This window comes from Lonchura striata, chromosome Z (genome assembly GCF_046129695.1).
Source record: "Lonchura striata isolate bLonStr1 chromosome Z, bLonStr1.mat, whole genome shotgun sequence".
Taxonomy (NCBI): Eukaryota; Metazoa; Chordata; class Aves; order Passeriformes; family Estrildidae; genus Lonchura; species Lonchura striata.
Genome location: NC_134642.1, coordinates 67,007,448 through 67,079,536, shown reverse-complemented (window position 1 = coordinate 67,079,536; position 72,089 = coordinate 67,007,448). Strand labels below are relative to the sequence as shown.

Sequence of the window (72,089 nt, the reverse complement as noted above, 5' to 3'; positions counted from 1 at the left end):
GACTAAAGTATTTTTTGTCACAATCACAAAATTTCATTATGAAGACATGAAAATATTTGTATTATATAGTTCAACAAGGGATAAAAATAGATCTCCTCCACACTCTCTTCCTGTAAATACAAAACTCGCAACTGAATGTTTGTGTTATCAATATTAGTGGAACGGGAATGAGAGTATTATAGTAATACAGCTCACCTGGTAAGCTGGTTCCATTGAAACAAGGCATATTAACACTGCTGAATACCTTCAAGGCTAAAATAAAGGTCTTCTGAATAATTTTCATCTGAAGAAGCTCGAGCAGAGAAGCAGCTCACTATAAGTGTCCAATGTGATTCTGTGACTAGGAAAGAAAAAAAAATGTCGTCTTCAGATGCATCAACAGCAGATTAGCGACAAGCAGTTGAGGTGGTGGAATTACTTTTGTACATGGCACTAAAGTGGTGGATATTTGAAATTGCATAAATACTGGTATCTGCATTTTAAAACAATGTTGAAACCCACAGAGGATCTAAATAAATCAAATTCCCCAAAACCAAGACATAGAGAAAGCAGAAAACAGAAGTGAACAAACTCTGAATGCTTAATTAATTAAAAACAAATGAGAGGGAGATGAGGACAGTGCAAATATTCCCTCAGAAGAAAAAGAAGATAAATACTGAAAGGTTTCCTTACTTTACTCAGAGAAAACATATGAAATAGTAATAGCTATTGACTCAATTTATTACAGTCATCCAGTAAAAATCAGAAAGACTTTATGAAAATCTTTAAAGCAAACAAACAAAAGCCAAAAATCAACCAACCAAAACACCCCAAGGAAAAACCCCAACCAATTAAAAAAAAATTCCCAAAACCCACTTCAGAAATAATTTCATCTATTATATTACTAAAGCAGTTATTCATCAAGAGATAGAAATTCCAAATCTAATAAAAAAATCCATCTGTGAATAATTCAAAAGAAATTTTAAAGAAACTATACTGCATTTTTCCATACTTTTTATCATAACCGAATGGGCTACCTGATAGTTTTTCTTATTGAGAGGGTACTTAAGCAGTAAATCAGAAGCAAATATGAAGTTATGCACAGTTTTTTGAAAATAAAATACCAAAAAAACCAATGCACCCTACTGGCTGCATTGTGGAAGGTACACAGCGTATTTCTATTATGGATACACATTAAATTAATACAGTTAATTTTAAAAGTTACTAATTCCTGTCAAGTAACCAAAGGGGAATAGCAAAGACGTAAAATATTACACAGTTAAAATACAGTGCCAATTAAATGATATTTTTTTTATTTATGGTCATTTAAACTATAGCAATAATAAATTAAACAATTAAACTCTCTGGTAATTTTTAACCCATTTTTGTTGTTGGACCCCTGCTAAATAAAATGTATTTATGGTAGTTTTGAGGATCAATGGTTGGACTTAGTGATATTAAGGTTCTATGATTATAGCTAAATGTATACATGCAAATATTTCTACCAGAGAACAGACTATGAGATGTCTGTAGTCTTAGCGTTATTTGATTCTTGCATACTTTATTAAGATCTTATGAAATTCCTCTTACTACATCTTACAGTCATGTCTTAACAACTTCCTTTGATCTTTACTGGAGCTGCAGAGCTAGCTTGACATTATTATTTCCTACAATGGTACTACCATTCCCAGTTACCAAGCAGGGAAGCAGAGACACGCAAAGGCTGTATATGTATTTCTGTGTGAATCTCTTAATGAGTGAAAATTTATAATGTCATTCAAGGAACTAAAACATACATTTAGACACTAGTTATCTAAATGTAAATCTAGACTGGTGTTAGCAAATCATAGAATGACTTAAAAAAAAAGTGGTGGCACATGACATAGGATAGCTTCCAGATGGAAAGAAAAATATTCATTTTAATAAAAAATTACTAACAAGTTATATCAGCCCCTCCACATCTTCCTTACAACTCCTTTCTAATACTTTCTTAAGATATTCCTAATATTTCTATGTGTATACCTAACTTCCTAGCTCTGATCAGGCCACACAAGAAATAACATGACCAAGAGGAATGTGGTAGAGATGCATGCAGATGCTGTTGGAATGCCATGGTGTGATTAACACTGACCCTGTTGCTCATTGAGAATGCACTATTAGGATATGCAAAGTAACTTACATGGGACTAGAGAAAGGCTGTATTCCTATTAGCATTCATGAGAGCTATGCAGCCCCAGTCTTGTTCATCAAGTTTGGAATATACCCTTTTGTTATTGATGGGAAAATGTCACCAGTTACAAATGGTTACACACAGGGGTGTAGCAAGGTCAAAGCAAACTCCAATAGCTTTTTTCCCCTTCTAAGGCAGAATGCTGCTTCAGCAGTTCTTTTTTGACCTGGTAGTATATCTCTGTAGATAAAAGAAATGATGAAATTCCCTGATTCTGATCTTTGCTGTAGCCTCACCACGCAAAGGTTAAAAAAAAACAAAAAAAAAACTCCAAAAGATATTCCATTAGTGGTGTGTTATGGGTCAATCATTAGACAACACTGAAGGCATCCTTGCGTACTAAGTCTGACTTCAAACTCCTCTATGGATCCACCCACAGCTCTGATGAGTCTCATGAAATAGTCTTTCAAAAGTATGAATAGAGTCTGAGTCATCAGTTTCCCAGCTACAGATAACAGCAGTTTCTTCACTTCTATTATTGAAAGCTTCCTATAGAAAACAAAACAGACCTGCTTGGTGCTGCAAATATTCCTTGCCAGTTATGGTATTTCTTAAGAGATGAAATCCTAAATCACTAAGTTAAAATTAATTTTCTTCAAGATCCCACAAGAAAACTGTGGGTTTATGGGAAATTAATTCAATTTTGTGATCTTCACCATTGCTCTTTCCAGAAATACAGTTGTGGAAGGTTCATTCTACCTGCATTTGGCATCCCCAAAAAGACAAAAATCATTCTGGGACTACAAATATGTTCACACATTTGCCGTGTAATCTGACAATCCAAGCTTTGTTGGATAGTGGCTTCTATGTGAGGCTGTATCTAAGCCTTCAGTGCAGCTGTGTTAATCAGCACAAGCTGTGCCTCTGAACCATGATAAAAATAGAAAGCTTATTTCTGAGCAGGCTTTGATTGGGAAGATGCGATGAAAGAAGAAATTGCACCTGTCTAGGAGAAATCACACTGTTCATCGTTAATTACGTCTGAAACACTCAGCAAGGAAAATGTTAAGTGGGTCCAAGCATCAAGAAAATACCCTTAACTAGGCTACTAAATGGTTTAGAAAGTGTCTGGACTTATGAGCAAATTCAGTTGGAGAAATTCAAACTACACTAGATATCACTGGGATCTTTTCATAAGTGCAGAATAAGAAAGTCAGAAAATTAGCCTCAACAAAGGAGGCCCAGCTTCCTGCAGGAACGATATCACATTTAAATGCTAGTACTATTCCATCCATGCTTCACAAAGGGCAGTGATCAGACATGCATGAAATGGCCAGCTTGTTATTTTGTGCTGACTTCTGTACCTGAGAATATTTCTATTCTTCAAGGCAAACCTCTATGTTCTTGAGAGAAATGTACTGCTCTTTTTGATGCTGTTTGGCTAGGGAGTACCTAGACAGTCATGGGAACACCTTTATTTTAACAGATCCATCCCTCATATACAACAGAATACTATTTTAAGGTAGATACAGGTAAATATATGTATGTGTCTAATATATATGTGGATGTGACAGCTTGGTCAGAGAGCGAGAAAACCATGTAAGTTTTCTCACAGCGGACTTGTGAGACTTTTAGGGAGTTGCAAACAATGATAGCTTCTTATTGTAAATAACTTGCAGGTGGTGTTTTTCTACTCTTTGTTTTTCTGTTCTTCTCTGGGATTGTTTGTGAACAAAGTGTTTTTGTTAATTAGCCAATCAGGTAGAATGTGTCGAGTCAGTCTATAAAGAGAAAAGTTTTTCACATTAAAGCTGCTGTTGTGCAAACCAGCTTTCTTGGAGTCTGTGCTGGTTTCTTACTCAGTAGCAACATATATATACACAAAAAATAGGCTGACATACAAGAACACAATATACCTCCACAGCTTGTTTTACAGTATCTGGAAATGTGGCTTAAATTGAGCTTCTGTGGGTGTGAATGTCTCGCTTCATAGAGCTACACAATTGTTAGCTCTTATCTTTATGTATTCAGACTCAAGTAATCTGGTTTTCTAAAGTAAAGACATAAAAAAATCCATTTTTTAAAATATCAAACATGTTTCTAACCACTTTGGTTGTTTAGCAAGGCTCAAAAACAAAAGAAAAAAAGCCCAAACCCTAATTTAAAATTACCTTAAAATGAGATTTAATTTATTTTCAAGAACCAGACCTGCAAGTTCATTCATCTTCAACAATTTTTTTACAACATATTTAGCCTTACAGCTGTCAATTTTTTTAAGGAATACTGTTCTTGCTCCTGCTGTAACCCAAAACTTCCTGCTAAGGCTGTGTCAGCAAAAAGACACACTAAATTAAGTCTATTAGTTAGACTGGGACATCCACCTATTGCCTCAGAACCCCAAAAGCTGCTTGTGAAAAATGCATATTTTATGATTGGCTTTTCGCAAATATTACAATGAATATTATATGTGTAATGTTAGAAAGTTATGCTGTATTAATTCTCTTAAGTAGTGTGTTAAATATAGCTTTAGGTTCCAACATAATGTTAGAATAGAGACTATTTATGTGGGGGGATTTCTTTTGTTTTTGGAATGAGATACTCGCTTCGAGGAACACCTAAATCTTCCAAAGAAAGGGAATTTATGGTTTTCTTATCAGAAGCTGATTTCTTCAGGTCTTGCTCAGACTCGAAGAAGCCTTGGAGATTAAAGGAAACAGCTGACATACAACAGACAGAGTTCTTGTTTTAAATAGAATGTATGCATGCACATGAAGGATATATGAATATGCAACAGGTTATTGCTTTAAAGGTTATTCCTTTGTCCAAAAGGTATGCTTTTCGTGACTTAGTGTCCGAGAGCATCCGGACGTCTGTAATTCTTTGCTTTTTACTGTATTGTAATTGCCCTAACTCTAAACTTCATTACGCTAATTATCTTACTATTTTTATAACCATTTTATTATTACTAAACTTTTAAAAACCAAGCGATTGGCGTTTTTCACGAATCACCAGGAGCACGCGGAGGCCGGGAGGGGAAGGCGGGGGTGGAGCGCTTTCCCGCACGGCAGCGCCGGCGCCGCGCTCCGGCCTCCGACAGCGAGCGGCTCGGCGGCGGCGCTCCGGGGCGGGGCGGGCAGAGAACCGGAGGGTGCCGGGCGGAGCCGGACCGAGCCGTCCCGCCCGGCCGAGCCGCGGGCCGCCTCCCACCCACCCCCGGCCGGCTCCTGGGCGTGGCCGCGCTGCGGACGTGGCAGCGGCCGCCATCGTCCCACGTGGAGTGGGGGCGAGGAAAGCCGCGGGGCGGGGCGGAGCGGGTGGGCACGGCACGGCACGGCTCGGCTCGGCCCGGCCCGGCCGCTCTCACCTCCCCGCGGCGGCGTGGCCGGGCGCTGCTGAGCCGCGGCGAGGAGGAGGGGCCGGCGTGAGGCTCCGCGCAGACGGTGTCACGCCTGCGGTCCGTTCCGCCGCGGAGCATGGCCGGCAGAGGCGCTGGCAGCGGCCCGCCGCCCGCCGCGCAGCCGCTCGCCGGCGGCCACTTGTACCCTTCGGTGAGCGCGGAGAGCGAGGGGCCCGAGGAGGAGGGCGAGCTGTCGGAGCTGCGGCCGCGGGGCAGGGAGAAGGTCCGGCGGAGCGCGTCGAGGGACAGGCTGGATGATATCGTGCTGCTGACGAAGGACATCCGGGAAGGGGACACGCTGAACGCGGTGGCGCTCCAGTTCTGCTGCTCCGTAAGTGCCGGGCGGCGCGGGCCCCGCCAGGCCGGCGTGGGGCAAAGCCGGGCGTCTCAGAAGTGGAAAATTACCTCACAGTGTTTGTGGTATAGCGCAGGGTTCCGGTTCCCTGGGATTTTCCTCGTAGAACTAATATAAGTGTGAGGAACAAGCGCATAGTTTTGGTTGTGACCCTGTCTCAGAGTACAATACATTCAAGGCTGTTCTCCAGACGCAGGTCGGCACATCTAGTGCCGTCCTCGCTCTTGGGCTGGGTGACAAGGGTGTTGGTGAACTGTCTTAAGGGTTTGTGTAGAGCCCTAATTCCATAAAAGTAGGTGTAAAAAATCCTGCATACTTTTCTTCTGAATTCTACTAAATTGCCCTAGTATTTTAAGCATGAGCGTGCTGTACTTTTGGGAACTTTCCATCCCTGTGCATCCTTGTTTGTGCTGACTACTTGTAACTCATTTCTTACATTAGTCTGGTAAATGTCCTGCTTACCCAGTAATTTTGATTGCCAGTATTATTAAGGCAATGGCATTGGTCTTGGTTGATGTTTCCAGTTTTAACAGGAAATCAGCTGTATGTGTTCAGGGGACTGAGTGCTAATTGCACAGCTGCCATGAGGTCAGGTTCAAAATCTGTATATACAGAATATGCTGTCATCTAATTCTTTGGGCAGAAACAGAATTGTGGGCCTCCTGTTGTGACCTTAGATATTAAAGTCTTGACATAACTATTTCCTAATCGCGACAGACCTTAGCCTCATTAACAAAGTCTTTGCTTCAGAACCTACTGCAATTGACAATTCTAGCAGTTCTTTGAGGCCAGGCCTCAGTAAGAATGGAAGAGCACAACTAGATCGTGCTCTTTCTTGCAAATTCAAGAGAATGTGGAAGAGCGATCCTGGGACTTGAGGAATAAAATATAAGTTGCGTTGTGGTGGAATCATAAATTGCTGCATTTGGCAGTCTTTTATTCTCATCCAATTTATTCAGCACCATACCCTTAACAAGTACACTGCCATAGTAACTGAAGGACTTCTTCACATTAGAAAGGTTTGTGCGAACTTGGATACAGTGCATCTTCAAATGGGCATAATTCCTGTGTGCTGTGCAGGTGTTGCAGAAAAGCACTGATTTGGAAGTACTTCATTATGGTAAAGTTTGTGGCTGTGCCTTCTATAGTGAGGGAGCTAAGATCTGAAAAAGAAGCCAGTGATTGTCCCAGTGCATTTAAATCCCTGCAGAATGTTTCACATTAGACTTAAAATCTGAACTTACTGCAAGCAAAATGAGATTAATTTTGAACAAGGATAGGAAAACGGGAGAGCTGACTTGGGTAAGGTGGATGACAGTAGTTTAAAATTTACACTTCTTTTCTGCCTTAGCACCCAGAAGCAGCAAAAAAAATATGCCTGTGGCTAGATGAATTGCAAACTCATACTTCATAGTAACTCCTAACTCAGAAGTTTTTCACTGAATTAGAAATTAACCGTAATTTATATAATTTGAGAACTTAAAGTGAGGTGAATTCTCATTAATTTCACAGAGATAGTTAGCAACTGATAGCTGAACATACATTTAAGTAAATGTGTCTATGTGAAGTGACTTTCAGTCTTCTTATCTGAAGTGAGAGTTTTTGCATCATAATTAATTTCCTTCTTGCTGTAAAGTTGTTCAAAGTTGACCTCTTCTGACTTCATATTGTATGATGGGTATCAATTAAAAAAAACTAATTTAATGGTAATAAAAACCAAAGGCCTTGCCTTAGACTTCAGCTTAAAATCTGAACTTAATTTGAGCAAAATGATATTTTTGAGCAAGAATATGGAAAAGGAGAACTAACTTGGATAGGGCAAAAACAAAGGCCTCGTCTTTGTTTCCTTACAAAAGACTTGTATTTCTTAAAGTGTAGTACTATTAAGAGAGTTTTGGTTCAATGCAATATGATATTTTAGCTGTTGTTTTCATTTTTAGGTTGCAGATATCAAGAGAGTTAACAATCTTATCAACGATCAAGATTTTTTTGCCCTGAGGTCTATCAAAATTCCAGTGAAAAAGTTCAGTGTATTGACTGAAACCCATATATCTCCAAAAGGAAGACCAGCTCTTCGGCCTGATCTGTGTTCCCCAGAAGTACAGGAAGCATCTCTTTGTGATAAATTCTCTGCTAATGAGACTGCTGGCAACTTCTTAAAAGAAGTCGATCGAGATATAGAAGAAATAGTGAAGTGTAATGATACAAAGAGAGAGAATCTGAATGAAGTTGTTTCTGCTTTAGCAGCCCAACAGATCTGTTTTGAAACTGATGGCAAAACTAAAAAATGCAAGGATCCTTACTATGGAGCAGACTGGGGTATAGGATGGTGGACAGCAGTAGTGATTATGTTGATTATTGGCATAGTAACTCCAGTTTTTTATCTCCTGTATTATGAAGTTCTAGTGAAAGTAGATGTCAGTCACCATTTTCCAATGGAATCTTCCCATTTGTTTGTCACAGCAGTATCCCATCAGAAAGAAACAGAAAATGGAATAAATCCAACAAATATTATGAAAGTTGATAATCAAGGAGACCTTCAGCATTAATAGTGGAAGACCCTAGACAGCTGTTATTTGTAGATACGTTGACATAACCTTAGGTAGAAGGGAATCCACAGAATGCAAAATGCACTTAGAATGCAGAGAAGTGTACTGATGTGTGACTTGCCTTTATGGGCAGTGTTCCACTGCAAGGATATTTCTGGGGATCACATAATCTGTCAATATGACAGGCAGTCTGGGGTGTAAATTTGGCGTGTAAATTAAGGTATGAAGTAATGAAGCTTTGCACTCTTTTCTGTTTTGATAGGCATGTTTCTTAAAAATGTAGTTCAAACTAACACACAAGGAGACTGTGTGTTTTACAGCCCAGAAGTGGGCATATGGGGATATCTAACTTTTAAACATCTGAAAGGATTTACAGAAATCATAGTAATACTTTAATATCAGGTTTACAGTTGTAAATTAAAATGGTGTTCTCATAATTTAATCTTTCTTACAGAGTAAAATTTTTTTAAAACTCAGTCATTCCATAATTAATAGCCACTATGGAGTTCTTTTTTACAGAGGAAGTAGCAAACACTTAAATTGGAATCTTGAAATCTTGTGCCTGTGGTCAACCCATTCTTCAATACTTCTCAGTATAGGCACTAAGGTAATTTGTTTTCTCTGTATTATGCTGTGCCTCAACGCAGTCACTTAGGAGTCCTTCTGAAACTTTACATTCTTTGGTATCCTGCTGAAAACTGACTGGACTGGCTTCTTATCTGATCACATGTGTGTAGAATGAAAGAAATGCAGAAGTGTAGCACCTTGCTGTAACTGCCCAGTAGTACTTATTTTCTGCTAATAGAAAATTTTTCCTTTTTCCTCCCCCAGTTAATCTCAGTTCAGGACCAACTGATTCTTTAGACAGTAGTCATGTGGGTACTGAGCATGCCAATGCTGGTCTTGTGCCCATGAACCTCAAGCTCTTAAGTGTTTTCCTGAAATGTCCTAGAAGACCTCAAATGATATTTAATGCCTGCTGGCAAATTTGAGCAGAATAGACAAACTTGCATTATCAGACTTGTTCTTTACACATTAGTGTATTTGTTAACCAATCCCATTTTGAATGTTTCTCTTGGAGTTTCATGATCAACCTTGGTTTTCCCCTCTTTTTCTTCCCAATCTAAAAATGCTTCAAAATAAAAAATAAACATAAAAACCTAAATAAAAACCCCACACCTCTGACTCTTCATACAGAAGGGAGGTACTTGGGTACTTAGAATGCTTTTAAATAAAAACGGAGATGGTGCCTATAATTATTTTGGTTATATTTGCCCTGTGGAGCAAGATTTCTGTTGCCCTCTTCAAAACAGTATTTAGTACCAAAACCCAAGATAACAAACTTTGATTAGGACTTAAAAAGAGAAAAGTGGAAAAAAAGTCATCATCCTTTAAACTACTATTGTAACCTTTTCAATGAGTGTCTTGACTAAGTATATACAGTACAAAAAGGTGAAGTGAATGTGTTCTAACTGTAGACGTCTTCCAAAATGCTTTGTGAGATTCTGAGAGTGAAGACATAGGCCCCATGGATTCTTCAGGTATCTGTTGCCCCAAGAAGTGGGGCAGATAATCTTCACTGGCATGCCAAGTGTATGAACAAGAATTGGCTGACTTGTATTATTTTGAAATTGAGGCAGGCAAGAGCTTGAAGGAGAATGGTTTAAAGTTAGGTACCTGAACTATGATCTGTGTCTTTTGAACCTTTTGATTAAAGGAGCATCTGTGGAGATAGTGAGCCTCCTCATAGTTTCCACACTTAGAAAAGGGATTACAAATAGTGTGAACTTGATGGTTTGCATAACACTTGTTTTCAAAGATCATTTCAAATAGTAGTTCTTTTCTTTAAGAGAATATGCCAGTAAGACAAACATAAACATTGAGGTAGTAGTTCTAATGCTATATGAAAAAAATACTTCATGAAATAATTTATGGTGGCTAAAGCAATACAGCTCTCATGGTTAAAACTTTAAAAGGTGACTCAGACAAGAAAGCTTTGGCACATAAAAACAAATATTTTCTTTATAGGTTGAAACTTGATATATAATGCATAATTTTTTTGCTGCCAAGTTTTTTATTGTCTGGCTTCTTCTCACATCCTTTGTTGCTGAAACTCATCAGTATTTTATTCTTCCATTTCTTATGTATTCATCAAAGTACATTAAATTAGCTATTGTGATGATGCAGCATAAGCCTAATATACGGCATATACTTGAACTGATGGTTACTAAATTGCTATTGGTACAGAATTGAAATTAACTGTGGTCAGGAAGGTCTCTGACCTGTTAATGTATGGATACAGAGGTCTGGTGGTACAGCTAAAGAGTCCTCTAGTGTCTCCCAGACTTCGTGCTTTTACAGTGTCAAAAACCTGTGGCTTACTGGCACTGAGTTAAGGGTGATGTGCCTTGATTTACCTTAGGATAAGCAGTCTAGATTTACCTTAGGATAACACAAAGGAATAGCTGTCTTAGGTATTCCATTGTAAGCCAGAGCCTGGCATGTTTTCACAGATGTATTATGTAGCGTATTTCATACAGTACATTTTTAGTTAGAGTTAACTTTATCAGAAGATACAGTAGAACTCTTTTCAGGAGAGTAGGACTCCTGATCCTGGTAATCTACAACCATCAGCTGGCTTGGTTTGCTGCAAAATGTGGGGATCTTTACAGCTTTTTTCCAAAGTACAACACAATTGGTCATCATCACATGTTAGCCTTGAATAAACAGGATAAACTGCTCTGTGAGGAACTTAAATCTGATCCAAGATAAAATCTGTGAAGATAGTCTTCTAGAAACTGACTTCTTAAACAAATAAGCAAAACCAAAGACAAATAAGCAAAAGAAACCCTAAAAGCAAACAAAAAAAGAGCCCAACCCCCCCCAAACATGGAATAATTGAGTTGTAAACCATCTTTTGGAATAATTGCAAAACATTGTTCAGGAAATGGGTTTTAAACTCAACTGCATATTGATTACACTACTGGATCATATAAAATTTAAGTGCTTTAAGTCTGGTATGCTTTGGAATAAGTTATCAGAAATAGTTTTTGTAACTTGTTTAAAGGCTGAAAATACAACTTTTGAAATACTCCTGAGTGAGGATGCAAGTCTTACTTTAAATACTTCTGCTCCTGTGTGTTTTAGAAAAACACAAGTAATATACATAAAAAAAATATTTTATTTTAGACTGCAGGGAAAATGGTGCATCTAATATATTTCTAGTTCTATGTACTTCACATGTTTGTTCAAACTTTTCTGCATAAATTTTGGAGAACTTGTTACTTCCTAAAAACAGGTATGAAAAACTATGGGAGGGGTCAGTGAAGTTCTTAGATGGTGAGATGACAATGAAAGCAGTATTCTGTGCTTTAAATTAGGGTTTGAATATATTCCTGTCCAAATTTGAAGTTTGCTAAAAACTAAAGAACAGTAGTAAGTTTTATTGGTCTTGCAAAAAATTCTAAGCAATCAGAAAATCAGCTTCTAAAAAGAGATGAGAGCATTACACCTCTGGAAGAGCACAATCTCACTGCTTTTCAGAAGTGCCTTGGCACTGATCTGTGCCCTTGCAGAATTTTTTTCCTAATCAATGGCCTTATTTACCATAGCTAAAGTAATCCTGGAGAATCCAGCCTAAGACTGCAATTCCCTCTGAAGGGTAGAGGTGCCTACAGTTTACCTCTTAAAGGACTTAAAAAGACCTGGTTTTTACCAGAGTAATATTTCTCAACAGTGCAGTAGGAAGGCAGTTGCCCATTAGAAGAATAACGAATGGAGAAAGTAATCGCTCCTCAAGAATTACTGTCTGCTACAGAGTAAGGTACTGCACTTTTTCAGGCAAGCCACAACTTGTCAACAAATTGTTACTCATACAGTTAACTCTTTTCTAGTCTTCATTTTATAGTTCCATCTATTTGCATCTATTTTAGGGGTTAAGAATTCTCACTGTTCACCTTACACGGGGAGAACAGCAAGCAGAAGCAGTTACAGTCATGGCAAGCAAATTTAATTTTTAGCATACTTCCCTCATTCACATCTTCTCTCTGTGTTTTATATATCATACACAAGAAATGGGCACACTCATTCAAGAAACAACTGCTGATGTGTGTGATGTTAAAAAAAAGAAATTAACTGGCAGAATAAGTTTCCTTTGCAATGCATCTGAATGTTTGTTACACATTGTAGTCAACAACGCTTCAAAACTGGTATACCTCTGAGCTGTGAGCTGCATAGCATTTCAGTTTTATTTCCTTTTCATATGATAGGTATTTTATCAGAACACTTGAAAATTGCACCTTAAGGACCAAATTTTTGCTGCATACAGAAGTTCACAGAATAATGCAGAATTTTTTCTGAGTCACCAGTAAGGTGAAATACTGATTTTAAGAAAATAACACTTCAAAACCAAGCAACAAAAAAGCCCAAAAACCCTGATCAACAGTAATGTAGTAACAATAAAAAATAGTATTTTTTATTATCAAAAGACAGTAAGATACAGAGAATGTGCTGTCACAGTGTTCCTCAAGCATCTAATCTCAGTAATCTAAGCTTTCAACACTGCAACTATTGATTCTCAAATAAAAAGGATGTTACCAAACAATCAGCTTTTGCTTTTCTTGGCATTCTCTTATTTTTCTAATTAAAACATTCATTAAAATACTTCACCACAATCCTTTTCCATATTTTGGGGTTTATTTCTTACTGATTTGTTGTCTGTCGAGTTTGTTCTGTAGGAAAGTAAATAAGTACATCAACAATTACATAGATTGTAATTGCCAGCTCACTTAACAGCTCTGATGTAAGAAGGTATTGCTATAATATGTAGTGAAACTGAAGCAAAAGGCTCAAATTTTCATCGCTAGTGAGTGCACAGGATTCCATAATTTCTTAAATTCTGCCATATATTCTTTCTAAGGCAAATTATCCTTAATTATGATGGATGCTGATTCATTAGGGTAGTATAACATTTTAATATGTTCCTTTTAACCAAAATACTAAAGGCAATGTGTTCTTCTAATTAGATGAACAGTTCTTTGTGAGTTTGCAGGCCCCATGTCCCTGGCAGGAGGAAACCCTCCTGAAGCAGTTCTGTGTCAGGAAAAGCAGAAAATGCACAGGACTTTCTTGGTCTTCAGCTTCTGTTTATTGTTATCTTATCATGACTTCAGCACACTGTCTGTGCCCAGACATTGCATGCATGAAAACAGCACAAAAATGGCTAACAAACTTGTTCTGCAAGGTCTTTTTTAAGTCTAATCAAAAACTAAACTACCCAATTAAGTAAGAAGTGACACCTAGATTATTTCCCTTTCTAACACATTAACTGACCCCTAAAGACCTGCAATGCAGATTTTTCTATCCAATTACAAGATACCACCCAAACCCAAGAAGAAGAAGAAGGAAGAAGAAGAAAGGAACTTGAGACAACACCCTGTATCCTCCATCTTGTACCTATTTGCAATATGCTAAAAGTCCTAAAATCTAAATTTCTCCTCCATCTTGTACCTATTTGCAATATGCTAAAAGTCCTAAAATCTAAATGTCTCACCCATTTCTAAATTTCTCACCTTATATTACAAATATATAGAGAGTATAAACTACTCTCTATAATCTCAACCACCTATTGCACAACGTTTGTGGTTTCTGGTTTACTTTGAGGCTTAGGAGGCGTTCTCCATGAATGAGGGTGAAAAGCCAGTGTTTTCCTGGGAGTCAGGGCACCCCAGGGCAGACGGGGATATTCCCTTTGCCCTGGATTCCCACTGTTCTTCAAATTACTATAATGTTGTTTGTCTATATTAGTAAGGTCTTTCCAAGTCAGTTTATATTCAAGTGCATAGTTTTCAGTTATTTTCAGTTATCTGAACTCAGAAGTTTATATAAAAGTTCTTCAAAGGAGTCAGCTACCAACAAGCAGCTTATGTCCATAAAGGCTATATGTCTTTTTTTTTTTCTTTACAGTGGTCATGAAGAATTTTGTTATTTGTTTCTACATTTTGCTGCTGAGGCATAGAATTGACTAGTGTAAATTCTTACACACAATTTCAAGTAAAATGCATACACTTTTTTTTTTTTCTGTGCAGAAGAAACACAGCTGCATAAAGCTTTCTCTATTCGTAGGCATTACAGAGGACCTTAAAAAGGCATGTCTGCAAAACACTGAGCAAAAGAACAAAACAAAGGACTTCCTAGCCTCTTTTACAGAATAGTACAATTAAACGCCAATGTGGTTTTGGAGAGTCTGTTTAAAATCAACAGAGCTAAAGCATTAAGTCTTATTTATACTCAGACTATCTCCAGAATTCTGCTTCAAGTAGTATAAGGCTTGAGCAGTTTAACACATAGCTACAATAGCTACTATGTTGCATCAGCCCTGTTGTCATCACTGACAACACCAAAGCCATCTCCATCTTCAAAATAGGAAGAAATGTAGTCATTTTCCTAAACCAATGGAAAAAAAAATACTATATGTGTAGAGAAGACAATTTATAGAAGAAACATAATTTAAACTGCACTTGAGCACCCACACTTTAAAACAGTAATAGATTATTGGGAAGGAAAAAGGCAAATCCTTTAATGAAGTCCTGATATGTATGAAACGACAGGCATCACTGTTTTTGTGATAAAAAGGAGTAATTGAGTGTTCTGGTTGTATCAGAACACATTCTTGTATACAAGATCTTTTTATCAGAGCTCATTGTGAGTAACAAGTCTAGAATAGTCACTTAAATTTACAATACAACATAGTGCAACAAAGATAATGAGTGTAGTAATTTCTCCCAAAACAGCTCTGCCTTATTGGGAGCTAGGGACATTTCTTTGCCAGGCAACACACTATCAATGACTGGGATCTGACTCTGTATAAATAGGAAAACCAACATTATACCTCTTAATGCTCTTCTTCATCATATTCCTCTGGTTCTTCTGCTTCTTCATCATCTTTACTTCCTTTGCCTTTTGTCTTCCTCATCTTCAGGTTTTTCTTTTTCCTCATCCTTCTTTTCTAGCTCCTGTCACAAAGCAATCTCTTAACAAGGTAATCCCATGTTACAGCAACAGCTCATCCTCCATACTACGAAAGAGTTAAGATGCAGTTAACAGCAAGACAGCTGTGCAAATGTGTCAATATTTAAAACAATATGGCTTGAAGCACAAGAGCTTAATAAGGATTTACCTGGTCAAGCATCAGCCATTAAAAACCATGTATTTTGTAACAAACTGAGATGCTGTTTCCCTTTACCATCCACTGCTAGAACAGTTGACAGAAGACCATGATTGTCGTGGTGCGTTTGTGGTCCCCCGGGGGGACCCCCAAGCTGTGAGTTCGCTGTAGCAGCGGGCAGGCAAGGAGACTCCACAGGGCTCATGAGGTGCTCGTTAGATGAGGGTTTATTGGGAAGGGTTATTCTACCCCTGGGAAGCAGCATGGTGTCTGAGGGAGGGAAGGGTGGGGGGAGAGAGGGAGAAGCTAGGGAGAAAAAGGCCAAGAGCGAGCCTGGTCTCCCCAGCACAGGTTAACAGGGAGATTCAAAGTGGGCATGAAATAAAATTTGGGCCAATGGCATTACAGGAAAGTTATATGTCGGGGAGGATTACAGTCTTGGAATAAACCATAGATTTTTGAGGGGTGAGACAGAGCATACCATTTAACTAAAATGTAACACCACACTTGATAAAGCAATACCACATACTGACATACTGTATGTAATAATATAACTGCTTCAAACAACTGGTGGATCACCTGGAGAAAAAATACAAAGCTGTTTCACCTTAAAGGTTCCCACTGCCACGTGGTAAGTAACTACCAACAAAACAGAAGTCACATCCTAAGTTTCACACACATAAGTTTCTGTATGTTTCTTCCTTCTCAACTTACTAAATTGTTTTAAGTTCCAACATCAGTAGATTGGTGAAAAAGCAACAGATTTAAAAACACTGGCACCAGTGCCTCCTTCTGTAAGCTCCAGTAGTAGCTGTTCACATTAGGCTGTATTGCTGCTACCCAGTGAAGAGCAGTTGGTTGATGTGTTCAGGAACAAACAAAAGCAAAGGAAGTAATTTCTCCACAGCCAGACTCTATTCTTACACTAACCTTTGCACCACCATACTGCAGAACAGTTGTCTTTCAGAGTAGCAAGACAAGATGAGAAAAATCTGTTATTCCATTTATACAAATACACATACTATATTTCATTTTCCTTCAATTTTTGTTGTAAAATTTAGAAATAGTATGCACATCTTAGCTCAGTTTTTTTAATCCAGATTACTTTTACTCTCAGAGTTTTTTGTCTTTTTTGTTTTCACACCTCGTGAAATAAAATAATTACTGTTATTTTTTTTTAATGTGAAAAAGACAAATTCTCTTGTTTTACTTGTTCTTAAGAGTAAATACATCCTGAGTACACCACAGAAATCCCGTAATATCTGTATTAAAATTACCTGAGACTTTGAGCTGCATCATTCAGAGAAGTAAATGTCTGATTTATGTAAGAGATGCCTGGAAAGGCAGTCTGAAATTAAGTTTGAACAAGTAGCGGACCAAAGGCTAGGCTAAAGTACAATATTCAGCTTCACAAAATACCAGTCATCTATATACTTAAAATATGCTAAGAAACTAGAACAGAATCTCACTTGTTAAGTTTAATCATCTTGAAAAGATAAAACCTAATTTTTACTAATTTATACAAAACATTAATGATGGATGCTTCACACAAGTAGATGTAAAAATAAAAGCAGAAGTTCATTAGATCTAGCAGAAGGCATGATTACTATATCTACATAGCTTTTGGACTACAATTGGCTCTCATCTAATGATCTGTGTTGGGTATTTCTGCATAGTCCCCTGATTCATGAATGTTATCAAGTTTCTCTCTGACTAACTGTATAGTGGAGCAAAGATCAAAAATAGCAATCTATATACCCAGGTAAGAGTTACTTGAATGGCGGCACACTAAACCAAAGTTCCCCAAATACTCAAGGAAGGAGAACACTGAGAACTGCTGATAAAACACCTATATTATATCAAAAACACTTGTCATAAATAACATTGAGTTTATTCTAGTGTTTTGCCTAGGAAAGGATTATATGACTAAAGCACTGCACAGAGCTCAGGGGAGTCGAGCTGCTCTGCAAAAACATGAACAGCATCAAAGCAAGCACATCCAGAATGAAGTAGACTTTTTAGGAAAACAAGCAGAAAGTGCAATTTAGAATTATCATTCCTGCACAACCTCCTGCAGGATTTTACAAATAATGCCTATAGAACAAACAGACATTTGAAATTTGTCTCTAAAAGCTGGGCATCTTTGACCCTTATAAAATTAGAGGCACTGACCCATTGTTAGAACTTCAAGCAAAATAGCTCCCTATGTTATATACTTTAAAAGTGCAATGGAATACAGTCTCATCTCATTTCCAAATACCTGGTGTTGTACTAGTTGGGTTAAAATGCATGCATTTTAGTGCTATATACCTATGCATATGGCTGGCCTACAATGTCAACTAAACCCAGATGGCATTTTAATTTATCTTATTTATGTATTTTTTCTTTTCAACAGGCACTGCTGGCATCTAGGATATTGCATTTCACAGCCCAGGGTCAGTGTGGGAGAGATGTGGAAGTCTACCCAAAGTTTTGTCACTGAGAAGGCAAATGGTCAGGTCTTCAGTTAAAACATCCAGGGAAACCAGAAAGAAGGAGAGGAGATGTGTAAAAGTAAAGCTGCCCCTGTGCATGGAACTATTGATACCAAAATCATTCCTGCAAGCTAAAAAGGGAGAATGGTAGGAACCTGGTTTGAATTTCTGTGCAAATTCTGTTGATTTGTTCACCTTTGTTCAACCATAGTTAAAGTGTCACCTAAGTTATGTGAACTCAAAATACAACAAAGATGGTGTACCAGGAGTTCTAATGGGTCATTGATCAGCTATGTACTAACCTCCTGACTCATATAACTCTGTATCATTTGGATTCCACAAAAAAACAAAACAAAAAAAAAAAAACAAAACAAAAACAAAACAAAAAAAACAAACAAACAAAAAAAAAAAAAAAAAAAAACAAAAAAAAAAAACCACCAAAAAAACCCACCTAAATGTATCATCAGGAGTCCACAAAAAACTCTAGCCCCACATCATTTTTGCTTTTAGGGGAACCTGTTTTTTAATCCAATCAAATTCTGATGGTCAGCTGATCTTTGCCATTATGTAGAGGAATGTACTTTTAAGAGCCAGTAGAGAAACTGGAACTGAAGAAAGAAAAATTCCCCCAGTGAGCAGTCATTCCCTTTTTATGATCTCAGGGTGAAAACTATTGTGCATAAACTTATAAAAGCCCATGGTTTCTTCATTTGGAATAAAACCTCAAGTATATTCTGGTCCCACCTTTGGAGATTTTGCAATTTTCAGTTGAATCTTACAGTCTAGTATCATGCTTCTCAATGATGCTCTAAAAATGAACAAGGATTCCAGCTGAGCCAGTGTCTGTGACTATGCACATTCCCATTCCTTTTTATATTTTATCTGTGAACTGAAAAATGACACATGACACTTGGAAGAAAGCAAACAATTATATAAAAACAGACAGCTAAACACAGGAGACCAAGTGTTTCTTCTCACAGGAGGCCACAGATTGCTACAGAGAACTTAAAATTTAAGTCATGCATAGTAGAAAACACTTTGAAAAACAAATGATGCTGTGTAATAAAAATCAGGTTTTCTGTAAGAACTACCACTACCAACTGCTTTTCAAGGATCACAATTCTACAGACAAAAGCTGAAAATGAAGTAAAATTAGGGAAAATAGAAAATAACCAACATTAAATTACATATAAAGGATTACCTAAAAAATTTTTAAAATCAACTAAATCATTAACAAGATAACTGAGAAACCAAAATATAAAGGAAACCTGAACAGCCAGTTACTACCGAATAGAAGGATAAGTGCTGACTAAAGATACAAATTTTCAAACCAAAAAAGATTTGTGAATATTTTTTTAATTTTTCACTTTTACATATCTTGTATGTTAATATGGTATATCAACACAAAAGGCAGAATAATTGAAGGTAAGTCTGTTCCAGTAAGTTAAAACATCCTACAGAAGCAAAGCAAAAATCACAAAAGGCAGACTAATAAAATATTTAGGAAAAAAATCTACCAAATGCCTTACCGATTTAGACTAACATTCCTAACATTTTTTTCCTCTAACTATCTCCATTACTGCTTCTGTCTCTCAACTACTATGTAATACTTGCTTAAAATATATAACATACCTTTTTTGTTTGTCTTCTTTGATTTCATCTCTCTTGGGAGTCTTTTCCAATCTGTACAGAAAATAGCTTTAAAATAGAAAAATGATGATTTATGGCAGTAATCCTTCCCCTGCCACCAGAGAAAGGAACGACTCCTTTTGTGCTTGATCCTATTTACATGCATGCCAAAATGTTTTAACACAAAAGTTTTAGGGAATTCTAGCTGTAATTTAAATTGAGGAATGGGAGTCAGGATTACAATTTCACCCACATAATGACAACTGGCTTCTATCCCAAGGAGAAAAAGTTCGGCCATTCCAGTGGCCCAGGTCCAGGGGCACTTCAACTTAATAAGTAAGTAATTAAGTTTGCAGTAGTGAACTATAAAGATATGGTTAGGGAAAGCTATTATAAAACATAGCTTCTCATAACAGACATTATTTTTAGTAACATCAGTGTTTGCTCCCAGTTCAAAACTTATGAAGTGAGTAAGGACAAAGGAGAGCAAGAGTGAGAGCTAAAGTTTGCATTTGTGCTGCCAATCAGTTGTTACAACAGAGTAAATAAATAAAAGCAGATTATTTCCTTCTTTTTTTTTTTTTTTTGACAAAACGGTACTCACCTTGATCTGAAATAATGCCAAATACAATAAGTCTCAACATACAGAATTGGAAGGAATATATATGACTTGGTAACCATTTCATATATTTTTTATTATTTGAAAAATAGTGAATCAAATACTTGAAAGATCAGAACATTTCACAGGTTCACAGAAAATTAGCTTTGATAACATCAGATATTTCCTGGTGTCTGTGTTTCCTGCCTTTGCATTGTCCTGGTACTTCTGACTATCTTTCAATTGCTATAGACAAAGTGTTATTCAGTTCACAGTCAAGGCAATTCAGACACAGTCCTTCATATTTACCTGTAACTGAGCATACAGCATACTTTTCTAATCCCATGTTGAACAGTTTCTGGTTGTTAAACAGTAAAAAAAGAAACAAAAAAAACCTCAGTCCAAAACAAATAAAAAACACCCAATACTCCAAAAATACTATAATTTATTCTTTTATCCTTGAAAAGCACAAAATTGTTAAATGCTAATTTATTCAGAGACTAGGTTGAAACATCAAATATAACACTTAACTCTGTACTCTTCTAGAGTTTCACAATCAAACCTTTATTACAAAACCACTGAGTAACATTTAACATCACTGTGTTAATCATAAATAGTATCCAGTATTCCCAAGTCTCAAAAGGTTGTGTCTGATCATCAGCTTCCAAGACTTTCAGTACTTCTGCAATGGAAAAGCTTTGCATCCTATCCAAAACAGCAACTTAACACTTGAATCCATTTAACCTCCTTCCAGGCACAATAACTAAATTGAGAAATTCATTGTAAATAACACAGCAGTCATACAATGCAAGTACATCCATTTATATGGAATAACCTTTTTTATACAATCTATAATGCCAAAAGAATACCAAAACTTTAGTATTTTTAAATCAGTCTCATTTTTTCTTTCCAAATAACCACACACAAAATCCACTTTGTGTAAAATTACTGAATCTGATTGCACTGTTAACCTAAGTAAGGATAATGTTTGCAGATATTTTACAAAAAATAGTAACAAAGATAGCCTTTGACCTTTTGTATCAAAGACTTCTAGCACATAATCACTGACTCATAGAATCACAGAAATGTTTGAATTGCAAGGGACCATAAACATCATCTTCTTCTAAGCCCACTGCCATGGGCAGGGGCACCTTCCACTAGATTAGGTTACTCAAAGCCCCATCCAGCCTGGTGTTGAACACCTGTAGAAATGGGACATCCACAACTTCCCTGAGCAACCTGTGTCAGTGCCTCAGCACCCTCACAGTAAAGAATTTCTTCCTAATGTCTAATCTAGACCTGCTCTCTTTCAATTTAAGACATTCCCCCTTGTCCTGTCACTATATGCTATTACTCCATCTTTCTGTAAGTTCCATTTAAATACTGGAAGGCTGCAATTAGTTCAGCCTGAAGCCTTCTCTTTTCCAGGCTGAACAATCCCAATTCTCTGAGCCTCTCCTCACAGGAGAAGTTCTCCATCCCTCTGATCAATTAAGTGGCCCCTTCCTGTGCTGGGACCCCAGAGCTTATGCAGAACCACAGTGGGGTCCTACCAAAGCAGGGAAGAGAGAGGAACAATTCCTCCCTCAATGTGCTGGCAATGGCCCAACTGAGGTGCAGCACTTTGCACTCACTTTATTAAACCACATGAAAATCCCATGCACCCTTCTCCAGCCTGTCAAGGTCTCTCTGTATGGCATTCCATCCTTCAGGTGTGTACTCACCAAGGAAAAAGAAGATATCATAAATGAAAACAAACCCTAAAATTATTTATTATGAATGCAAGCAGAAAACCTTCTCAAAATTGTGCATGAAAGAGTCTACAATTAAAATAACAGTGACTCAAGGGGCATTCACAGATGTAGGAAACTCTCAGCAAATAGAGGAAAAGAAACCAGTAGTTTGGATTTCAGACCAAGGCTCTTTAGTGAAGAAATAATTGCTGATGCCATCAGTAAAAAAATATATTGACTGACTCTTGCCACTTATAACCAAGGAACTAATTCCAAACCACTGCCAAGGTGGCAGTCACCTAGTCTTGGCAGATATACCTACAGAAAATATGAGTGATTAATAACTTGCATAGTGGGGTAAATAAAGAACTTTCTATAGAATATGCCTGCTATTCTCTCAAAATGAGTGTTGAATGATGGAAATCTATGCTACACGGCACATCAAAATTTTCAGGTAGAATAAGATACGGCTTTCATTTGCTACCTGAATAATGATAGATACATCCTAATTAATTAAAATGTTTCCCTTCTCACACTTCAAAGGACCATTTGGCTCACAGATATTGCTCTGAGGTTTTAGAACAATCCGTTCACTCTCGTAGCAAAGACAATTTATGAAGTTCCTGCTTACAGCCCACCCTATAACACCCTCTTAGTTTTACAAGATGTTTTGTAAACCAGGTAACAGAAAATATCAGTTAAAATAATATACTCTACAGTTTTCTTAAAGCTAGACCACTTTTGCCACAGAATGTAGTCCCAGAGACAACTGCACATTTCAACTGAGATAAAACCAAGCTTTTTCAGTTGAAGACCATCACTGATGTAATTATAACCCACCGCTCAGATGTGGCATTTTTGTACAATTCAAGATTCATTAAAAAGATACCTCAGCTTACCAACTTACCCTTGCAGAGGTGATGAGAACATTCGAAGCATTATTTGGATCTATAAAGTGGCTGCCTACCTGCTTTTCCTGCAACTGTCAACTTTGGTAGGAAAAAAAAGGGTTTTCCAAACTGCCAGTTCCATTAAATAATACACTCAGCAACAGAGAGAAATCTCTCCATCTCAGAAAGGTTTCAGGAACAAACATAATCCTGAGGTGAATAGTAAGAATAATCACATGAGATAAAAGTCAGAAAAGAGAGATGGCATTGTCTCATAAAGCAGCTGTTTCATTGGAAATAACCCTGGCTGGGTCTCAGACACAGCAATTTCCCTTTTTGTGCCTCTAACAGAAATAGCAAACTTCAAGCCTGACAAAGATCAAAAGCACAGCTATCCTCTAATGAGATGGAAATCCACAGACACTGGAACTTGTTTATCCAGAAGATGAAAGAGGACATATGATAAAAGAGTAATTCAAAGTTCTTCTATCATCATAAAAGGATCCAGAAATAAGGATCAGATCCATTCTTGCCTCATAGCCAATTTTAACTGGTTGCATCACCTGGGATCCAGCTGCAGATCAGGGGAAATAATCTGTCTTTTGTGAGCCACAACATCTGGCTGGCAATGTGTTCACTGCTCACACTGCTGCTCCATTTCATACACGGCTTTAGTATGTAAACAACTGGACAATAAGGAGTGTTACAGTCAAAGCCTAATTTAAAAAAAATTGCATACCGTTTCAAAACCAACTAGAATTCACCATTACACCATGAACAGAAATGAACAAAAATTCTGAGGGGATTGGATTATGCACCTGTATATTATCATCATGAATATTTACCCAGACAATATTCTGATGGGTTTCTGTGGAAATGAAACCTTACATTTTAGATTATATGTCAGCTCTCATTATTCTAAATTGCCACAAGATAGGAAGGAAAATATTATCCAGTGTTTAGCCACTTCAGGTTTTTTAAACACTTTTATAAAGCTGTAACAGCACTTGAGATTTATAACATTCAGAATATGCACTCAGCAGCTAATAAAACTAGGAAAAAAATAATAAATGAAAAGAAGCACTTCTCACAGTAAAAATCATGAGTGACTTCTAGATTTACAGTATCCTCACAGTATGGTAAACAGACACATCAGTTTTTATGCTCCACTTTCCTTTTTTCCTGCTAGCTCAGTTTTCTGACCAGGAAGCTTGAATTTTAACAGTATAATGATTTATGATTGGATTTCAAGTATAACTCCAGCATTTATTGTTAACAAACAATAACAAAGCAATTAATTTTTAGTTATGTGTAAGCAAAAGAAAATCTGGGTCCCACAAAAGATCAAGATCTGGCTTCTAATCCAGCTCTGCTTCTAATAAAAACTTCAATAAAAAACTGAGTATCTTTTTTTTTACAATTTCCATCTGTTAAATATAATATTGATTATTCTTAGTGTGCCTTTATACAATTTCAATTAAAGCTGAATTCAACACTAGTATTTACTACATATTTCTTTGCTCTGATGAAAAAGTTTAGGGTATTGTAACACATAGAAATACCAATTTGGCTTGTATTGGCTAGCATATAATTGAAAAGGCTGCATGTAGATAGTTTAAATGTTTATTACTATATACCAAATAGAATAGAAATTTGATACCTCTCTTTTCCACCCAGTAGCTGCTTTCCAGTTACAGGACTTCATTAAATGTAAAAGCAGAAAAATTCCCTATTAGCTTACTCTGCCATTTTTACTTCCTCTTTATAAGAATGAAACTCATCCTCAACACATTTTTCACTACCTCAGCTTTCACAGAATAATAAATAAAGATATAAATAAAAATAAAAAGCATATAAACAAACCTTTGATATTGATCTCCTACTGTCAATAAGTATAGCATTTTTTTCGTAGTTTCTCTAAGATCTTGTTTTAAGGCAAACATGTAATCCTTATCTTCTTTTCAGAGGCACTGGCTTATTGTCTGTACTCTGTAAAAATAATGTTTATTATTTATAAGGTCTTGATAGCCACTAAATACACAGGTACATTAATAAAAACTACAAGAAACATAAAAAAAAGAGTGCAACTATGCACTATACTATTTCTCAAGTACACTGCATTGCATTTTGATATGCATAGTAACTATGTTTACAACTAAATTTATACCTTATAACTTCACTTTATCTTTCTGCAAAAACGTACCACAAAATCAAGGAAAAAACAGTTTTATTAAAACTGTTACACAGTCATTCATAGTAATCCTAAACTCTTAATTGCCAAAAGCAGTTATTCTCACCAACCTAACTTTCTCAGAAACCAGTCCTTCTCTCTTCAGAGTAGTGTTGCTCTTAACCACTTCTATGATAGTGTTGCAACTACATTACGTATGATATCTGAATAACACGGACACTCTTCCCATGACTATTACCATGTAAACAGGTTGTGTTGTGTATCTAAAACCAGGCTCTCACTCAATTCAGTTGCTACCAGCTGAATTTAAATGAATTGTTAAGAGTTGTATTTCTGGGGTTTGAGGGACGTTTTTTGTGGGTGTTTCTCTGGGGTTTGTTTTTGGGTGTTTTTGTTTCACTTTAATCTTGAAAGAAAGACAAATATGCAAAAACACTTTCAAAAATATCCAGAACACTACAGACAGAATTACAGAATGGATGGTGTTTCTCTCATGTGATAAATGGTGCTTAATCAACAACTAAGTGGTATGTTGCAAAGCATGAGGTGCTATCACAAGTCCCAGATCTGGACCACGAAAGGAGCTTACTGCTTCCATCTATATTTGCTAATTGGCCAGCACTTTAAATCACTTAATATTGCTGATGGTAAGCTGCTGCTCCTTAATTGGGTTTCTAATTGCATTTACAGAAACTTTGAGTGAACTCAGAAAATGTCTAATAGAAATATGCAACAGCAATAATTCACTGCTTCAAATAATTTCACTGTAAGTTATTCAAAGCTATAACATACTTTTGGTCATTGTCCAAAATTAAATCAACACTTGAATTTTTTATTGACTATACTTACACAGCTAGGTTAACTCTGATTTTCCTGAATGGCATCAGATTCCCCGAGAAGTTTAACTTGATTCTGAAATTTTGTTCAAAGAAGGATAAAAGCTTTCTTACCTTGTCCATAGTATACATTGTAAATATACTGAGGCTAGTAATTCGCCTGTAAACCTGACTGTACCTCAAAAGATGCAGTGTATACAGAATCCAGATGTCAGAGAACTGTGCTGTCAAGCAGACTGCAACATTCACATAAGAAACAGTTACAGATGATTTAGTAATATGGAATCACACATCTTAATTGTAATGCTGGATTAAGAGGATGAATAATATACGGTTTGGTAAGTCAAAAGCTTCCCTGCACATCAAAACGCAGTCAGAAAATGGTCTTTATTCCCCTTTGATTTTCAAATACATCCTAAATGCCAAGTCTCAAGCTTCCTTAATTACACAAAGTATCTTTCACTTCTTTTCAAATGCTGGCTTCTGCAGTACAGTACAATCATACACAATCTTTCATGTTTGCATAAATAGTAATTTTCTAAAATCAGCAAATCTATTTATAGCTTCAAAGATTAATGTAAACTCATTTCAGACAAATCCAAGTATCCACTGTTTCTATTCTTGTAATGCGCAGAAAATCATAATGAGGACTTCAACGTACTAACTCCTTGCAAGCAACAGAATTAAGTACGGGATACAACAGTTAACAAAGGGACAGGAAAGCCCCTTTTTGATGATTTAAGAGAAATGGTGACTTATTATAAAATCCAAAGTTCTTAAGGGTGTTCATGCATTTCATTATGTTCTCTAAACATGAGTGTGAACACAGTTTACCTTATTACAGAGTGTGCTCCAAGATACTGGCTGTACTTACTGGAAATGGTGGTGGAGGCTTACAGATGACATCAGGTAGAGCTGCACCTTTACCAAAGCCAACAACCTCTATGTTGAAGGCAAATGAAGCATGTCCTCTTCCACTACCTGACCCAGCCATTTGGATAAAATGAAAATATTATAGATTTTTAAACATATATTTTCCTCACATATTTCAAATTGATGTACATATTACCAAGAAAGTTAGTGTCTAACAAAGATTACAGTCAATTTAAAACCAGAGATAATTTTAAATAGCAAGCCATTTTCAATGCCCATCTTAGATTTTTCCACAGACTTTAAATTTGATACAAGCATAAAATCAGCTTCATTCCCTATTTTTGCTAGGCACCTCTGCATGCCTCCTAACCTAGGAATTTTAAGTCACCTTCTTCTAAATCTTAGATGCACTGTACTGAGTTCAACCAGAAGAACCAGAAACAAGTGAAAAAAAGTTTAAGAACCCTGAACTTCCTGTGACTACATTCTAGTGTTATTTTTTAACTTTTCTCCAAAAACCAGTTTGTGTTTGTTATTCAGGACTTCTTCATCCTGACTATTTTTTGCCCTTTATCTTAGTAACTATTTTTGGATCTTGATAAAGTGACACAGGCAAAGAGGTAATTAAGGTAGTAAAAAGTCATGAAAAACTACAGCAGGACTGCAAGCTAACTGCAGAAAAAAAAGAACGGATGTTTTTTCTAACTGAAATATTTTAAAAGGTCATAAAAGAAGAAGAGCCTCCAAAACATTTACAGTCATATCTCCCCACTTTCTCAGTTTTACCAATTCATTTTCATCTCCTTAATTGCACAACCCAAGTAAATCAAAATGTGAGAATGTCAATAAATGGAACCCAAGAGAAGCTGAAGCACTGTGATACTGCTCACTCCCACAGACCACTCAGATTGGTGCAAGGTCCTAGCCCAGAGATCCTATGAGCTTTCACTATTAACTGCAAGGTCACTATACTTGCTCAATACAACCAAGTTGTTCCAGACTTACTGCTGTACCTGTACGAGTGCATCTGGTTCACCCCAGACAGAAGCAAAGGCCTTTTTATAAAGGCCAGAGAAAACATACTGAAGGCAGTTTTTTTTCCTGCTTGTTACTTTTAACAGAAATAAGCTCTAAGTGGATAAAACAAAATCATATTCTGCATTTCCACGTCACTCTGCAGCACAGAATACTGTCTAAAAATAAGCACAGAGACCTAAATAAATATTTTTTTAAAGAAAAACAAGGGAAGGGAAGGGAAGGGAAGGGAAGGGAAGGGAAGGGAAGGGAAGGGAAGGGAAGGGAAGGGAAGGGAAGGGAAGGGAAGGGAAGGGAAGTTCCTCTGAAAATAGGGTAAAAAGCAAGATGTGAGACTTGCAGAATAAGACAAAAGACACTGTAAAGCCCCAAACATGAGCAATTATCTAGATGTAGGGAAAAAAAAAAAAACAACAGCAGAACAGCATAACAAAATAAAAGTTAAACGAGATGCTGAGCTAGCAAGGAAAGGCATTAAATGCAGTGAATTTAAAGGTCCATTTTCTAAAAGCTGCTTTAAAAATAATACATAGTAAATTAGCTTAGTCTGATGAGAAGTAATAAGCTTTAAAACTAGCAGCATTTTAACTGCACATTTCTACCCAAACTTATGATTTTTTCAAAACCTCAGAAGGTTTATGTTTACTGACAGCACAAAGTGAGAGTGACAAATAAAAAATCCTGAAGAATTGAGTTGGACAACTAAGCCAACCAAGCATGACAAAGTTATCACAACTAGTGTTCTGTTTGCCTTGGGTGATGTCTAAAGGATCACCTGGGTGTATTTTCCTCTTCATGGATAGTTCGTGTGTCATTTATAAAAGAGAAGATAGTCAGGTTTAGGCCTTTCAAATTCCTCCGAAACTATGCGTGCAGTTTCTTGGGCAGTTACTCAGGGGAAGGCAGCTGACGTTTCGGGAAGGAATCCGGATCCCCGACAGCAGCCGGGCGGCTGGGGCAGCAACAGCAGATCTAAATAGACTGAGCGACCCGGAGAGCTCTCGGCATCCCACGCTTTCCTCACAACGAAACTTCTGATCGCGTTCTGCTGGTTCTGGTCCTCGGTTTTCACAGGCAGGCGCCATCATTTGAAGGGAAGAACAGATACAGAAGAAAGTATTGATTTTTAAATACTGAGGTTTTCTATTTTATCTCTCTGCCGTGTGAGAATACCCCTCGCAGCTGCTCTCCGCTCCTTCCCCCCTCCCTTTCCCTCGCTGGCTCGTCACGCCTAGAGGGTCCTGCCGCTACCCGCACAGCCGGGTCCCTTGGCCTTTGCTGCCCCTTCCGCTCTCAGGAGGGAACGGGGCTCACACACGCGGCCCAGCCGCGCAGTCTCCGCGGCCGCCCGCACTCCTCAGCCGGCACGGCCGCGCCCCGCCCCGGCCCGCCCCGCCCCGCCCCGCGGGGGCCCGCAGCGCCGGCCGGGCCATGGCGGCGCTGGAGTGGTTCGCGCACAAGCCCCTGGGCGGCGGTATCTTTTGGATCCAGGAACGCTTCTACGAGTCGGGCAACCGGGCCAACATCTGGCTGGTGCGGGGCTCGCAGCGAGACGTGGTGATCGACGCGGGGCTGGGGCTGCGCAGCCTGCCTGCCTACCTGCGTGACGCCGGGCTGCTGGCGCCGGCTGAGGGCGCCGGGCCGAGGCCGCTGCTGGCCGTGGCAACCCACGTCCACTTCGACCACTCGGGCGGGCTGCAGCACTTCGAGGACGTGGCGGTGCACAGCGCCGAGGCGGCGGCGCTGCTCCAGGGCGACAACTACGAGGCCGTGACGTGGCTGTCGGAGCGGGAGGTGGCGCGGCCGCCGCGGCCCGGCTGGAGCGCCCGGCAGTACCGCGTCCCGCCCGTGCGGGCCTGCCGCATGCTGCACGAGGGTAAGGGGCAGCCCGGGACGGCGGGCACGGTGCTCGGGGTATTACGGAGCAGCTCTGTGCCGCCGAGCGCCTCTTGGCTTACCCAGCTCCTCCTATAACGTAATTAAATTGTGTCACTCCTGTGAGCCTAAAAGCCATCCGCAGTCGGCATGGGACCAAAAAGAGACATAGTGGGTTAAACCGTTTCTACCGGTTCTGAAAGTTTTGGCGGCCGGGCTTTTTTTCCATCTAGAATGAGAATCGCTCAGCATATGTTTTAGGTGACTAATTGAGTACCCCAGGTTTATCCTTAGACTTCAAACGGTATGTCAGCAGGTCATGTTCTGGCATCTGGTGATCTTTATTGTTTATAAGCTGTCAAAACATAGAAAGTGTAAATAACAGAACACTTCCTGAAATACATACTGAGAATACAGTATTGGTTTTACAGAATTTACATGAATTTTACATAAATACATTTGCTGAATTTTACCCGACTTACGTAAAATGTAAAAAATCACTTGTTACTGATGTAGTATTTACAGAAGTAGCTTGTTGCAGGTGAAAAAGATAATTTAGTCTCTAATGGGAGACAGTGACCAGGGTTTTTGGTTACAAAACACCTAAACTGTACAATACTGTCCAGCAGATGTTAAAGGGTGGGTGTCAGACCACCACATATTAGATCATCCCATATAGGTGCTGGAAAAGCAGAACTGAACTTACTGAAGGCTTCAATAAAGATTGGATGACATTTAACTATACTAATAGTTAAATAACTATAGTGATATTTAATTACAGTAAATCAACAGAAGTTTAAGTTGTCTTTTTTCCTCAAAAAGTAGGGAGGGAAGATTATTTTAAGAAATACTTCTGTAAAAGAGCAAGTACACTGGCTGCTATAGTAGCATCAGAGCTTCTAAGATGTTAACTGAGGCATGAAACACAAGTATCAGTTCAGTGGCTGGTACAGTTAAAAGGCATTCATATTTAAATTGTCAAAAAAATGACCTAATGGTAAGAAAGTTCTATTTTTATGTCTTAATGAACGAGATGAAAAAAGTGTGTGGAGGTCTATCTTGGTTCTCCTCCAGCAATTTATGTTTTAGCCTTTTGCCTTTTAGGAGTAACAGCAGTGCAATTCTAGAGGAATTCAAAGAGTAAAATTATAATAAACTGTGAAATAAATTCTTTGCAAACTGTCAAAGGAGAACCAGCTTAGATGTGTTCTATTTGTTTCCCATTTTATTTTCTCTACTGCATTGCTTTTCACATTCTGCAATTTATTAGAATGTGAATATATTCCATTAATGCAACCCAAGCCTGTGTTAACTGTTAGTGCCATCGGAAGATACCTTTTTGCTAAGCTTGTATTATAGACACCTCTTTGGCACTCACAAAGAAAATAAATGCCCCACTCCCATTGTTGCAATATGTAGCATGTCTAAATTCTGCATACGAGTAAGTAGTTCTCTTTATGTCATTTAAGAAATATAGCAAATGCATACAATTTCCTGTAACAAATCTGTTTGCAGGGGATGTGATCAACCTCGGAGATCGACAGCTCACTGTCATGCACATGCCTGGTCATTCACGAGGCAGTATTTGCTTACATGACAAGGACCGGAAGATTTTGTTCAGCGGAGATGTGGTGTATGATGGATCTATGATCGATTGGCTTCCTTACAGCAGTGTCAGCGACTACATTGCAAGCTGTCAGCGCCTGATGGACTTAGTAGATAGAGGTCTTGTAGAGAAGGTACTACCTGGGCACTTTAACATATTTGGAGCAGAAAGGCTGTATTGGTTAGCTTCCAACTACATTTCCCAAGCTGGAATTTGTCACAAGATTTCTGCCTGTGCTATGAGATCCATTGCAAGCATAGCACTTCATATTGCAAATTCAAGAATCACTTCTCAATGACAGTCAATTTTGTGTGATCTGTCACGTGCTGTAAAACCAAATGCATTGTGAAAGCGTGAATAGCAAGCAGAAGCAGTATGTCTTAGCAAAAAGATGGCCAATTGATACAGGTGAGCTTAAAAAATTCTCCCTGTTTTTTCCTACTTTATTTCTTCATATTTTTATAAAAACTCTGTAAACTAGTAGCTTTAGCCAAAGCTATAGTTTTTCTTTCTGCTTTTTCAGAGCATGTTTTTACATGTATTGCAATTGAAATATATTGTTTTATTTTTGTTACAACTCTGGCAGATGGATATATACGAAAATAAGAGGTTTTACATTCATGCCTGAAACCTAGTAGATATAGTACTAGATTTGTGATTATTCATCACTTCCTGTTCAGGTTTTGATGTAACAGAGCACTTGCTAAGACCTAGTGTGTGCTAGGAGCAGTGCCATTAGGTCACAGCAGGAGCAACATCTATGCAGGACTCAGTGAGCAGAACAAGATAATTCTGCAGCCACTGCCACCTGTTAGCATGGTATCTGCTGCACCTCTCACTACTTGAAGTTTTATCTTTGCAAAACACTCGTCTGGCAGTTTCTTTAGAATACACTAACACAAGGAAATTCTATAGACCAGACTTTCAAGCTGGAAGTCACAGATACATCAGTTTATCACAAAAGCTTTTGGTGCAGACAGAGTGTTGAGGCTTTCATGTTTCCTGGTGTGGTGCAAGGAACCAGTGCACCAGGAGTGAGGGAGCAGGCAGGAGCACTCTCACTCACCATTGGCTAGGGAACTGTTCTGCTTGTAGGCATGTGAGTTAGGAATTAGACCATTTGTGAACTAGAGAATTGATGTGTTACGTTACCCTGTACAAAGTGAATCGAGCTTTTGCTGGTTGTGTTTATTTTTTTCTGATCAGCTTATTAAAAATATTTGGAGAGCTTGTTGTTCTGGAAAGCTGAGAGAAAAGCTTTTTTTGTTTATGCTAAAGGGTATTTTTATGTGATGGTGTTGTAGCTTGGTTGTTAATCATCTCTGTTAGGGGGGATTGAAGCTTTAACAAGACCTTGCCATAGTGAAGGTGCTGCATTAAGCACCCAGTACACTTTTTATCACAAAATGAATGTAACTCAAATTGTTTACTGTTTGCATCCGAAGTATATGCTGCACATGGTTGTTCTGAAATGTAAAGTGCGTTGCATTGGGTTTGTTCCAAAAAAAAAAAAAATATTTGCTATATTGAGAAATGCTAAATAGCATTGTAATTTGCTTATGAAAATTGAATGTGTGATATTTAAAAGCTGCTGAAATGTTAGAGTTTGTGTAATTATTCTGACAGTTTGTACATATTTAGCTTTTTTTAATGGACACTGTCAGAATTTATTTTTGTACATAGAGATATATATGTTCCTAAAAAGACTACAAATGTTTCTCTCAAATTTTAGTGCAGTTGAACTTTTCTTGTTTGGCTTTCACTTTATGCAGAAGGTTTTGCCCCATCATAGCCAATCGTAAGGAAACCAGAGTGTAACACCTCCTGAGCGGCCACCGGGTATCGAGGCGCCGGCCAGCAGTCCTCTGGAGTGGCCGGTGGGTGTCACAAGAGTGGCCGCCCCTGGGTCTCTAATGAGATTACCAGGTGGTGGTGTGTGCAGCGGCGGTGTGGGTGACGCTTGCACAGAGGTGTCACCAAGATCCAAGACAGAGGGACAAAGGAGACGACACTTGCGTGTGGTCCAACGAGATTTTATTCCAGGAACAAGTCAGGGACAAGTGCCAAGGGGAATGGGGTCCGGTTACAATTTATAAAGGGTGTGGGTGTGAAAGGGTGGTGACATGGAATAACCAATGGAGACAGAGCACAGTATGATTACATCCTGGGTCATGACCAGTGGGGAAAAGACGGGAGGGGAGAAGCCTCAGGGGACCAACCAACTGCAAGAACAGGGGTGATTGACAGAGAACTTTTGAGAACAAAATGGGGGTGGCTACAATGATAGGGGAGGTGGGCAGCACAACTTGACACATCTATTTTAGGGTAAAAAGGAGAGGAACAGGGAGATTGGCACTCTGAATGACAGCTAAGTGGCGGGAAAACTTAGGGGTAAGCAACCTGGAAGAAACCATTATGAGGGGAAGGAATAGGGGTACAAGGAACATACCATCCGAAACTTTCTAACATTAAACTTCTAACTCATAACATCTTGCAAAACACACACCATCACATCAGAGGTTTGGGCTCTGTCTAAGGCATGAGGGAGAGGAAGCTGATAACCTTCTAAATAGATGCAAATTCTTGGAAGAAAGATCCAAATGTAGAAGAAAGACCAACCTATCACACTGAATTAAAAAAAGCATCTCTGTCTAAAAATGATAGAAGCAAGTATCTTATGTAAGGCTTTTTCCCTTTCATAGATGTCTGCACTCTTGCCTTTACTGTGAATATATTCTTTACCAAGATTTGTACTGATTGTTGTTGCCTAGTTCTTCTTAGAAGTGCCTATCTCCAAGCTGAAGCAAAACTGTGAGTGGGCAGGCCATGTGCAGAGATGCAGCACTTGAAGACCTGTTATCAGTCACTTCAGAGTTTCTTTTTTGTTGAGAAATCCATGTACATCAGTGTATGACATGGGGAGTGTTCAGTGGGTAGACTTATGTCATGAAATCAAGAAGTGTTTATCTTTGCCTCAGTTGGCAGAGGAAGAAATACAAAAACAGCCTAGGAAGCAGGCTGAAGGTACACATATCTCTAAAGCTTACATCAGTTATCCAGAGGATGCCAGGGTGTTACAGGTTACCTGATAATAATTGAATTCCTGCAAATTAGTTGACAGTGGTGTGAAGACTGTGGGAGCCCTGGTGGTAACTCTGTGCATTAAAGTAGTCACCCAAGAAATCCAAAGCCTGCCAATATGGATGTCAAGTTGCTAAAGTTTTGCAGATGTTCACTAGATCACTTTGCTATGAACAAAAAAATTTAAACTTTTGGGGAAATGTAGTTAACAATGTATATATATATAAGGTTAAATGTTTTTGGTACAAGTAACAAAGTGAGATTAGAAGTGTAGTTAACAATGTATGTACAAGGTTAAATGTTGTAGGTGCAAGCAACAAAATAGTGATTTGTCATATTAATCCTCAGTACTGTTATGCATGTATAAAGGGGGAGTGGAACTGGGGAGGAGATGGGGGTGCCAATCTTTGTGGAGGGGCAGGGAAGCTTCCAGAGGAAGCTTCAGCAATGGAGAAATAGACCTATCACGGCACGGATCTTGAGCGCCCCTACCAGGAGACAAGAAAGAGGCTTTATAAGGCCTGGGGTCTCTGATGCCCAGGTCTTTCCGGAGCCGCTTTCCTTGGAAACACCCCTAGGTTATGATCACTAAGTTGTTGAAACAGTCTCTGGACTAGCCAGAGGCTTTTGCTTCCAGTTGTTCAGTTTGTAATAAACAGGCTTACTTGTGTTTTAATCAACTAGCCTTCTTTTTATTACTTTAAAATTTTCTTTGTAAGCCTATCCATAACAACTTTGAATTAGCATCCTGTGTTATACCACTATCAGTTTGTTTATTTGATCCAATATTAGAATCTGTGTAGCCAGATTTTGTTGTGTTGTAAAGCCTGAGCTTTTACGAGAAGACTCACAGGCAATGTCAGTTTAAAAGGAAAGAATAACCTCTGTCCTCCATCATTTGTGTTTAAATCTGTGCTCAGTATTTCTATCAGCTAAGATCCTTAAATAGCCAGATCACTGTCAAAATGCCCTATTAAGCTATGCTTAAATCCACTAAGTGCTTAACCAAAACTTTGACTTTTTTCCTTTATCAAAATCTAGGGGATATTTTCCTAGCTCAGAAATGAACTTTACATGCACATAATCCAAAGTGGAGTTTGCTAGTAAACTGCTGCTATAATCCAAATGAAAGTAGTTTTTTTAGGGTCATGTTTTTTCTATTATAAGAAATTCACTACCAGATAATATTTAAATGATCTTAAGTTAAAAGAATGATTTCTGATTATTTTTATTAAGACTTACCAAATTTTAATTGTAAGAGTTTGACAGTGGTCCTTTAACACTACTTGGATTAAATATTTTTAAAATATATTGTAAGTTTAAATACTGTGTCATGTAAGCATTTAGACCTGTGTTTATTTCTTTGTTACATCTAAATATGTGTTAATGTAGTTTTCAGTAGACTGGGGAGTTGACATAAAAATCAGATGGGAAGTTTTGTTCTGTAATCTGTCAAGGCTGTTATGATATTAAACAACAGTTTGCACATAATAAATTTTTTTCATGTATTGTCATAATAAAAATTATAACCCTATGCAGTTAAGTAATAATTTCTAGGTATATCTCAACACAAGCACTTTTCATTCTAGATGGAGTATATTTACAAGTTGCTTGCAAAATTATTTATGCTTCTGAGAAAGACACTGCATTAAAAATGTTTACCCATTATACATGCACTTTGCCTTGTAAGAGTAGTCATCTGTAGCCAAAGAAAAACAAAATAATGCAGCTCTGTTATGGAGAGTGTGAGGGAGATAAAGGTGGAGGAAAAGGAGGATTTATTAATATTTAATGTTAAAAATCTAGGTCTCAGCATTCAACCAACACTGGTCCAAGTTCCTATTTATGCATATGTAACTTAAATCAGTAAGCACTATCTCTTGGTTCTAAAAATTCAACCGTGTATTATCCAAAATACTGCTAGTCCATCTAAACTCCTTTCACTTTCAAATTGAATTAGGAAGTATAAAAATGATTGAGAAGCAATGAAAAAAACCATCATTATGTTCTATTTTAAATTTATTTGACGTTAACTATTACATGAGGGAGCTGCTAGGCAAAACATTCATCTTCAGCATGGTTACTCCTAACTACTCAGACTTTATTGGACAAGCTGTCTTACAATAATTTAAAACTTATTGATTAAAAAATTATTTTAGAGCTAACTGTGAGTATTCCCACACATGCCCAACAGGGTCCTGGGGAGGCAATGAGGCATTCAACAGAAAATAAAATTGGGAAAGTAAGCAAACAAGCAGCAAAAAGAGGCCTGACATGGAAAAAGGCACAGAAACTTAGTCAACATTGCTGTGATTGTGCCAGGTATTTCCCAGCAGTTTGACCCTGATGCACAAAGAAGTTCATTCACAATCATCAAACTGCCAATGATACTTGGTATGTTTTTAATTTGACTTTATATTTGTACATATTATTTGTTCTAAGAGTGACATGAACAGAACTGTTTTGACTTGCATGAAATCTTACCCATCTTCTCCTTTAAAAAATTCAGGATTAATTTAATTACAATTCTGATATGTGATCTGATTTTGAGCAGCTGGGATGAGGTTTATAGTCTTTGCATACTCAGATTCAATTTAGGACAACAGAGTGGTAGGATAGTTTCCTAATACTAATAAAATTAGGATTAGAGAAGAATATAGCTTCACTCAAAGGGAAGACAGACCTGGCAGACAGCCCCACAAATTACTTTTAAAAAGCAATAAATGAGTTTGAAAATTAAGTAAAAGCTAGTAATGTTTTTTCTGGTTATGCTATGCTTTAAGTATATTTCATTATTAATTATTTTCCTTATTAAGCTGAGAATATGTTTGTGTGAGAAACATGCTAGTGCATTCATAAGTGGTCATTTTAGGACGGGTTTAATCAACTTTGAAAATGCAAGGATTTACAAGTCACTACTACCACAACCATGTACTTATTTTTAGCTATTATTACTTGAGCCTATTATTACTTGAGCCTATTATTACTTGAGCCTGTCTTTTCTCTTTGGAATTCTGTGCATCTCCATTTCACATGCAGTATGAGCACTGCTGCTAACTTAATGAAGAGTGGCACTTTGGTTTCTGGAGCCACTTTTTAGCTTATAAATTTAGAAGTAGGGACATGAATGTGGATCTTCAGTTCCCAGAAGCACACCCAGACTATCAGTATCAGGTATCTCACTCTGCTTGACAAAGAGCAGCCAGGGCACGGGTGCACCATGAGAGAGGACAACCTGGAAGCAAAGCACAGTCACAACACTGGCAGGGATTATGAACTCCCTGCAGAGTAACTTGACCTGTCAGCAGCCCAGCGACTGCAGACAATGGCAAGGTCATGACTCAAGGTCATGGCCAGGCCACAAAGTCTGTAAATATGTCAGCAAGAGCAGCACACAGTACAAGACGGGAATAACCCCAGCGCAGCTCAGGCAAGATCCAAGACCCTATGCTGAGACCCAGGATCAACACGCAGAGGAGGTGAGAATGGGGGTGAAACAATTTGGGGCTCTTGGTGCAGCTGGGGGCTACTTGTGCTACTTTCCCACACTTAAATCACCATTTGGTTAATGCTTCCTTTTCTCTCTGGACAAGTAAATGTGTTCTATGAAACATAAAAAAAAAAAAAATTAATCTGTGGTTATATTTGCACCACAGTACAGGCTGAGGGTCAAACCTGCCAGTAATTTATGCTTTTAGTTGCAAAGCTACTGTCTGTAAACAGAGGTCAATTACAAACCGCTTGCCTCTGCCTATTTGATCTGTGGACCAGGCATAATATGAACAGACAGCAAAATAGGTTTCATCTCTTCTTGACTTTGCTCAGGAAAAATGTGTATTGAGCAAGCCAAACTCTACATATTGAACACTGTGTACTCCATGTACATAATAGTTTATTACCGGAAACACGGGTGCAAAACATCTCCAAGACAAGCTGTCAGGACTGAAACGCCTGAAGGAATTTTTCATTGCCTGAGAATTTTCAGTCTGTCTAGCCAGACTGCATAACATAGGATCTGAATAACATAATGGTCCAGTTAGTAACACTGTACTATGTTGTCAAAGCTAGTTATGAAACAGCCCTTTTTTATGAAGAAAGACACAGTGACAATTACTTTGTCACACACCAGAGCACTGAGGCAGCGCTTTGCAGAAATCTGAGTTTTCTCACCAGTGATATGAGCATTTTCTCTACACAGATATGTAATGGTGATTCACTGACTGTTTTGCAAGACACAGTAATATTAGTGTCAATGATAACTGGAACTATACATAAGGTCTTCCAATCTCCACACAGTACATATTGCTTTTGTTATGAATGGGGTCTCATATGTCCAATTTGATAAATCACAAGATTGCAATTTAGCAGCAATTTTTAATTGGGGTATAAAATAATAATAATACTACAATCAAATGTAATGAAGTGCTTACAAAGAGTAATTTGACAATGGTTCAGATAAAGCATAAGTGAAACCAATCAGGGTATGGAGAAGGCTTCTTGTCCTGCTATCCATAAAAAGGGCAAAATGATCCAAACAGAAATTTTATACTGTATGCTAATACATATTCATCAATATTTCCTGTAAATCTCCTCCCATTTTTGATTCTTGAAATCTACATCACTAATACTACACAGCGCATCCTCCTGTTGTTGCTATGGGATCTCCTGGGCTTTTTGGTGGTCTTGGAGGAAGGCCAAAGGTCTTCCTTACTTGTCCTCTGGATAACCTGGCAGGTGGCACATGCACATTAAGTTTGGTGTTATGTAAGTAAGCACTATTTTCCAATTAAACCTTATTTATCTCATAGATAAGACCACTATTTTAGACTCCCTGTCTGGAATTGTCCCAACTTTATTCATCTCCAAGGTTGGTCCTGCTCTGGGAGTTGTCTCATTCCATCTTGATGCCAGTTTTGGTTTGGGAGTCTTCCTGACTTTGTCCATTCCCAAGGCCGAATCCAACTCCTACATCCTGCTTTCCACTTGTATTCTTGAAGAAACCCGTCCGCTTCATAACACTAATCACATGCACTTTTCCAATTATTTTTCCAAATTATTGGTTTAAGTACAACTTATTCAGCACGAATCACATCTATTTATCACACTTTCAATCAAATTTTTAGCAAGGCAAAATCTGTACAAGTGCCAGAAATGCTTCTGTAAATGCCACTTTTGTGTCCATCTCCACAGCCCACTGCACCTCCAACAGTTGGACTGAAGAGTAGCGAGCAGGCTCTGGGGGCATGGGGAGTTCTTCTGACACAGACACCAGACGTTCTACAGCAAGACTAGTAGACGTGCTGACCACAAAAATCAGATTTATAACCCAGTGTGCAATAAGCCAGTAATTACACACTTGAGGGAGACATGGATTATTTGTTTTAGAGTCGCAGAAGCCTGGGTGCTGCATTGTATTCCATGAGTCAAGCACACCAACTATCAAAACTCTTTAGTATTTTGTGTATTTATACACATTTTAGCAAACAAATGCATTAATGTTCACTGGCTTCAGGTTACATCGTTCTCTTATTAATTATTATTCTATATTCTGTTGTTAATAATTCTCTTATTTCTCATGCTAATTAGTCACATGCCCAGTCCTTCTCTTGAGTCGGTGGGCAGCTTGGTAAGTGATCTGCTGGAACTGGAGCTCATTCAACACAGTTGCTGAGTTGCCTTTATTAATTTCTTCCGTATCTTGGGAGTTCTGCCAAATGTCCTTGGAGTCTATAAATTCCGAATTGTTTGTTTGATATTGAAACACGTCGTGCCCTAGACCTTAACAAGGAAATTAGGACTAAAGATTTGTCTTTCTAACCCCTGGACATTATTTTAACCTTGCTTAGTAGCGTCTATCTGTTTCAAGGATTGAATCTCCTTCCTTGTTGATTAGGCTTGAAAATCAAGATCAAACATCGAGAAATCCTTCCTTAGGGAAACTTTCCCGCGGCGCCCGCTCGGCGGCAGACGCGGCGCGGCGGCCGGAGGCGCGGCCGGGAGCCACCGCCCGCTCTCGGCGGGGCCCGCCCTCTCCGCGCTGAGTGGCAGGAGCTCAGCCAATGGCAGCGCGCTCAGGGCTCGCAGGCGGGACTTTATCGCCCCTCGGCCAATCAGGTTGGGGACTCGGTAGGGGCGTGGCCTAGCGGCGTCGCTAAGGGCCGGAGAGCGGCGCGGCCGGGCTGGGACGCGGCCGGGCCGTGCGGGGCCGTGCGGGGCAGTGCGGGGCGGGGCAGGGCAGGGCAGGGCAGGGCGCGTTTGCCGGACCCGGCGCGTTTGCCGGACCCGGCTGCGGCAGCGGCACCATGAGCCTGGCCCTCAGGTCGGTACGAGCACGGCGCTTCCCTTGCTTGCCCGCTCGGGGCCCGCAGCGCGGTGTGGGTCCCTCAGGGCCACGCTGCCCCCTTTGGGAGGCCGTGGCGGGGCCTGGGTCATCGCCGGCCTTCAGCCGGTCCCATCTGATCCCTTCGGCGGGCCGGGCCGGACCAGGCCCGTCTTTCTGGCCGGAGAAAGAAGGGTCCGGCGCGTCTGGCCTTGGGAAGTTCGCTTCTGGGTTGTCTGATGTGCTTTCAAAAGGCCTGTGAATAGGCATAAAGTTAAACTGCTTGGCTTTGTTTTGTTTCTGCATTCTGATTTAGTAGCTATTGCGTAAAGGAGCCTGGCTTATGAATCCCAGTGCCTGGCAAATTTTTATCTTCAAGTGTAATTAATATGCTTACATGGCACCTGCTACGATTAATTTTCAAATCTAAGAACTTGATGCTTGCTATGGTTAAAGTAGTTGCAGAAGTGGTACTGAACTACTTGTATTTGAGTACTGCTTTGTCTTTTGATAAATTATTTTATGCTAAGCATTAAATGAACACTTAGGTACCTGGATTGCTCCTTCAGAAGAGTTTGGTGTTAATCTGCTTTCAGATTTATAAATGTATTTCTTCATTGTAGCTCACAAAATGTGGGCTCCCTAGATCTGATCTACTTACTCTCTTGGTCCTAATTACCTAGCCAGCTCAGAGTTATTTTAGGCCTTCCAAGAGTTGTAGTAATCCAAAGCCTGTGTGAAATCACACTGTCTCAAGTGGTCTGTTAAGAACATCTTACTCGTTGAGGGTATTGTGGTTTGAAGCTCAGCTTCTGCAGCTTGCACTTTTATTGTGTGTATTTGGGGTTTTTGCTTCAGTGGTTGTTGAAAACTAAGTATAGATAAGTGTTTAGTCTTAGGTTTTGATTAAAATTAGCAAATTGTTAACAAAGAAGAGCATAAAACAGCTTGTTAGAGGAGACTTGGAAAGTTAATCTTGCAGTTTTCTGTTCATTGAACAGTAATCTTTATGCAGTCTACCCTAGGTGACGCAGCAGCACTCATTCTGCCTCTGGTGCAAAAGGACAAATGAGCATAAAAAGCCTATTCCTGATAGTATAACATAAACTATGCAATAATTTAGGAAAGACTTATGGAAGTCATCTAGTCCAGCTTCCTGATCACAGCAGCTTCTACATAAAGCTGGCTGAGGATGCTAAGCACATTTTATAATTAGGTTAAAAAAATGTTTGATGATGGAGACTCATTCCCAGTGGAACTATTCTAGCATGTCACCACATGCACTGGGAAAATATTATCCCTTAGATCCAGCTGTAGTTTCTATACCAGCTGCAGTTCTTTCCCTTAAATTTTGTAGTTATTGTCTCTCCTCCTTTTACTATGCTCCTCTGAAAATATAAGCTTATTTCTACTAGCCAAAGAAAAGGGGGCAGTCTTTGAGCAAGATTTGCTGATTTGGAGGGCTTGTCTCTTTCATATATACCAAAACAGAGCAAAAAAAAATCTTCAAAACAGTGTGTATGTGTGTGGTCTAAAGAATTAAAAAAAAATTCCTACAAGTACTATTTATCTAAGAATTGTTACAGGTGCCAAAGTTGATTTGTAGCACCTAATGCTAGCTTTTAGTAGCCAGACTGTTTGGCCTAGTTTGGCTTCCACTGGCATATCAGTCCCTAAATTAATTTTATTTTTTAAGCTACAGTGTAGAAATTAACTGTTTTCAAAAGTTGTATAATTTCAACTGCTAATGTAGTTTGAAACCTCAAAAAGCCTTTTTATCTGGTAATTTTTCTATCCTCTGTTTTTTGTTGTTGTTGATGCTTATTAACAAAAATGCCTGTGCTGGTTTATTTTGGGTGGGAGACTGGAGGTATCATTCAGATTTCACAACATAATTGTCTATTTCAAATGTTATTTTAAACTGGGAATACAAGCTGGGAAAATACTGACTAGGTAAGGTAGTGATTTCTAAAATTATGGTGAGTTTATTATTGGTGGAAATGGTTATTTACAATGACATCTTCCCAGTAGAAATCTGTTACACTACATTTAATTTTCTTTATGTAGGAATGAGCTCTCAGTAGATAAAACTAAAAAGAAGAAAAGAAGAGAACTGACTGAGGAACAGAAGCAAGAAATTAAAGATACCTTTGAATTGTTTGATACGGACAAGGATAGAGCAATAAATTACCATCAATTAAAGGTAGAAGTTTCCTTTCATTTAAGCAATTTTATAGCAGATAATATATCTGTTCCATAGTGAATACTTAAGATGCTGGCTATATCTTTAAAAACTTCCTTCAAGATGTCTTGCTTGGTTAAAGGAGTGAAGGAAAAAACAAGAAAGAATGGGAAATTTCTATTGGTATAGGAATAAGCTTTTCTTCCCACTTTATTATTTACTTCATGTGTAACAGAATTGCTATAGCATTGTAAATAACCCTGGTATAATTGCTGACCAGGGATAAGCTTGGACAGATGGAAAAACTGTCCAGGGATAAGCTTGGACAGAGGGAAAAAACTCTTGTGTTTGATTAGTTTTAAAGATTTATGACTTAAAGCCTTCTGTTGGTTTCAGATGTGTAGGTAAAATATGTAAATCAAATTTGTAAAACTGTTGACTACAAGCCAGAGCTTACCTGTATTTTTCAAAAGAAAGCCTATGATTTGTAGGAATAAGGTGTGCTTTTTGAGGGAGGCTCAGTTGTTGCCCTTCTCAAATAAGGATGCTCCTAATGATAGCCTAAACTCCATCTGCTAATAGCTTTCTATGTAAGTAAGGTCTCCCACCTGAAAGTCTGCAGAGTAGTAGATGGAGTTCACTAAACTTCCCTTAAATCATCTATGCATTTTTATTCTAATTAAGACATCAAGAACAAAAGGTAGCTTTGGAGAGGCCAGTGTTTCAGTCACATATAGGATGAGGTTTTTTTTTTTTGAAAGAATGCCTAATCCAGAGTATTGGCTCTATAGTGTGGCTCTACCAAGTAATTTGAAGAAGGAAAAAAAGTCTTATTTTTACATAATTTGCTGCTGTTAATGTGTTAGGTAGAACAATTCTCTTCTCTTTATTTCAGAGTTCACTTATTTTATTTTTGCTGGAAGTCACTGAGACTAGGGCTGTGCTGGGATCTCATGGTTATGGTTATGCTTTTTCTGGTTATGGTATGTTTTGAATTCCCAGCTGTCATGATTACTTGGAAACCTCTTTCTTAGCTGTCTAATAAAATATTGTCACCCTGAAGCTTATACTATGAAAAAGCAGAAATATATAAAGAAAAAAATTACTTATCTCCTTCTCTACAAAATCAGCATATAGCATCAATTTTTGAATCACTACATCAGTGGTTTTCACGTGTGGTTAGCCTGTATTCATCAGTTTGGAGGAAGTTAGGGTGCTGTGTGCTCTGCAATTGCCTTCTAAGGTGAAATGGGAACTTCTGCACTAATGGAAAAGTAAAATATAGGTTGGCTTCTGTGGCTAGAAATGCAGTTAAAAGTCTTGTAGGACTTATAAATCCATGAACATACACACTTGTATACAATTTGCAGAATGATTTTCAGCTTTGTCTTAAGAAGATAAGATTTTGAAATGGTTTTGGAAAATGAGGAGTAAATTTACTTGCCCTAAGATGCATTTGGTCCAGTCTGTAAAATCCCTGAAAATGCAGTTTTCTTTTTTTCTCACTTAACTAGATGTTCCATTTCCTCATAGTAGTTCTAAATGCTTTTAATATGCCAAGGTCTTTTACTTATTATATTTATTATTGTTACTTAACCATTAATATACTCTTTCTCTCTTGGGCAAGAAGGTAATTACTGAAATAAAAAGGAAAATTTGTTAAATATTTATTTTGATCCTTATCTATGATTATGATTGCACTTCCATTTTATTCCAAAAGGTGGCAATGAGAGCCTTGGGTTTTGATGTGAAAAAAGCTGATGTCCTGAAAATACTTAAAGATTATGATCGAGAATCAACAGGCAAGATCACCTTTGAAGATTTTAATGAAGTTGGTATGTGTTTAATTGTGTTTCTACCTCTAGAAATATTTAGCCTATAATAGTGAGCACAATTTCAAAGCTGTATTTTGTGGACTTCTTCAATTATTTAAGAAATAGAAGTGGGAGATTTAATTTCATATTTTGCTTAATATAGGTCAGTAGTAAAAGAAGATGAATATTTATTTGTTTCTGAATTCTTAATTTGATATGTAGAGAGGATACTGTACATATCAAATTCTTAATTTGATATGTACAGTATAAAAGGACATAGGGTATACATAATCTCTCTCAAGCTTGCATAGAGGAATAAATGCTAGTTTAAAGTGTAGATGTCTTGTTCATGGATCTCTATAAGATTCTTCTTCTTGCTGTGGAAAAGGTATTTGGCATTGAATTTCATGGGAAGGAGTGCATACACATACAACCAGCCTATGGAGTTCATATATTAAAAAGATTACAGAAATTGAAGTAGATTTTATATATTGTTCAAGAATTTTTAACTGTTGATAGAGCCAGTAGCACTAGTTGTGTCTTTTGTCTGAAATTTGTGTATTGTGAAATTTTATGTACTTTGAGTTTGTAGTGATATGCAGAATTTTTAGACTTGATGTTTCTTCGAAGATTTTAGAGCATTTTTGTTAGGCATAATTTATGCTTTTGCATTCACTTTGTTTACCAAAAAGTAATTTGTGTGAGTTTACATTTCTAGTTTATTATGTCCATTATAGTTCATTTTGTTCATGATAGTCCATTTCTTCAAGGTATTGTATTTCCATAGATTTTGTAGAACAAAACACTCAAACCCCCAGTACTTGCTCTTGGCTTCAAATAGCAATCATTTTAATGTATCAAAACAATTAGTGATTGAAATGTGGAAACATTTAATTGTTTCACAGATTAATACTGGACAAAATGTCTTGTTAATGACAGGTAATACTTTTGTAGTTATATTCCAAGTTAGAGAACATTATTTTTACTTATTTTCTGATTTATAAAGCCTATGTGGAAGTATTAGAAAGAAAATTAGTGTGTTGATTTGATAGTAATACTAGTCTTAAAATTACATATTGCATTATGTATTACATTATATAGTATTATAGAAAAGAAATATACCGTCCAATTATTTTTTTAATTTCTGATCTCCAGTCCTGTTCATTGTTTTCTTGCTTTGTCCTGGCTATCAATATCGACAGTCATTAAGTGCTGCAAGAAGCCAGGAAATTCTTGTAGAAAGCACAGTATATAATTGTAATGGGATTGAACCTGTTGGCAAACTTAAGTTGAAGTGGTATACAGCTGTGGTGCCATATGACCTTGACACAGAATTAAGTATGATACCACTTCTAACAGACTGGGGAGTTAGATAAAATAGATTACTGAGACATTAACTCTGAAGAGCTGCTGAATATGGGTAAGCAATTCTTGAGTTATCAATTTTCTCTTAATTTAATGATCAGTTGAAATATATAAAGATACAATTATATTTTGTCTTCTATGGTTTTGTATGTAAAGACATTTTAATATTTTTCAGTTGTCTTTTTTACCACAACAGGTAGCATTTTTCAAATGACACAGCACTGTTGTTTTAAAAGAAAATACTTAAATTTAGGGTAAATCTGCAGATATATAAACTTGATTGCTGTAGGTGGTTTATATGAGCAGGAAAAATTCTTTCCTCTCAAATTACCTAAGCCAGAGCAGACATTCCATCTGCAGTTAGTAGCAGATAGTAGATGATTCTTCCTATGCAGTGTTGATGTGATTTTAATGGCTTGATAATCCAAGACTAGCCCTGTAATACAAGACTAACAGGTACAAAGATGAGGAGATACATTATTGTTTGTTGGTCTGAAGTAATTATTAGAGAAATATTTCATGAGGCAAGTTTGTATTTTCTGTTGCAGAAACTGACAAATGGTTGTCTTAAAAAAATAATAAAGGCTGAAGAGTCCTTTCAGAATAAACATCTTGTAATTCATAGCAGCATCCTTTTCATAACCCCTTTGCTTGGTATTTTTTGTTTTCTGGTTTGGGGGGCTGGGAGTGGTCAGTTGGTTGGTTATGGGGGCTTTTGGGTTAGTGTGGTTTTATTTAAAGGAGAAGTTCTGTGTGGATCTTTTTCTTCACTTAACTGTTTCAGTGTTCTCCCCAGCTAAAAATTGTATACTGATGAAAACATGTAGAATAAAAAAATTTCACACCTTCATCTAAAAGAGCTGAAGGTATTTTATCTGAAAACTTGGAATTTTTAAAGAGAGGCAACTTTAAATTCCTATTGGAAAATGTGTGGAAAGTGTGACTGTGTCTGCACTGCCGTGCAGCTTTCTAGTGCGACAGTTACATCCTAAAGAGCAACACAGCTTGGGAAAACAGAGGTGAGAAGGAGAGGTCATACAACAGTCAAACAAATATGCACATTGAATTCTATAGAAATACAAGAACAGGTGAAATCAGACATGTGTTCTTCATATCGCCTTAGTTTGCTAAGATCATTCTGAGTTTACCTTTCTGAATTTTTTAATTTAAGTGTCCTTTTTGCAGTGACAGATTGGATACTGGACAGAGACCCACTAGAAGAAATACTCAAAGCATTCAAATTGTTTGATGATGATGATTCTGGTAAAATAAGTCTGAGAAACCTGCGCCGGGTTGCTAGAGAATTGGGTGAAAATATGTCTGATGAAGAACTGCGGGGTATGATTGAAGAATTTGATAAGGATGGAGATGGAGAAAGTACGTGTTGGAAAATATAACACCATATCATCTTGTTCTTAATTTTGTTCCCTTTTCAGGTGTTATTTTGTTGTGAAAATGTCCTCTTTCATTTCCTTCTAGATTACTTTCATCTCAAGCATAATTTAGCTTACAAATACTGCACACAATTGCTTTTGACAGCTACTAATCCTGGAGTCTAAGAATCAAGTTGATTCACCACCATCTCTTATTCAACCAATGTTTATTAAAAGATAGGTGAAAGTGTAGTTGAAGGTAGAGGCAAGAGAGATTCTGTGTACCTACATTACATTTTTATTTCCATATTAATCAGTAAAAGAAGTAAAGTGCTGAGAGAAAGTATTTTGATCACTTACTCAATGTACCTTAAGTGGCAATGTGTCATTGTTGTGATTTCAGCTTTGGATATGGAGCATTAAGCTAATAAATCATGCTTGAAGTAGCCTGGGTCTTTGTAGGATCAGCTTGCATGGCTCTTTAACATATTTCTGAGCCTTGGAGTGCTGAAAACCATAGTGTGAAAAATGGGTCTGCCACTGACCCAAGGTCCATACAGAGTAGGCTGCAGAAGTTGATTTACTAGGTAGATAAAGAATGAATTAGCAAATCAAGTTTGAATACCATGCATGTTAAATCATTGTGAACACTGAAACTTAAGAGTTTTTCATTATCTTCAAAACAACCTTATTTTTACATCAGAAGCCTTAATACATGAATATTTCAAGGATCACTCACTTAAGACTTTACACTAAAGACTGTATCAGTCCATTGAACACCATTCTTACAGGGTGGTGACTCATGAGATTTCACTAGCAGGTCATCCATTTTTCCTGTGGCAATGATATTTACGCTTGTGAGCATATGTTGGGCTCACAACTCACATGTGCTAGTGGAAAAATTGGGTTGTCAGCCTTTTGACAGATGCTATACAACGTAGGTGTTATTTTTTGGAAGTCGTAGCTGTACAGGTGAGTGGGATCAGAATTCTTTGTGCAAATATGTTTTTTCATGTGTTGTTCTCCTGGAGCTGCCAAATGATCTCCATTTTTTTTTTTCTCAGAATTGTATATCGATGTTTTTTTGTCACCTTGCTATTTGGGTAATACATATGGAACATACACCATTAGCTCCTTTCAGGAGGATTATTGAGTCGTTTTGTGTCAGTGCTACATTTTTTAAAATGAAATTGATCAGTTAAGACTAAGTGGCTCAGTTTCCTCTTATTCAGTCATCCATTCATTGTCTTTGTTAGAACAATCAAGCAGAAGATTGAATATGGAAGAATGACAGCATAATGTTTGTGTATGGTGCTGTTTGTCCTTAATGTTCTGTGTGTTTTTTGTTCTTTAAAGAAAACAGGCTGTTCCTAGCTTTTTAGGAGTCATTCTGAGAATGTTAACTATGTTGTGAATCACCATTTCATTTGTCTTCAAACACCTGGGTCATGTGGCAAAATTGTGCTGTCATCTAACTCTCCTTCTTTTCCTGCTCTCAAAAAAAAAAGTTTGAAACTGTTAATTGTTAGCATTTTTTTAATTGATATATCAAATACAGATAGTAACACTTTTGGTTTAAACCCTGTATTACATTTAAGAGATTGTTTTGCTCGCAGTGAAATAAGGTATCTTGTATAGTACTCGGGTTACATGAACCATTATGTTCCCAGCAAAACCACTGAGCTGTACTGGTAGAGTACAGTACTCCACATACTTCTGTAAAAGTGTACTTGACGTATTTTTGTCTTTCTTAGATATGTAAGTAATCCTACTTTGCTATTCTTGGGTTTAATAATTGCTTCTGGTTTTGAGCACAACTAACTTGAAAAACTGTCATGTCAGTTTTGATAATCTTGTAGATGCAACTGTAGGAAACACTGTCCAGTCTGGTGTCTCGGATTTTTGGCACAGAATTAAGACAAGTACCCAAACCCACCACTGAAAAAATATGCACCTTCAACTCTCAAGATTCTAAGTCAATGTTGTCTTTCTATTAGCTGTGATTCTAGTTTGTTCTTTTATGATTACGTATGTCATGGAGTTGAGGGAAATCTGATGCCATGAAAAACGGTGCTTCTGCTTTCATGGTTGTTAACTTGTGAACAAATTCCTACATCTGAAGGGAACTAACTAGGAGTACTTGGGTTACTGGGAATTGTAACTACACTGCTTTCTGAAGTTTCTTTGAATATTCCAAAATTTGTTTGTCATTATAGTGTGTTGTATTTTGCAGCATGATTTCAAAGATGCTGTAAACCTGAGAATATTTTTGAGACAATGGTTGAATTTCTGCTGTTACAATGTTGTTACTATGATAAAGCTGTGGAAAATCTTTTAAAATCATACAGTGATGGTATTTTTGTGTTTTAGAACTAGATGTAGCTATGTGATGCACTGGTATTTCAGAGCATAGGGCCCTAAACTAGACTAAATATGCTTGTTTCCTATTTTTTTTACATGGATCACAGCAGGACATATTTTGGTTTTTTGACATTTTTATTCTTTAACATAATTGAATTTCTTTAATGTTCTAGCTGTGAATGTAGTTCCTTCTTTGCAGTGCTTTGTTTAGGAATAGCTTGGGCATGTTGGCTGGGATGGATAATTGTCAGGGCATTGTATGTGTCTTGTCTTTTCCATACCACCATCTTACTCTAATCATTTCTTCAAGTGCATTTGTGTAAAAATGCACTTTAATTTTGTAAAAATAAAAGTGCATAACAAAAATTAAGAAATTACATAATTTTTGTTAATTATGAATGAAGAAAGTTCAGATGGGGAAAGGCTCATCAAATGTCCATTTTAAATCTAGCTAATTTATTAAATAATTGCTAAACATCTACAATTTGTTTTGTATTTGGCAAGTGTTACAGAATGAGAAGATAGGAATAGCATTGTTTGATCTGTGGTGGTAAATTGGGTGTAAATGTTTTGACTTACGATTTTAAGAATAAAACTGAATTTAGTCATAATTAACTGACGTATTGTTGCTTGAGAAGTACTTACTTAATAAAAATTTAGATACCAGTCTTAACATTTTTATACACCTTTAAAATAATAGTATTTTGCATAGCCTTCTTACATGTTTCTCAGGGATTTTTTTTCTATCATATTTCACTTTTACAATATTTTTACTTTTATAATTAGAAATAATATAAGTGACTATAAGTGAGGTAGTTTCTGGGTTTAGTATTCCACATAATGAAGCTTGCATTCTGACTTCATGTTATATGAAAAAATCTGTGCAAAACCCTTGGTCTAGAAGCAAATTTTAAAGACTTACAGTAATAGATCAGATACAACAAATACTAACAGAGAAGCCTTTAAGTAAAGCACAGATATGTATTATTTCATTTTATGGTTTATTGTTGTTTACTGTTTGTCTAATGATTTTTTTTCCTTCTTTAAATTTTCTTTTTGCAGTCAATCAAGAAGAATTTATTGCTATTATGACTGGAGATATTTAGCATTAGAAGAAAAGAAATTAACTGACCACAAAAGGGAGGAGTTGTTGGCAGCTTCCATTACAATGTTTTGTACTTTCATTTATTTTGGTAGCTGGAGTGGTGTGGAAAGTTAGTTGTCACAGGACCAAAATAATAAACGGGTTACATGCACTGATAATTCAGTATTTTGTATCATTAAATATTATCACTAGGGTAATTGATGTAATATTTTAGATCAAGTAAGTAATGCTGAATTCCAGAATGTTTGAGTAACTTTGTGAAATAGCCTTGTCTCAGATTTCTAAATTGTATCACATAAGAACCTTTTAAGGTTCGTGATTTTGTGTTAGCACTAGTTGTGGCCTTAGTTTTGATACATAAGGTTGGAAAAACTTCTGTTTTAATAAAACATTCTTTACTACTACTTGAATGTGTTATTATTATAGTTCAATCTGAACTGAACTAGAACCGGACAATGAATCAGAGAAAATGTTTTTTTCTTTTTTAATTTATAAGCTTTTACTTCTGCTCTTTTAGATGAACTACAACATTAAATGGGCAAGCATATGCATCTTCAAAGATGCCATTTATTAACTCTGTTACCCCGTATGGTAACAAGTGACATGCAACTATGCATGATTTCAAAACATGCTTAAATCAGTCAGATGTCTGCCAGCAAGTCTCTCTCCAGTATCCACCGTTCTGACAGTTGTAGAGACAATGACAGTGGCTAACTTCCTGCAAGCCAAGTAGTATGCTTTAGAATCCAATAGCAAAAACACCGCACATGAAATATAAAACATATTTTTAAAATCCATTTAATATTTTTCTAGTCATATATATATATATATACTTATATATACTAATCACTAGTATTTTTCAGTCTTAGAAGATTTGTGTTGAATTGCATTAATTGATTTGTTCTTGCTTCCCCCTGTGTGTGGTTGCACCCCAAATTTCCTCCCTTTCCTGGAATGTCAGTCCTACCTCCAGTCCTCCGATTCCACTAGAAAATTCCCTCTGTCCATGAATCCCCTCTCAGGCAGCTTCTCTGTCACTCAACCTTCCATCCCCCTTCTCTGGAAACTTCCATGAGAGGTGTTGAGTGATTGGACCAGGGCCAGGAACTCCCCGTTAAGCCCTCTCAAAGGCTGTTTTAATTCTTAGTTTCCTCCCCTTTGTTCCTTTATTGGTGGACAGCTGAATTCCTTTGTCACTCCCCCTGTATTTTAGGTGTTGTTCCTCTGATCTTGGGAGCTGTCTGGAGCCCCCTGAGGTCAGGAGCTCGTTGTTCTCCTCACTAAAAACCTTGGACTAAGTACCCTCCAAAGTGCCTACTCCTTTCCTTCACCAGTGTCAGTCTTGTACTCCCAAGGAAAGGGCTCATACCCTTAGCTGCTCTTCTGCACTCCCTAGTGCGGAAGTGTCCCCGCCGTTGGCAGTGTCGGAGCTAGGAGGGGAAGGCAGAGCAGCTGCCCAGAGGACACTGCAACAGATGTGTTTGGGAGGTGAATGTTTAGGACGAAAGATCCAGTGTTTGGGGCTGAGCCTATGGATGGCTCTTAACAAGTATTTTCTAGGATCAGTATGAGAATTGTCAGTAGCTTCTGACTTAGCTTTTAATTATTTTTGTAAACTATTTCAGGGACACTTAGTTTCTGCAGACAATCAAAGAACTAGAAAAGTCTGTTTGTAGTTTTCAAAAAACTTTTTCCTCAAAAATCCTGCCTTTGAATGTATCAAGTGCTCTAAAATGCTGCATGGATCTTTAGGGGGATGGTACCATCTCTGTAGATGGCTGATATTTATTTATTGATAGGTGACCACTTACTCTGTTACCCTTTCAGTAAGATGTACTTTGTGTCTTCTGAATTGAGGCCTTATTTCTCACTTTTGCAATGTACTTGGTAAACCTTACTTTAAACATGTTCTTGCAGGCATGGCAGCATTTGTTAGCGGCCAGGTAACAATAGTAAAGGTTCCATAAACAGAGGCCAGTGACCTGGAGAGAGGTCTTGTTGCTCAGAGTATGGGAGTGATGCAGAAGAAGGGAAAAAGAAACAATCAGAATAGTGATGCTGTTTTCTCAATAGTACTGGTACTAGTATCTCAATGTTTGGTTTTATTTTTTTTCCCTCATTTCATTGTTAATGGAGATTTTTACATTTCAAAACTATGCTTGTTCTGTGCTGCTGACTGTTGATCTTTTAGTTTTATCTACCAGGGTTGTTGCAATTCCTGTTGTTGACTTTTCTTGGTTTTCACCACCTGACAATAATTGTGACAGATCAGAGACCAGAGCATGGTAAGATCTAATCTAAATTTGCAATTCTCAGTTTGGCCCCAGCACTGACACTCTATTCAACTCTCTGTGCTTTGTGGTGTTCACACTATCCTGGTACTTTTCTTAGTTCTCTTGGTGTATCATAGGGTATAGATTCCCAGTTTCTTCTTTTTATACTTTGCCTTCCTATATCATATAGGAAGAGAGTAATTTGGTGGCACATTTCTTTTGTAGAACAGTGTCAAGGTTCAGCAGTCATCATTACATATGTAATGGATATGCTATTGAATGTGTACCTTATTTCTAGACTCACATAAGTGGATTAATGTTAAATGAACAAGGTCTGGCTTGTAGTACCTGGGATAAATATTCCTCTGTCACCTCTGCCATGGAGGACAGTGATGTCTGGTGGAAGTCTAAAAATGGCAGTTTAGGAAATGCTGTAATCCATTGCACTGAAATAACTGGAACCTCTTTTTAAGAGCTTATAGTAACAGTTGTTTGTAACTGTGCTAAATATCAATAATCCCATTAATTGCATGTAACTTCAAGCAAATTAAGAAATTTCAAATTAATAAAAATACCATGTTGGAATGCAGTGTACACCAAGTATTACTCTACTGGTTTATTTTAGAGCTGTCTTTACATACTAGGTTTGTGACATCAATCATATTGTGTTTGTGTTTATTCATGGGGGAGTTTCCATGGCTCAGTTAAGTCATCAACAGTCAGACAATGTTCAGGTTACACGCGCTACGTCCTGTGGAGTCTCTGCTCAAATTGAGAAACATCTGGAGTGTTTTGCTGGTGTGCTTGACTTTATCATGTACAGCAGAGCTGTGCTTAACTTTGCTGCTGGAGCTTGGCAAAGAGGAAAAGGGAAAGTATGACAACTTGTCTGGCAATAGAGCAGAGGCCAAAGAGGCAGTTTGTGACAGGAGGGATGAGCACAGAGCCACTGGGAAGGGACACAGCCGGCCCTGAGCTCTAAAGCTAAGCCACAGGTCTGCATGAGAGGAATGGCAGCCCAAAGGGGAAGGCATCAGGGTCCATGTTGATTTCTTTGTTTTTGGTCTCTGCAGTTCATAGCAGAGCTCAACTGGATGCAACTCTTGCACTGTGGCTGCAGCTCAGGAAGATGTTTCTGTTGTGACTGGCATTGTTGGAGATTGTGTGGTAGTTAAGCCATGAAGCAGAGTGTGGAGAAATCCTTCAACTGTTAAATCCCTACCCTATGAAAGTTTTGCAGCCTATGTGCAGTTCTGGGATATTACAAAGTAAACTTTGTTAGCAGAAGTTTTTATCACAAATTACACAAGAACAGAGGATAAGGACAATTGCACCAAATCCATTTGCCCCATAGATTGCTTGTACTTGCTCATAACCCCTCACAGATTTGGAGGCTTTTTTGTGGACTCATATCTGATGGATACACTGCTCTGTTGAGACAAATTTAAGGAGAAAACACCCTGAAATGACCACTTCCTCTAAAGAGAAAGGGATTCAATAAATCTCTTTTTTTTTCTGCCAGTCAGAAAATAGATAGCAGGGGCAAAAGTGTAAAACTCCCAGTTTATTAACAAAAAAAAAAGGATGCCTGCAAGGCATAACCAGTGTAATTATGAAGTGGGTATGTATTGTCAGCTCTGGGCACAAGTGAGATCACTCTCCAAGACTTGTGCCCAAGCCTCAGTCTGACCCACACCTTTATTCACAAAGGAGTTCCATATGCAATACATTCCACAACTTTTCTGTGCATCTGCAATCCCTGGCCCAGGCTTGTAGAAAATTTCTGCTTCTCCAGGACAGTTTGGGTGAATGTTGATGCAAGAGATCTCTCAAGGCTGCTCTTGGGGAATGAGGTTTATTGGGGTTGCAGAAGGTTCTGCTTCGTGCTGCCAGGTGCAGCACGTGGCAGGGCTTGAGAGGGTGGGGAGGGGAGAGACAAAAGGATGCTCTAGGAGAGGGGAAGCTCCAAGAGAGGGGAGGAAGTTCCAAGAGACCGCGTGGCCCCTCAAAGCCTCCTTTTCAAGGAGCTTCAAGGTGGGCTGGAACAAGGCATGGCCAATGGGGTTACAGGCACTTGATGTTTGAGGGGAGGGTACAGGTGCAGGGTGAACCATACATTTTGGGGCGTTAGATGGAACAGTCCACTTGACCCCAGGACCCATCCGTAGGCAAGGGCGTTGTCCTGGGAGAACTGTTCTCATCCTGGCTGTATTATTTATGGATAATCATATTTATCTATCTTCTGCAACAGCACCTGTCCTCGCCTCTCATGCTAAATAGGTCCACGCCCTTCTGGGCACACTTGGTTTGCCCTGGTGGTCCTGCTGGGGTCTCTGGTGATCTCTGAGGCTGAAGATCGTGGTCTTCTTCATGATTGAACTTTTGAACTTTTCTCCTGTGTGCGTGTGCTTTTGGTCCTTTGGTGCTTATCTGAGTACAGTCTGTCAGTCTTGATAGGCTTAGGGACAGAGGAGCCCCTTTATCTGGGTTCTTTGTATCTTTGGTCCTTTCTGGTATTGTTCTTTATGCAAGAAGCTTCAAAAATTTGCATTTTCTTATGCTCTTTTGTACCTTGGCAGAGGTTTCTTAAGTAAAAGGTTAAAATTCAATGCATAACTCTACAAGCTAGAATATGAATGCTTAATTCATTTTGTTAACTTAAGTGAACTCCAAAAATCTCAGTTTCGCCAGCAGGAAATGAGGCGATCACAGAGTCCTGGTGGGGCATGCACTGGCTCTGGGCTTCCACAGCAGAGCAGCAAAAGAAGCCAAGCTGGCAAGCTCAATCACAGCGCCAAAGCGGGGGGGAAAAAAAGGAAAAACCTACACAAACAGCAGGATAAACCATGGGGGAGGGGGTGAGGTGGGCACAGCAGCCACTCCTGGGCACAAAACAAGACAGATCAAAAACCCCTCAAAATGGAATGTAAACCAATACACACTCATAAAAGCAACTCTTTGTTTTGGTTGAACTGGGTCCTGCTATTGAGCAGTAAATGGCTGTGATTGCAGCTTGCCTTAGTGCACAAGGAACCTGATTGAAACAAGAGCTGCGTTTTCTTCAACCTTTCAATTAAGTCAATAGGTTACCAACTGGCATTAGGAAAACTTTTGTATAATTGATTTTCTCTAGTTAATACAGATGTAAGTCTGTAGAGATGCTTAAAATATTAATATTTTTAAGTAAAGAAAGAAAATTTTGCTGAGGGAAAAAGAGGACATTGGTTTTGGTGCTTCCCTTAGGTACAGCAAGATAAATCTCTTGACAAATCTGTTCAGACACTCTTACTAAGATGTTACACATATTAGCACAAAATCAGTGGAAGCATCATATACTTTGAGAGACTGTGCAAGTGTCTTACTTTTATGATTGCACAAATGGTACATCTACTGTAAAACTGTTGCTAAGCAAACGGAACACATTGGCAATTACCAGCAGTCAGAAGTGATAGCTCTCAGAATACATAAGTGAGAAATTTCCATATGTAGGTCTTTTTGAAATGACATATGAGCGTATTAGTGGTAGAGCTTGTATTTTCCACCTTTTAGCCTTTACTATTTTGAAAACCACTTATAAAAGAGTACTTAAATGAATTTCAAGGAAGAAATAAATTTAAAGGAATAATTCCTTTAAAGTATTCCTCTTAAAGGAATAAAGAATGGGCTTAGCAGGAAGGGGCTACTTTTCTAAATAAGATAATTAAAAATATTTAGTGGAAAATATTTTATAACATCTGGATAATTTTTTTAAATTGCAAACTATAATTATGAATAATTATAATTTAATGAAATGAACTTCTGAAAGGGTTCTATTTTGTTTGATTTTTTTGGGTGCTTTTTAATTTTTTTAAAATTTTTTTTTGGTTTGAGGTTTCATTGATGGGGTTTGGGTAGATTTTTGGTAGTTACGTGTTTGGATCTTTTTCTTAGGGGGCCTTGAAGTTTTACTGATTTAAAGCCTACTATATTGGCATGAAAAGGATTTTGATAATTTGTGTTAGCAAAAGCTTATGGCAATTTATATCAAGTTCTGTAGCTTCTTCCTTCTTTCCCAGGTATTGGCAGGTACTCTTCCTATTCCTCTGGTGGAGTCAGAGACATTGTGGCACAGTGACTGTCCCAACTGTAAGTGAAAATATAGGAAAAGAAAGAAATATATTAGGGAACAGTTGCCATTGAAAAAGGAGTTCTGAAAACTCTTAAAATATAAAGATCTATTTTAACCCAGTTGTGATGGGGTTAAAAAAGCCCAAAACCCAGCCAATTTGTGGTTAGTGAAAAGCAGAACTACACATAGAGGTTAAAAATAGTAGTGTGCTGTACCTGAGAAGGAAAGTAGTAAAATGTCTGTGTGGTATTTTTGATAGCTAATATGTAGCCATCAAACAATCACATCCAAATGACTCAATTAAATGAAATCAGTAAAATAAACTAGTTAATGTAGATCATACTGGGCAACCCTTAAAAAGATATTAAAAAAGGCAACAATTCAGTTATTCAGCCCCCATTGGAAGTTAGCTACTTCCCCAGTACTCCTAAAAGAACAAACCATAATCCCATTGTCTTAATGAAGACCTCTTCAGTTAATAAAATAGGTGTTGATGTCTGGAACTGTGAGTTAATTAATTATGCTAGTTTATAATGGCTGCCACATTTATGGAAGCAGTTGCAGTGCTAACAGCATCTAATTCATTTCTCTGTGAAACACTGAATTTCATGACTTGGAAAAATGTTAGCAGGATTATTTTTTCTTTATCACAGTGTTTTTTGTTTGAGAAATTATTTATGCCCTTCCCAGGGCAATCTTCATGGAAAGATTTTATTTGCATTACTATTGTTTTATAACATAGATGTTCAAGATGCTACTTGATTGCTTAATGAGACTGTTCAGTAGGAATATATATATCATTCTGGCTATGCATTATGTTTTTAAAAAGTTGCACAAAAGTTAACCATGTCTTTTCACGTTCACTTTCCCAAAAGCAACAGCTTCCACTTGGTAATCAAATGTGATACTTAGCTGTATTCGGAGAAATAAAGGACAAAATCCGTCAATTATGGTTTTACCCACTAGGGGGACCCATTGTAACAGCTAAAAGTGGGCGCTGAAGTTTTAAGTAAAGCCAGCATGATGAAATACCAGGTGGAGCTTTTATACCTGAATCTCTTCTCTCTCTTGGTGTGCACATATACCATAAAAAAAATCTGTGGGCCTTTTCTACCCACTTATCCGAAATTTGCCAACCAGGAGTCAACTTCTGTGCAGCACAGATAAGAACTATTTTGCATGTATCGAAGGCTTATGTTTCTGTGTTGTGCTTTTATATATCTTTGAGGATATATAAAAATAGACAGATAACAAATATTCGCTTGCTTGTGGTGTGCAGAATTTACTGAGAAAATATGTACTTATTCAAAGATACGCTGGTAATTTTATTTGATTTTATTTCTGAATGGAGGGGAAAATGTGTCTTTTTTTGTTCTGACAGCCAAATAGTACACTCATGTCCTGATTTTTTCTTGCCTCAAGCAGTCACTCTGCTTTACTCTGGGCTTTGCAACTCGGTGCCCTGTTCTTACAAAGGCTCCTTGCTATATCTTCTCATGTGTGCATTTCGCCCGTCCTGGACTCAGCTTTGCTCTGATTGTGCTGCCCATCACACTGTCCTTCCTGTCTCCTGGCTCTGAGGTGGTCCAGTGAAGAGGATCTGTGGCTGCCCCTGTCCCTTAACTCATGATCTGTCCCCTGTCCCATTCCACTCCTCAGCATCCCTTTTAACTCCTGTAAGGACCTTGTGGCTTGGCTTGTCTCTGATCCTCTCCCCTCTTTTTACTAACACCATCACAGCCCTTACCTTGCTTAGGTAGATTAGTGAGGAGCAGCTTTCTAAAAACCAGCAATAAAATGGCCTGGAAATTTCTGCACGGCAGCATTTCTTGATCAGTGGTCACTTCACCTGGTGGCGTTAAACCTTTTCTGCTCCTCCTGTGCCCCTGTCTGTGTGGGAGGCAGAAGAGAGGCATTCTCTTTTCTTTGTTCTGTTGCCGTTTGTCAAGATGAATTTGTCACCCAAATTCTAAAAAGTTATGACAGCATGTTTCTTAGATATGAAGTAAAAAGCAACATAAGTTGCTCCTGTATACCTAAAGTGAAGTTATTTTAATACTGTTTCTAATGCTATCAGTAACTCTTCTTTTTCTCAGAAAGGATGAAAAGCTTTATTTATCCTTGCTATTTCACATATTTAGTATTTTTTTTCCCACTTGTGATTGAAATGTGATGCAGTAACATTTCTTTTGTTTGTTTTTTTTTTTTTTTAACAAGGATTTTGTATTTAAATGTGTTCAAATGAGTGAAAATGTATTTTTTAATTAGTATTTACTGAAGTAAAATTTTCTTTATTTACATCAAAGACAGATAAACAACTGTACTGTGTGACAATTTAAAAACTTTCCAGCAAAAGGCCTATTTGGTTCAGTTCAGTGCCCCTTTTTGATGCATTGTGCAGAGCACTGAGATGAAATATTCAGGTCACATCTGAGTAAGTAATGGATCTGCAGCTTGATTTCCATGCTGAAAAACAGGAGATGGCCATCACAGTCACCAGCGTCTTGGCCCCTGAACCTCATTTTTTCAGATTACAAAGGACTTTCAAATTCCTCTGCTACCATTGGAAAATAAGTACCTACACATCCCTCAGAAGGGAGTTTTACTTCCTAAATTACAAAGTTGCTTTTGCCATTATTACACTCATCCTGTGTTGGAATACTGATACACTATCTGTGGCAGACTTCCAGGTATTTTTTTTTTACTAAGTATTTATTATTCATGAGAGTTTAAAAAGAGGATAAAAACAAACTACAGAAAATTTTATGTGGGTCTGATAAAGTTGAAGGATAAATCTGCACCCACTTCTCCCTATTGATATTGATGGTTCATACAGAGCTGAGCCTGATGTTGGCCTTTCTTGGCTAGTCTTTGTGAATCCAGCACTCCTAATAATTCCAAATACAGAGGGGAAGGCAGGCAATTCCCAGGCCTCTCCCTCTAGTTTAGCGAGACAAAACATGATACATGTCAGAATCATAGGGAATGGCAAGTATTTTGCAAATGGAGTGAAATTAAATGTAAATTCTCTAATCCTTATGTGCTTGATCTATCCAGAGACCTGCTCCAGAGAGCTGCACTGGAGCAGCTGGAGAGGCAGTGTTAGGCTAGAATACCCTGGGGGAGGTTTTGTCCCAGGTGCTCTGGGCTCTGTTGCATACACCAGCAGAAGGGACATTTCTTCTTGCTGCCATTGTAAAGTCTGGTATCTCAGTGCTCACCGAACTTTCTGTGGTGGATTGAGTTGCATAAGGTGCAGACTTACACCTCCTCTACATTTTTTGTTAGGGTAGCATTTGGGGTTTTTTTTTGTTGTTGGTTTTTTTTTGGTTTTTTTTTTTTGTTTGTTTGTTTGTTTGTTTTTTTGTCAGATGGGCATCAGAGACAAAAGATGTTGACATCTGAAATTATAGAGTCTTTGCACCTACAAGATAGTTGTCTTTTGAAACCTTGCATTGTGCTAATTAAAGGCTCAGCTGTATTAAACTGGTACCTGTACCCTTGCTTTTTCTTAAGGTTCGTGTGGAGCTGTTGCATCTCCTGTTACAGTGCAGCTGAGTATGGGACAGGCTCCCAGTTCTTGTATCATGGTAGTTTTAGGGGTCTTCCATGTGAACCTTCTGCAGACATCTGACAGTGATCGCAGCCTGTAAACATGTGTTTTAGAGAACCCAAGAATCTGGTTGCTGTTTCTGAGTCTGTTTTTGTCTTTAGTTTTGGAAAGAAGTATTTACATGGAAGGGTAATGATACTAAAATCAATAAACTAAGGAGGGACGGAAAGAAATTCATGTGTTCTGAAATTGATTAAAATGCGTTATCTTTGTCTAAAAGTGAATTGGTGTCAAAAAAGTGGTCTCAAATTAATGTGAAATATTAATTTCATTATTTGTTTGTTTGTTTGCATAGTTTACAAAATACCTGTGTAAATAAGCACTACACCCTAAATCCAAACTAGCAAGTTCAACAGCACTGTTTACTAAGGCCAGAGCATACAATTAAAAACCCCCAAACCAACTAATACAATCAAGAATATAATTGCTACTAATTCGTACTGTTTTTTTGTAAACTATTCCTGCTGTATGACAGATTCCTATGCTTGTTTTATATTCTGAGACACACAGTAATATGACTCCAATATCCCTGTTTTAAATTGCTGTAATGTTAACTGCAGTTTGAAATAACTGCAAATTTAATAAACTGTAGAATTACATGAAAACGCTTTTATTTCCCCTCATGAAAACCTGTTTTTTTCTACTCATTAGAAACAAATTTTTTGAATTGTAGCTGGCATCCTTCCTCAGAGCTTGATCTAGGAGAGCATGATAGATTTGCATATTTTGCTATATTTACATTTTAAAATCCTAACTTAGAAAAGATGAACAAATGTAAATGGTGAGAATTTAGTGAAAGGAATCCAGAAAATCTACCAGGATCTACTAACTTGCCATTTAAACTAAATACAAAATGGGCACAGCAGTTGTGCAACTGTATGTTTATATACAGCTCCACATTTTTGACTGAAAAGAGAGCTTTCTTAATATAGACTGAAGTGTGATTTTGCTTGAAAAAGTGAATCTGTAAACTTAGCATCATGTTTATTGTCTCAGTGACTTTTCATATTCCAGACTTGATATATACACTGGCACAGCAACTTGTTTATCCTATCTAAAAGCTCAATCTGAGGTCAGCAAGTCTAGCTGCATTCAAGGGCCCAAAATGAATGCAATAGTACATCTGTGGGAATGGTTGCATAATTCAACATCTTATCAAGTCACCACATCAATCCAGGGTTGAGGTGGTGAGAACTATAAAAATGCTTCTGCCTTCTCTCCAAGCTTCTCTCCCCTATAATATGTTTTCCTGTCTTTCTCCCTTCTGTTTTCCACAAAAAAGGGAGTTCATGGAAATGCCTGGTTTCTTCCCAAACTACTAGACATTGAAATAAATAGGAAAACAGCAAAGCTTTCAAATGAAGGAAGTACTTGTCTGCTTGCTAAGCTAAGGCAAGGCTCTGTTAAAGGAAACATTCACCAGCAGCAAATCCTTTGCCATGCACTCTTCCAGTGCCACCAGCTCTGCTCATCCTGCAAGGTGCTTTTTAGATGGATTTGCACCCTCTCAGAGCCATTCCTGGGAACATGTAGGCCTGGGCAAACAGGAGGAATGTGTGTGCTTAATACTTGAGGCAGCCCTGAAGTCTTTGCTGACAAGTGCCTTTACAAGACATAGGGAGTCCATCTGTGACTCCTGATGCCACTCTGAAGATGAGTGCAAGTTACTGTTTTTGGTAAGGCAGTGGCTGCAAGGCACAGGTATGCAGAACTTTTATTGTCTGTAAACATGGTACAAAAGAGCTGATTCAGCCCTTGTGAAGGGGAGAGTGCCCTGCAGTCCTGGCACTGCATAACCCAAGGCAGACTCACATGTCAGTGGAGCAGATACTAGAGCATTGGCTCACTACCATTGGCATCTCAGTTAGGCTATAAATGTCAGGTGTTTGTTTTTTTGGTTTTTTTTTTTTTTTTTTTTTAATGCACTGTGAGAGACATGACAGGAAGCTGCTTCACTATTGTGTAATGAGATAATTTGGTTTCAGATAGCCCAAGTTAAGTATAACTCTGTGAGAATATCCTGCTGAACATCTACACAAACTGATTTTCCATCCTGAAAGATTTTTGTGTATTAATAAAAGATTGGTGATGATGTTTTGGTTTGGTGTTTTGGTTTTTTTTTTTTTTTTTTTTTGCCTTGTGGGGTTTTTTTTTGTTTTGAACAGAATTAAGTTGTTGCTGGAAAATGAAACAGGCTGCCATCCCTTTTTCTTTTCTGGGATGAAGTCCTGTTTTACACAGCAGTCATAAAGAAAAAGCAAACGCATCTCTAGATTCAGCGAGAAATATTAAAACAGTATCACTGTCAAGATAAAATACCTTTGTGATTTACAGTACAATAAAACCTGACCTTTAAATCCTACAGACTAAGCTAATCTTAGAACTTTAGAATCTAAGAACTTTATCACTGAATCAACATGTGAAACTACAGCAAAGTGACTGTGTTTGTCCCACTATGTTGCCACTGAAGAGCATGCAGGAAAGCAGATGATAATGCATGGTGCCACATGCATCGAAGCTGTGATGTAACTTAAATGTCTACTGTGGAATGATAGAGTGACTTGCTACTGCTGTAGGAAGTAAAGTTAACATTTTTATTAATATAGAGCATATAACATTTTAATTTACATGAATCAGGATATTTAGAATTAAATTTAAAAATCTGGGCTGATTTTCTAACAATAATTCTCAGATCATTTCCTCATCTCTTGCTACTCTCCTTAATTTTATTTTCTTTTTTTTTAGGGTTAACTTGTGTATCAGCACAGATATTGCAACCTTAATTTAAATTTTTTGGTTTTTGTCTTTTAACATGTGTTGTTTGAATACAACCTTTAGTAGATATGTCACCTCTGGCGCTTCATTTAGTTTTCTCTTGTTTTGTTCTTGCAGGGAAAAGAATCTCCAGAATGAATATTTCAGTTTCTTTAATTTACCCAGTGGTCACTACCAGACAGCACATAATATTCACCAGATGGTGTAAGTAGGTTATCAGGTAGTTATTAAAACAGGAGTTCTTGACACATTATCCCATAACAAAGCCCCTGATTTTATTGTGTCATGGCTTGCTCGGAGCAAGTGCAGTGTACAACTTCCTCATGAGGGAAAGAGGAGGAGCAGATACTGGTCCCTGTGGTGCCAAGTGACAGGACTTGAGTATATGGTGTGAAGTTGTCTCATGGGAGGTTCAAGATGGATATTAGAAAAAAGTTCTTCACCCAAAGGGCACTGAACAGGCTCCCCAGGGAAGCGGTCATAACACCAAGCCTGACAGGGTTCAAGAAGTGCTCGGACGGTGCTCTCAGGTACTTAGGATCACTCTTGGGACAGTGCTGTGCAGACCAAGGAATTGGACTTGATGATGGCCCTGTGGGTCCTTTCCAACTCAGGATATTCTGTGATTCTCTGAAGTGTTGCTAGGAACCTTATACCATGGAAAAAGTTCATCTGGTCTTTCTCCAGTCTTTGGATCATGCCACCAGTTTCTATTTTAATTTCATTATATGTAGTATTCTGAAGCCACTTACATTTTCTGATGCGTGTCAATCAATATATGTCCCTTATCTTGGAGCTTTCAGTTGCCTGTGTTATCATTCATTACACCTTCTGAACAGGATGTGTGCATATATTGTATGACTATATAATATATATTATATGGAGTCAATTGTTACATATACATACAATGTATATTTTTACATGTATATGTACACATATATATTTTTTTTTTGTTGGTTGTATATACATGTATTTTTGTATATATATTTTTTTTTTTCATATATAAATGTAAAAATCCATTGGGATTTGGGATTACTCAAACCTGCCTGTGGTAATTCAAACCTGGATTTGATAATCTGGGTCAAATCAGGAAGAAAGAGAAGAGGCCAATAGGAAACATGCTGAAGATAAAGATTGACACTGATGTGCAATATTACAAAGAGGGATAAACAGTTAAAAGCTGGAAGAACAAGTTAAAAGTGTTGTAATGAGAGAAGGAGCTGCAGAAGCTAAATATTCTGAACTGTAATCAATGGGAAACTGTTTGGCAGTGTAAGATTTGTAGTTTTGCACTTGCTGTGGTTCTGAACAGAAATAATTGAAGATTTTCTTATTTTTTTCCTTAAAATAAGTCTAGAAAGTGTCTAAATCAGTGCTTTTACAACGAAACCATTTTCTGTCAATAGTTGCTTTTCAGCTTCACTTTAATTAGGTAATATTTTTGACAGAAAGTTTTGAAATTGCTAGACTGAATCAATTTGACTTTTTTTAAAAAATTAAAATATCTCAGTTCAGTGGCATAAACAATTTCTTTGGAAACTTAAGTTACCTACAGCAGCTAATATCAAAATGGAAATTTTAGAAGTTTTAGGAAGAGGAAAATTTGAGAAATTTCGCAGATTTCAGCTGCTGGTTTGTTCACATTGTTCCTTTGCTCTTGCCTTTGATGGTTTCCACTGAGATTTCACAGGTTTGATTGCCACATTGTTAGGGATACATTTACCTCCAACAATCTTCTGCCTGCCTGTGGCATGGGGTTTGAAATTAGATCTTTAAGGTCCCTTCCAACACAAATCATTCTATGGTTCAATGATTTTCTAACTGTTCCTGATAACATTTATCTCTGAGACAGCAGTGGTGATGCCAAGGTTATATTTATATTGAAGGACATGTCAAAGAATGACACTGGACTCTAATAGATGCTATAGGAATATTGTTTATTCCAAACTGTTCAGATATACTGTTCTGGATGTTTCTCACAAAATTTAAAAAAAAAAAAAAAAAAAAAAAAATTCAACAGCTGCGTGCAGAGATAAAAGAAGTGCAGATATTTCAAGCAGATTGCAGTGCTAAATATGCTTCTTAGATCCCTCCCCTTATCTGTTCACCTGGAACCAGGTCAGGATATGAGTAAGCAGTCAGGCCAACCGAGGAGTCATCTGACCACAAAACTGGAATAAAAAAGGATGGGATATTTCATACTTCTAGCTGGAAAGGAGCTCCATGCATCAGAAATGCAAAGGCTTAGGGAAAATCTTGTTTTCTTTGGCTCTTAACTCTTTAGGGGTCTTCCATGGGAAAGAAAAAGAAAGATAAAAGATTGTGTGATGAGAAGTTTTGTTGGGTTTGTTTATTACCCTCCCTTGCCTGTTCTGTGCTCATTCATTACTCTTCCATGGTCACTGCATCCCATACCTCCAGGTAAAAGTTCCACTCTCTAGGTTTGGCACTCATTTTCCAAGTGAGTTTATTTAGCAGTATTCTCTTAACCCTCATCTTCTAAACAAAATTCACATTATCACATGAAGTGGGCTTGCAAAATAATTTTCTCAAAATAATATATATCAAGGCCTTTCTGGAGAAATACTCAGGTCTGTCCATTTGCATGAAGATTTTACAGCAGCTTGTTCTGAGATGTTCTTTGTGTTTCTGTTTAGTACAACCGTAAATATTTAATCAGGTTTTAAAACACAAGAGTCTATCCATTTATTTGACGTTAGGGTGGGGGGTTTTCCCTTTGTGTTGATTTATAGTTTTCACCCTCAATTACACAGCAGCTATACTTTTTGAAAGATCCTAGATTTTTAAAAAAACACTTATTTTCAAGCAGAAAAAAGGCCAAAATGTTAAACACAAAGTGTTTTGCCACATTATTTTAGATTCCTTGGTCACCTTCAAGAGCTATTTAATGACAGCATGCTGCAAACAGCTGGTCTCCTAAATTACACCATTGACTTCCTCTCTGTTTATGTGGGTATCATTCTTGGACACAACCCCCAAAGTGAGTTATTTCTTACAATAAGAAAAAAGAGTGTGGCTTTGTGAGACAGGGGAACTTTAAGTCCCTCTAAGAAGAGAGCAGTTAATCTCAGCAATCTGTTCATAGGGTTGAGAAAGCTATCATTGGAAGGAAAAGGTATTTTTCTAGAGGTTTTTTTCTTTTTTTGTTCCTCCCTCCCCAAGTTGCAAATAGATGTTTTTTGTTTTTTTCCAGAGAATGCTTGTCTATGAAGTCATATCAGTGGTGGTTTGGGAGGGTTTAACATAGGCTGTATTGTGTGCTGGCTGTAGCGGTCCCCATGCGTGGTTTAGTGAAGTTCTCTAAATCTCAGTGGGCTTGTGATTTTCTGTCACTGACAGTGTGCCATTGGCTTCAGAGGTGGACTGTGAGTGCCCTACAGGTAATTGGGAGCAAATGCCTCTTTGGGAGTAAACATAATCAGAATAGAATCCCTGACACAAAAGATGAAGACGTGATCAGTAGGGAAGTGCCAGTTTCTCTACCGTAATTCCCTGCTGTGTTGGTGTCCCCAGAGGCACATTAACGATGTCTACACATATGATAAAAGCTTCCCAAAGCACTGGATTTTCTATCTAGCCATTATTGCATTTGATGGTGCTGAAGGTCCAGGTCATTCCTGAAATTGTTGTTCCACTGGGTCTCTGTGAATGATTTTGCTCAGTGTGGTGTGTAGTGGTCTTCCTTCCTTCCCACATTTCCAGGAGCTCCATGCTCTCCACTCCAAGAGTGTCACCCTTGTCTAAAGCAGACCAACAACCATGTGATGGGTTCTTGAGTGGATGGTTTTGGGTTCTGTAGGCACTGGAGAAGTATCCATGTGCATTGCAGTCTGTTGGGCACACTTGTCTTCTTTGCCTGCTCCTGCTCCTGCAGGGACAAGCAGTCACCATTCTGCTGTCATGCTCCCCACCTTACCTCCATGGAGTCCTGTTCCCTATGAACCTCTGAAATGTTCTCCCTGCCCCTTTCCTACATCTCAAAATGTAGGTGAACATCTGAAGTAAATTTAGAGGCTTCACATCTAGTTTTTTCTGCCCTTTTTTTTTGGCTGAAAGTCTCTGCAGCACCAATAAATCTGAGAACAAGAAAAGAGTTCACTGCTGAAAAGAATTAATCTTGATATGGTTTAAGCCTTAATGAACCCATTTTTGTGGATCTCCTCATTGATATTTGGGGATTATTAAGGATATACCACCAATTCTTACTACAGTAAAGAAGGAAAAAGAAAAATAAACAAAACCAACCATGTGATGACTCAGAAAATAAATGACAGATGTCTGTTCATTTTAGAAATAATATTAATATTCCTTCAATTATTGTAAATAGCTTGAAATAAACTATCATATACAACCACAATTTATAAATAATTGTATCTCCTATTTTATTTAGATTTACACAGTATTAACTGTAAAAAGTCCAATAGTGGCAAGAACTATGAAAAAATATTTTTATTGGGAAACAATGTACTGGAAATTTATTCTGTTTCTGAGCTGTATGAACATGTTGACCATTTGGTGTAAAACAGAGCAAATACTCAGGTTGTGAAAGCTTGTTTTCTCTCTCTGCAACTTCCTGAATATTGCCGTAACTGGATTTTCAGATTGGTTTCTATGGTCTGTAGCTATGCACAGCAGCAGAAATTGCAGGCATCTTTTAAGATGAGAGAGTATTTTTAGATGTTTTGTGGGCTGTATATCAATTATTTTGTAACATAGAGTTAGCAAGGAATGTATGAAATATATTTAGTGCCTTTTGAGACTATTTTAGGAGCATTGATTCTGACACATGGAATATAATTTACAGAGATGTAACTTGCATCGTTATAAAATTATATATTGAGTAAACACCACCCCCAAAAATAAATGAGCCAACGAAAAAACTTGTTAAAAATTTGTTTGAATTGTGCCCTGAGGTATCTGCCCTTGAAAAGGGTGAAAGATTTCACTAAACGTCCTTTGCTTTCCTTTCAAAAAATTTTTTTGAGGATTAGAGAACCTGTGATTTTTCTGTAAATTGTTGTATCAGTGATTATGTCAATGCCAGTTTCATTACTAGCTGACTGTTCCTCTAGCCTTAAAATATCTTTCAGACATGTACGAATTTCCTTGGCTCACTCTGTCTCTTGGCTTCCAAAAAAGGAGGTAGGAGAAGGACCCTGTTGCTCTGAGGTTTTTTTACTTTTTTTTTCCTTACAGAAAAAGTTTATAATAAGTTTCTATAAGTTTTCCTTATAGAAAATGTTTTGGTAATATGAGGTTCTACAATTCATTTTGGTTAAAAAAAAACTACTAAAGCAGAATTAATTATGTTTCTTAATATGAATAACTTGCATTAACCCCAGGTGTTGTTTTCCTAAATGTCATTGCAGTCAGTGGGTTGAGAGAAGGGAATTGCCAAATTTCCTTCTGTTTTATTGGTGACTGGGTACATTGGTTATGTAAGGGTAGCTATATCTTTATACTGGAAGCATTAAAAAAAAAAAAAAAAAATAAACATTCTCCTTACTCACAAAGAATAGCTTGGTAAACTGAGAATGGAAAAATCTTCCCCAAATTATACCAGCCTTGACAGAGGGAAGCATGGGAAGCACAGGTGAGTTCTGTGAGGAGTGTGAGCTGCATGAGGACAGAGAATGCAGCTGCATATCTCAAAACACTGTTAAAGAAGTTCCCATAGGATAAGCCACAAGAGGAACTTAAGACAGGCACAAATAGCAAAACAGAAAGGCTTGGATTCCAGGTCTAACAAAGGTGAAGATTTGGAATTAGCACATTGGACAAAATTTTCCTGTAAAGACTGTGGGAACTTAAAATAAGACCTATCAGGACAAAAATTCCCATGGTAGCAAACTGTGAGAAAGGAAGCAACTGGTTACACAGATGCCAGACCAAGCTGTGGGAATGGCTTTTTCATCCCATCAGTACCCAGGACTTGGCTGTATCAAAGTGGTTCCTCCAGAAGAACTACTCCAGGACCCCCACCACCAAAGATTTAGGATGGTGAAGAAGGACAGTTGGATGCTGTGGGAATCCACGAGTGGTGATGTCTTTCTACCTAATCACTCTCTCTCTCACTCTCCTTCTGTGCCCTTTTCTCCTTTTTGTGTTTCTACCTGACATTTACTGTTATTAAAAAATCCCTGTTATTGACTTCTGTACATGGTCTTGTTTGCAACTTAATGCAGGCAGACACACCTCTTATGATCATATCATAGCAAGCCCTACAAAATACCAGGAGATCCACAATGATCTCTCCTGCAGGCTCAGTCCTATTCAGTGGCACTCAGTATTAAATTTGGGTACCTAATGGGCAACAGAAGCCAAGCTATGGACCCAACAGAGTATGGATTTTTATATGGCAGTAAATCAGCCATGTTGGTTTTTTCTCAAAGATAGAAAAAAGTAAATAAAATTTTCCGTTTATTACAATGATTTTGATTTTGAAAACTTTTCTGAAAAAAGTCACCAAGTTGATGTTTTTCTTCTTTTAAATAAATATGAAGGTCAGTGAGCTTCCCAGGGAGGCGATCTTCTTTGCCCACCACCTTTTTTTGTGATTTTCACCAGGAGGCCATGGTGATACACCCAGAAGGATTTCCTCACTTTCTGAAATTTAGTCATCCTTTTTTGGTAAGAAGTGTAATGGGGAGGCTCACTGGTGTTGTAAAGCATCATTTCTTCCTATAGAAACCATGACCAAATTTAAACCTGTGCTTGCAGATTTAGTGCCTGACTGTACAGGTGCCTATTTGCAGAGACCATTGACTCTTTCACTGTGCTTAGGCAAACCCTGGCCAGATAACACCCCAGCTAAAGGCAGTCAGGTCTGCCCTCAAGGCAAAGCTTGGTTAAACTTTTCCAGATTCTTATGCTGCTGCCAAGCAATCCCAGCCCAGTTGTGTGTTCTGGGCTGAACCTACAGGGACCTCTATACAGCTAGGAACTGGGGATTGAACTCTGAATTCTGAGGCCAAAACTAATCTGAGAAGTGTTTTGCAAGAATATATTTAATTCTATGAGGACTCAGACACCATAATAAGATCATATTGTAGAGGTCACATACAAATCACAGGAAGCTGTCTGGTCTTCTCCTTGTCCTCCTATGTAAAAAAAAAAGCAAAACAAAAACAAACCAGTGATGTCCGCTGCTTGCATATCACATGGCTATATTTCTCTGATTAGTATAATGAAGCTGCATAACATTTCTTACTGGTTTCTGCAAAGGGCCACTCTTCAATGAAAATTGTGTAATTGGATGAAGCCTTCCATAATCTGCAGATCATTACAAATAGTAGCCAAAGGCTTTGCTCTTTAAAAAGAATAATTATTTTTACTTAATTATAATAAATTAAAATTACTTATTTTCAAATAAAACTGATAGCATGTAAACTGTGTGGCACATTTCTTTCTATTTTAGCACAAAATATCAATAATACATACTTTGTTTTCCAGTGGCCTAGAAGTCAATGCTAAAGTATCAGTAGCAAGAGAATAAAAATGCAGAGCACTTACTGTAGATTCCTACTTACTATTACCCCAATTGCCACGCAGATTCATCTAGTGCTGTGCAGAAGGCATGACAGAAATACATGCAAGCATCAGATGAACTTGCCTAAAAGTAGTTCATGCAATCAAGGAGGAGTGTAGGACACTGAGTAAAGAGTGCATAAAGCCCAGGATTAAGCAAAAACATTTGCACAAGTCTGTCCCAGTCCAGCAGGACAGGTTTACTGTCTGATCTCATAGAGTAAAATCTGCATTTAAATGCTTAAATCCTAGTTCTTGAATAATTCAATTTTTCGTATTTTGTCTTCACACTCGTTGAGGAAGCTCCAGAGTGAAGAAAAAGAAGAGTGAGGAGCCTGGCCTGCAGGATTTAAGCAGACAAGCTATGCAGCTGTTGGAAAGAGAGCATTAGCACAGACTAATTGACAGATTGCAGAGAGGACAAAGCTCTCTGGGGAGACTTTAGAACTTCTTGGAGTGCCTAAAGGGGCTACAGGAGAACAACTCTTGTTCAGGTGGTGAGACACTGGCACAGATTATCCAGAGAAACTGTGGTTGCCCCATCCCTAGAAGTGTTCAGGGTCAGTTTGGATGGGGCTTTGAGCAACCTGATGAAGTAGAAGATGTCCTTGTCCATGGAAGTAGGGTTGGAATTAGATAACCTTTCAGGTTGATTTCCAAACCAAACCATTTTATTGTTCTATATGCATCTCTCCTACAAATCTGGCCTTTACCACAGAACATTTTGAAATAGATTTCGTTGTCTATGCTTAGAGTTTTCCAGTAATCTGCCTCTAGTGGAATATCATACAGACAACAGTAATAGGGATACTTTTCT

At 37.9% G+C, this 72,089-nt stretch overlaps 4 protein-coding genes across 4 annotated transcripts; 3 read left to right on the top strand and 1 right to left on the bottom strand.

Annotated features, from left to right (window-relative positions):
- The first annotated feature begins 5,482 nt into the window (after window positions 1-5,482).
- Window positions 5,483-13,131, top strand: LYSMD3 (LysM domain containing 3). The gene is made up of 2 exons (XM_021541571.3): window positions 5,483-5,877; window positions 7,842-13,131. Exons 1-2 carry the CDS (start codon window positions 5,623-5,625, stop codon window positions 8,448-8,450), a joined length of 864 nt encoding a protein of 287 aa, XP_021397246.2. The 5' UTR covers window positions 5,483-5,622; the 3' UTR covers window positions 8,451-13,131.
- A 1,679-nt stretch (window positions 13,132-14,810) lies between these two features.
- POLR3G (RNA polymerase III subunit G) lies at window positions 14,811-28,137 on the bottom strand. The gene is given in 6 exon segments (XM_077790424.1): window positions 14,811-14,894; window positions 15,340-15,412; window positions 15,414-15,463; window positions 24,694-24,898; window positions 24,900-24,928; window positions 26,841-28,137. Coding segments are annotated over 6 exon segments (561 nt in total). The 5' UTR covers window positions 26,961-28,137.
- Window positions 28,138-29,282: 1,145 nt separating this feature from the next.
- Window positions 29,283-35,970, top strand: MBLAC2 (metallo-beta-lactamase domain containing 2). Its single transcript, XM_021541572.2, has 2 exons — window positions 29,283-29,750; window positions 31,265-35,970. Exons 1-2 carry the CDS (start codon window positions 29,306-29,308, stop codon window positions 31,651-31,653), a joined length of 834 nt encoding a protein of 277 aa, XP_021397247.1. The 5' UTR covers window positions 29,283-29,305; the 3' UTR covers window positions 31,654-35,970.
- A 4,656-nt stretch (window positions 35,971-40,626) lies between these two features.
- On the top strand, window positions 40,627-51,359 carry CETN3 (centrin 3). The gene is made up of 5 exons (XM_021541573.2): window positions 40,627-40,755; window positions 42,823-42,958; window positions 44,658-44,772; window positions 47,302-47,493; window positions 50,913-51,359. Exons 1-5 carry the CDS (start codon window positions 40,739-40,741, stop codon window positions 50,954-50,956), a joined length of 504 nt encoding a protein of 167 aa, XP_021397248.1. The 5' UTR covers window positions 40,627-40,738; the 3' UTR covers window positions 50,957-51,359.
- The last annotated feature ends 20,730 nt before the right edge of the window (window positions 51,360-72,089 follow it).

Bases quoted from the DNA above. Each gene is read 5' to 3' on its own strand.
- LYSMD3 (XM_021541571.3), top strand. From the start codon at position 5,623: ATGGCCGGCAGAGGCGCTGGCAGCGGCCCGCCGCCCGCCGCGCAGCCG. The intron at 5,878-7,841 runs GTAAGTGCCGGG...TTTCATTTTTAG, and splicing joins CGCTCCAGTTCTGCTGCTCC to GTTGCAGATATCAAGAGAGT.
- MBLAC2 (XM_021541572.2), top strand. From the start codon at position 29,306: ATGGCGGCGCTGGAGTGGTTCGCGCACAAGCCCCTGGGCGGCGGTATC. The intron at 29,751-31,264 runs GTAAGGGGCAGC...ATCTGTTTGCAG, and splicing joins CTGCCGCATGCTGCACGAGG to GGGATGTGATCAACCTCGGA.
- CETN3 (XM_021541573.2), top strand. The intron at 44,773-47,301 runs GTATGTGTTTAA...TCCTTTTTGCAG, and splicing joins TGAAGATTTTAATGAAGTTG to TGACAGATTGGATACTGGAC. The intron at 47,494-50,912 runs GTACGTGTTGGA...TTCTTTTTGCAG, and splicing joins TAAGGATGGAGATGGAGAAA to TCAATCAAGAAGAATTTATT.